Genomic DNA, 60,948 nt, shown 5'->3' on the forward strand with positions numbered 1-60,948 from the left:
TACTTACAAGATTTTATTAGTTTTCAGACTCCTACAAAAATCAACCTTTCCACTGACAAACAGTTCGATTACATTCTCAGATGGTGTAAGAGTTTATTCACTAAAAGTGAGAGTCCAACAATACTAGATCCACTTCAAAGAAAGTTTCACTCACGTCAGCTAACAGCAACTCACAGAGGTTAATAGCAGCTAACAGAGGCTAATAGTAGCTAACAGCAGCAAAAATAGGAGGGCTTACTGACACAAACATTCAGGATATCCTCAACAACTCTAACTCATTGACATATATCAGACTCCTTTCACAAACTATTACAGCCTCCTCCAGAGAAGATAAACATGGACATTTCGCTCGCAGCATTGACAGCTGAGCTAAACAGCAAACTGCCAGCCTTCAACAGACAGGAAAAAACTGCAGACTGGATCCAGTCTGATTATACTCACTAACCAATGCAGAATGCATTCAGGTGACCCTGAATCCTCCCTTAGTTATGCTGCAATAGACATAGGCTGCCAGGGGATTCCCATGATGCATTGAGTTTTTCCTTTCCAGTCACCTTTCTCACTCACTATGTATTAACAGACCTCTCTGCATTGAATCATATCTGTTATTAACCTCTGTCTCTCTTCCACAGAATGTCTTTTATCCTGTCTTCCTTCTCTCACCCCAACCGGTCGCAGCAGATGGCCGCCCCTCCCTGAGCCTGGTTCTGCCGGAGGTTTCTTCCTGTTAAAAGGGAGTTTTTCCTTCCCACTGTTGCCAAAGTGCTTGCTCATAGGGGGTCATATGATTGTTGGGTTTTTCTCTGTATCTATGAAGCGCCTTGAGGCGACTTATGTTGTGATTTGGCGCTATAGAAATAAAAAAAAGAACAAAAAAAAAGAAGAAGAATGGTGACCAGAGTTTTTGAGGTGACTTATGGCTTAAAGGGATAAAACACTACAAAAACTATAACTGTTCATATCCATTTTTTAAATTTCTAGATTTATTATGTTGAGGTGAGACATAATACTAAGTTATCTATCTGTTAACTATATTATCTTAAAATATAGTTTCTACAAAAATGTATTTGTTACAAAAAGAGTAGTAGAAATATGTTGTGGCTGTTATGGAGTAGTCATAATGCAATAGCCTTTCCATTAAAATCATCTTTCCCCACCTCCCGCACAGCAGAAACCTTAGCAGAACTTTTAAACAGAACAATCCAAAGTCCTGCTTGCCCTTATCTTCTTTTCACTTTCTCTAACCATGTGACAAAGTGCTGAAATAAAAAGTTTGATCCCCTTTTGGCACACTGTTAGCGAGAGGCTTCCCTGCAGATGAAGAGAGATGATATCATTAGAAACTTATCAGCAGCATGAATGCTGCTCACAGGTACAGCGGTAATGTGACATGAACACCACACTTTGGTGTCACCAGGAACCGTTCCAGCCGGGTGAATCATTGTTCAGTCAAACAAGTGAGCAGCCTGTTAATGACACTGCCATGACATTTAACACATAATAAGGTGTTTCATCCTGATCTCCTTAGGAAATGATTTGCAGGTGGAACGAACCTGAAGACCTTTTACTCCTACAACATGATGAAGGCAAAGACTGTCTGAATATCTTGTTCTTGCTGCTCTTTTTCTTCCCTCATTTTCTCTGTCGCTTTACCCCACCATCCCCCCGCCGCATCTCTTAGCTCTCAACCTGGTTGTTCTCTTATCTCTCCATGTCCCGAATGAATCGAAGGCGCTTGTTAGCCCAAGGATGTTCATCGGTGAGTGCTTGCAGGGAGAGAAAAAAACGGTGGATGGGACAAACACAGCTTCACTGTGCACTCAGAAAACCATTTAAATACACTCAGCAGCCCTGCATGAACAAACAACTCAAGAAGTTGTAGATCTAAAACCTCAAATGGGTCCTTCAAATGTCAAAATAGATTTGATCATTAGCAATGCAATATGTTTACACTAGTGTTAAGATACCCAAGCCAGATTTAATATTTAGGTTTTAAAAATCTTTTAGTTCACATCTCTAGACTATCTTCATACTACTGTATTTATAATTTAAGGCATCTATACTACTATTAGTACTATTAGAGCATTTTAAAGCCCCTTTTCCATATTGATGCATAATCCTCCATCTATCACATCTAGCATTACCCCAGATCTGCTAGCCTAGATATAATATTAAATGTTTGGCAGAAATGTGGCCCACATCCACATCTGTGGATCTCTTAGAGTCTCATTCTTCATTTCCACACCTCCATCTTATATAGCTCTCATCCACATGTGGCGTAACCCAAGTACTGAAAATCTTGGGTCACATTTGGCCAAACTAACTGAGCCTGGGCTCAGATTGTTCCCAAATGTGTATGTGTTATCTTTTATAATATGTGGCATGCTAATAGAAAACCATGCATAAGTCACTGTTTGCTAATGTGCTTCGTATAAGTTTGAACTTCCTGCTAAAAGAAAAGAAAACCAGGTGGTCACTCTCAGTGATGAAGCAGTTTCGTCTCATCCATTAAAAACTTATTTCACTCACTCGCCATTTCACACGAGTGGAGATGACGTGCAGGCTTTGATACAGAGTAAACATCTCTCCCATCGGGCGGGCATTCGGACCATAAATTTGAAGTTGAGGGGAACGAAGTGTAACTGCTTTCATAATCATTTGTTATTTCAACACAATTTCCACTGAATAATTGTTCCATCTGGGTGGATAAGCACATTTAACAAACTTTCTGCGAGTACAGAACCGATGTGGCGGTGATCAAGAGCAGACATGGATACAAACACATCCTGAGATACTTAGCTGCGCTGCTTCTGGTGTCATTACTTTCTTAACAGAATAAAAAAAAACAATGTAGGGAAACATATTTATGCAATTGATACGCTCTTTCAGTTTCAATAGATTGTGTTTGCCAAGCAGTGCATTCATTTTTCATTAGTGCTTCTCTCTTGTCATATAATTTATACAGTGGTTTCCCATATCTTGTGTGCTATCCAGTGAAAAACACTTTTGAAGAGTGAAATCTGTTTATAAAGTATGCGTGTGTCTGTGTAGGAGTCCCTGGGTCTTTGATATCATTCAATCACCACTGAGTAAGTGGGATGTACATGAAAAGGAGGGCTTTTCCCCTCATCTTTTAAGCCTGTCCAAATCTGACATTTTTGGGCATTTACAGAGGCAAAGAACAGCTGGTGGCCTTGTGCATCTTACTGATGCTCATCTTCCTGTATATGAATCCTTTTGAACACAGTCGCTCCCAATATGCTTCTTTTGATGCTCGCCTTTGTTTGGTGACTTCACATCTTTGTGGAGAATAAAGAAGATTACACGGAGATGGAAGTGATTTAAGATCAGTCCTACGGTTAGGTGAATACAGATTTCAGGAGATACACAAGGAAAAAAAAACATGTACAGCGTTTGTGAGCTGCTTTTAGCTTAGTTAATTTAAAGGACAAAAAGTGAGCTACTGTGTTCCCTTTTTGCCTAACTTTTTTTGGAGATAAACTAAGGGATTTGCAGGGATTTCTTCCAATTCAACCTATACTCAGTAGGGATGGGCATTTCAATCAACAACACTGTTTAATATTCACTGTTAAGCATTTGAGTTTTAAGCAAAAGTATAATATTTCTATAGTTTAGTTAAAATCCTCGGGGTGTATTTCCTTGTTTGTCGACACGTCTTTGACAGATCTGAAAATCTACCTCCAGTTAATTGTGTAAAAACAAGAGAAAGACATACAGTTGTCGGGTAAAGTTCACACTCATCATGGGTATGAATGTCATGGTAACTTGGGGTTTTTAATAAAGTCTTTTTCCAGGGTGGATGATGGCACAGCACGCATCTAGAATGACATTAAAAAACAAGAATTGGGTAGATGAATTTTCTCTATTCTATACGGGGTCAAAGGTATACATAGGTTCAAACATATGCATAAACCTCCATTAATATTTGGTTAAATGTCCCCTAGCAAGTTGTACCTCAGACAGATACTTTTGGTAGACATCAAAAGTGCCGTATTTGACCACTCTTCTGAGCAGAACTGGAAGAGTAAGAAGTAGAAATAGAAAAGTCTGTGTCTGTGTTCAAATTCAAGAAGTAGCAGTAAAAATTTGCCAAAAAAAATAAATCAGAAAATACTCAACAAAGGTGCAGATAGCTGAAAATTCTACTTAAGTACAGTAAGTATATGCACTTCATTGCTTTCCATGTCTGCCAAGAACCAATTGACGTGGAAGTCAACTCAAAGGGGGAAAACTCAAAGGATATTTGAAAATTGGATGAAAATTCAATGAGATACAATGTTTTTAAGGGAAGATTGTTAGGGTCCCTGGGTCGTCGACCCAGTGTTTTGTGTTTTTGGTTCTTTGATTTTGTTATTTCATTATATTCTAGCTTTGCTTTACGGGTTTTAGGATCATTCTTAGTTAAGGTTCTCTGGGTGGGGTTTGGTTAGAGTTTTAGTGTTCTGGTTTTCTGTCTGTGTAATCCTTAGTTGCTGTCTCCCCTGTCTGCCCTGGTCCCACGTCTCTGTTCCCTCTGTTGTAGTGACTGCATGTGAGTCTGTGTCTTTTGTTCAGTCTCTGTTATGTTTCCTGTTTTACTTTGAAAGTCCATGTCTCATGTTAATGTGTCTGGTTTTGCTTCCTTTGTCTCGTTAGGCCTGATTTGCCCCAGCTGTGTTTCCCTCCTGTTACTCATTCCCTGATTGCTCCCTCTGTGTATTTAAGCCCTGTGTTTCTCTGTGTCCGTGTTGCGATCGACCGTTTATTTTGCTGTGTGTTTTGTCAGTCTGCCGGTGTTAGTTTATTTGGATTTTTTTCAGTTATGTTTGAGTTCAACATTAAAGCTGTTTCGGTTTAAGTTTGTCTCTGGAGTCTGCACCTTGGGTCCTATTCCTGTCTGCACACAGCCGTCACTTAACAAAGATAGTTCCTTCCTCGACAAACATTACTCCTAAAATGACTGGTGTCAGCGAAGCACATGATTCAAGCTAAGGAGTTTGGTTCCATTGCTAAATATGGTTTCTACACTTTAGTAGTAGAACTAAAGCGCTATGTTAGCACTTCATTCATTTTGCAAATTAGACAGAGAGATACTTTATCGATCCCACAACCAAAATTTTTGAAAATCAAAATAGCAGGCAGTGGTCCAAATCAGTGGAAAATTTTGTTTTATGGCATGGGATTCAAATTGGTGAGGAAATGCATGCCACATCTAAGCCAAACATTTGTTGCTACCTGGGAAGGAACTGCTCCATCCTTCTTGTTAGCTCTGAGTTACCATGAAGTCATATTTTGTTGGGGATCTCACCCCACCTGTAGCCACGCTCAGCTCCAGTGAATTTCTTGCCCGGGCCTGCAGCCAGTATCACAGCATCCTCAAATCAGCATCGTCTTGGCATAGGAGTGACAGCAAACCTCTCGCCTCTGAGGTTTGCATACAGAAGAAGGGCTTATCCTCTTAACAAATGAACCTGGAACCTAAAATCAGAGGAACACAGGAGGGATCATTGCTGCACTGCACGGCTCTCCCCCCCTCCCTTCCTCTCCCTCTCCATCAGAGAGGGATTATCCTTTTCACTTAGTGCGAACGCCGCTAATTTCTCCTGCCAGGTTCAACTCCCAGAATGCACCAGGGAGACTGGCTGTCTATGCTTCTTTTCTTCCTTTCTCTTCTCTCCTCGTTGCCATCTCTCTGTCTTTTACTCCTTCTATCCACACCTGGCTCCATGACTTGTTTTATCTCTCTGCTGGTGGGAACACAAACCCCAGTGTTTCTTTCACCTCATCCTCTTCTTTGATGGTGTTTTACAAATTCACTTGGCAGACTACGGCACCGTATTCCTGGGACTCAAGGCTTCACGCATGTGCCTAAAAACAAGATTAAAGGTGCATACTTCTCATAAAACAGGTGTTGTCAGCATCTAACAGGTTGAATTTTCTTTTCTTTTTCCCTTTTTTTCACATGATGCAACAGCAGGGTTTTGTATTCAGTATCGATGTGACTGACCCGAGGCTTTTGTTCACAGAAGCGTTCACTCATTTTACTTCTCTAAAGGTAAGGAGGTGACAGGTTAAATGAAAGTAATCTATGTTTTAAAGCTGCATTAGCCAAGAAAGTATACCTTTCCCTGAACATACTTACTAAAAAATATATATATAATAATCACATTTTAACTAAATAAAATATCTGGAGACTAAGTCCCCATATGCAGCTCACAACATTTACTACTGTAAAACACGTTTGGTTTAGGCAAGGGTGCAGCAAGGGTCCACAGTTAGTTACACTATCCTCAGATGGGCCCACCTGCCTACTCAGGTAACAAGAATGCCCTGTATGTGTTGTTTCTGAGCACACAGTTCTTTGGACAAAAGACAAGGACTTACAGTAATGTCCAACTACTGGACAGATCTGATTTAAAGCTATTCAGGTGTATGAGTATAGTGAGGTATCCTCAAGCCCCAGGAGTCTGGACTGCCAATGAGGTACCAGATGGGCCTCTACAGCCTGTGTGCCTGGGGCTTTGGTTTGTTTCTAACATCCAGACTGTGTTGTGGTCTCACCCGGACAACGCACCTGGAGTTAATTCTTGGCAATCAACGGAGGGTATTTATGGCCAGCTTCCCTTTCACCTCACCGCCAGTTCGTCAACCCACCTAAGCTGGTAACAGGCTCAAACTCCAGCTCAAGATCCAAGTTCTTGTATGCTTACCTTGTTTTCCTTGCTCCTAGCTCCATCAGTCCACTACACCACGACACCACTACTAAGAGTCACCTTTTGGACTCTGGTTACAAACCCCCAAAAGATTTTCAGCTGCATTCCAGGGAGTATTACCTAGCACACTAACCTGCCTGCCCTCCTGCCACCACCACCCACGCAGAGTTCTGGAAATCTCAGGTCAGACCTTCTTAACACTCCTCTGCCAGTCACTCGGACCTCTGCCTCCCCCTCCAAGCCTCAGTGTCCTCCTGTCCAAGTGAGCCACTCCATCTCAGTATTCACTAGAATCTCTGGTCCAACCCATTCACCCACTAACACCTGTTCTCTCTCTCTCTGCACGCCGCGAGCACCATGCAACCAGTCACCGCTTATGTAATGTACCTCGGGCTGCCACGCTAGAATTCTCTACCTTATATTGTATTGTGTATCAAGTCAAGTTTCTAGGTTTTGTATTATATTATGTGTCATGTAACGCCAAGGTTCTAGGTTTGGTTCTCCTTGTCTGCTCTGTGTCGTTGTAAATAAAAGCTTCTTAGTTCAACTGTTCTGCCTCCGCACTTCATCCTGCACTCGAGTCCAGTTCTGGTACAGGCCTCTGGCCCCCAGTCTAAATCATACATGTTCGTTAAATATTGGTAGAACATCTCAGAGGTAGCAGTTTCCAAGTCTCAGATTACGTTTTAGAGCCTGGTAGTTTTAGGACTGGTCCTACACTGCTATCCCACACTCCAATCACTAACCAGGTGAGCATCCAAGACTGTAGCATGGCACAGCTGCTAATGGTTAACTCTTTCCTGACCCATCTGCCTATGCTGTCTCTGTGTTGGGTGTCAGATGATGGGCAGCATCTGATCTATAGTTTCCATCCTTCTGATGTGATTTAATCTGCTGGTTTACAAAAATATACACACAATTTTATAGTTATTCTACATTTTCCTAAATATGAATCCTAAAGAACAGTAAATGTGCAACATTTGTGATTACACACACTTTATAATTGCAAATCAAACTGACCCATTTACCTCAGATACCCTTCTATATCTCGTTCAGGATTGCGTGCGCTGATCTTTCCAGACAGTAGAAACAAATGATTAATACACGTGTTTTGTTTGAATATATCCAACTGTTGACATGTAGTACTACTCCTCAGGTCCACCAGTCTGCAGATCGAAGCATCCTTGGGTAAGATACCGAACCCGAAGTTGCCCTTGAAGCATCCATCAAAGTGTGAATGTACAGTGCCAGTCCATTTAAATACATACTTTTCCAATCAGTCTAACGGACATCATTTAAGAGATCATACTAGATGACTTGTACTGCATGCATTCACCTAGCAAGTTGGTCTAGCCAAACAGATTGAGAAACTCTGCACTAACACCTCTAAAGCAATCAAATTAACACATTACATGATGTTAATTTAACTTTTAAAAGGTGTTAAAACTGATTAACCTGGATCATGGTGACTAGCTCTGTCTTCTCCAGTCTTTCTGTCAAGTTAAACTGCTGGTTGTGAGATTAAATGTCATTTTTTCCTAATTTAGCCCACGTAACATTTTAATTATTGTAATTTTTTCTGTAATTATTGCTGTAAGTAAATTTTCACTTTAACCCTCCAGAGTAATTCAAACAGCAGAGATTATATCTGACCAAACCAAATATCCCATCAACCTGAAGGCACTGTGGGGAAATTACATTACTGCTTTGGAAACCAGGGACACGCCATCCATCTTACCCCAACCATATGCAAGTCTCCCAGTTGGTATGTATATGAGTGGGCTGATTTGGTCTTCTCACACATACAGGCTCTGCCATATATAGTTAATCATAAAAAAAAAACCCAGTGTGCATGCTCACAGTATCAGGTTTATGCCTTTTCGTCACCTGTATTTGTATCCTCTGTGTGTTTACTCAGCACATCATGTTAGTCTCTCACCTCTGGCTAATTCTCACACCCTGCTGATGAATTCCATAGCGGTGCACGCCGGGTTGTAAATCGCATAAGCCAGAGAATAAATACAGGCAGTTTCATGGTTTTCATGCTCGCTCAGCAAGTTTTATTTGAAAGCAAAAGCCATGGTGAACACATGCAGGAAAAATAGATTTGAAAACCCTCACAGAGCACGTGGTAGTCTTTTGTGCTGTTACTTGACCTGGAATTTTAGATTTTGTCTGCCATCAAAGTGGGAAAAGATGTTGTTGCTTTACCACCCAATCACATTTGACCTAAAAGATATGATTTGATGAAAGTTCATTCCTCAAGGGCATCCAGCCAGAATGCAAAGAAAACAGCCGTCAGTGATTTTGCAGTGGGTTAATTTTCCTTTAAATCATCAACAGTAGCTTAACTTAACAAAGGAAGACTCACATGGGCTGCTAAACTGTGAAAGAGAAAACAGGGTTGTCTTTGAGTCATTAACTTAGAAGGGTAAAAAGTTTTTTTTTTAGAAAATCAGAAGAATAAAGGAAACTCACCTTAGCTGCAGTTCTTATATAATGTGCTCCAGGTGAGTTCAGTTAAGGGACAAAGAAACCCAGGAACCAGTCAGCGATGAGAAAACCTTGAAACAAATTGAGGTAAAGATCGTGAGCTGCGGGAGAGCGAGTAAAGGGTTAATAAAAGTAAGAATTTTTACTATATTAAACTTAAAAAATTAAAAGAAAATAAAGAAAGTTGGAGCGATGTAATCTGCTTTTCTATTTTAATCTAGAAGTTTCAAAATTTAGGAAAACAAAAAATAATAATAAAAACGTTGGCCAACATCTGTATAGGATTAGGGTTATATCGCCCACCTGTTGTTTGGATATGCTCTTGACATTTTTTATTTTTTTCTTAGTTTTCATGGAGACAAATTAATGTGAACAAAAAACTATCCCTGCTTTATAAAATACACGTGTAACCTAATAGGATTTATCCTAATCTTTAACACCAATTGGATATAAAACTTCAACTATGTGTCAAAAAATGTTATTTTGGTAAATAAGTCTGTGGTCCATGAATAAAAATGAAGTGACTGTTTGAAAAAAGTTAATCTGCTCATATAGCAAAAGTCATACATATCATCTTTTTATCAATAATGATATGCAATAACTAACAACATAAAATGCAGATTTAATGCAGACTCTCCTTTATGAGTTTGCAAATTTATGAAAGGAAAAACACAAAAAGAAAGGAGTTTATTGCATTACAAGAACTAACCTTTAAATGTCAGATGAAATAAGACCTCACTGTAACAACAGACACTACTGATGTAAACAAATACAGTCCAGTAAATTTAATCCAAGACAAGCAGGAAAATGATTACTTTTAAACTTTAGGGGTAACAGAAAGTATGCACATTTTCACATGTGTATCAGCTTTCCAGAAAGGACCAGATATTGGCAGCAAAAGAAAAGTTAACTAACTTTCCTGTGGCTAAGCGTTGTTGCTTTTGCCATTGTTAGCTGCTGTTAGCCTCCGCTAGCTGTTAGCTGGCATTAGTCAAACCTTCTTTGAAGTGGACATAACATTATTACTCATACTGTAAGCAAATAAACTGGTATACAATCAGAGAATGTAATCAATTTTTTTACCAGAGGGAAAGTGTGATTTATTTATTTTTTTCGGACAGCTAACATTAGCTTGCCTAATGCTAGCTTATAATCATCAATAATCATCAATTGTTGTCGGCTCTTGTCAGCTGTCTGGAGGCCATGTCTAATCAACTAAAAATAAGTAATAACTCTTGTATGTATTGTTAATTGTTTACTTACAAGTTCATGAGAGTGTATCAATGTGTTGAAAAATATAATTACATACTATTCTCTGTATATTTATAAGTACAGTATAATTTCTTCTGTTGAATAATGTAAAAAAAAATTGACTGCACTTTTAAAGAGTGTTCCTGTTTGAGAAATAAAATTATCTGCAATTATGTGACTCTAATTAACTGATGTAAGGTTTATTCCTGAGTCAAAATGGTCCTTTGCGGCTTACTATGCACTGCATGGACTAAAGGCTTTAAGTCTTTGTTACTTAACAGATGTCTATGGGTGTTTATTTTAACCTTACCTTATTGTTATTTGATGAAGAAATTTTATTTTAGATCTGAGTGAATTTAATTACATTAAAGCTAAAATTGGTTTAAAAATATTTTGATGAAGGTAGTAGTTGTTTGGAAGAAACTCCTTGTTTTTATATCATAGGTTTTATAATTAACCTATGAAAAGTCCACATAAACATTTTAGTGACTTCATTTGTGATGTAAAATCAAGGGATTTTTTTTCTTTCAAAGTTTTACATCAGATAACAACAAATTTAACATTTTCTTTAATCTGTCTTACCCCTGACTCCCACCTACCACCTCAAAAACCTTCCACTACCCACCCCACCTCACCCCGTCTCTTTGTAAACCTCAGTACGTGACGGTATTCTGCCGTTATCCCGTCTCCCTGGCTCACCGCGGTGGCTGCTGCTGCTGAGCTGTTTGTTTAGGAATCTGGGCCCGAAAATTGTATTCCATCGACCATGCTCGCTATCAACACACAATTATCTGGGTTAATCATGTGGAACTGTGGCAAATTCACCTGGGGCTCAGGAACTAATGACATTCGCGTCTGGCCCTGCTTTAGTGAAATGGCCCCAGCACCTGCAGCAGGAACACGGAGATTGCCAAAGAAAATTTGGTCTCATTTCGTCGTCCTCTACGCCGCCCCCCGCTCCCACCGATCCAAACCCACCCCCCCTCTCACCTTTTCTGCCTCCCTTCCCCCTTTCCAATCTCTCTGCCTCTCTCCCCATTTCTTCTGCCTTGAATTTGTTAATCCTTCAGGTTTCCTCCTCTGCACCTCTTTCTTTTTGTTTCTCCTGCACCTTCTTCTCCGGTCAAGAGAGGGACAAACAGAATCCCCAAGTCCCGCGCAACCAATCGCGATGGCGAGGCAAACGTCAGTCTTCACGCCTCTTGTGTAATCACTATACTTTTCCGGCTTCGCTACCTGCGTAACACCTGAACAGTAGATGGTGGAAAGTGAGGAGGTGATACAGAAGATGATATGTCGTGATTTTGGTTCCGGACAGACAGCGACTTGCGTTCGCGCTGTATAATTAAGAAAGTGATTGAATGCAGTCAGCAGGGTGTTGATGCTCTTTCTCCATCACACTTTCTCCCCCTCACTCTCTTTGTCTTTCTATCACACACACTCAATCATACACACCACGGAGTCATTTCCACCAACTTAGAGGAAGTAGAGGAACTCAATGCTCGTAATTATACATCAATACAAACATATGTTTCCCAATCACAGATGCCATCCATGTGTGAAATGGGTGTCACACTGTTGGAGGTCTCATTATTTGTGAAGTGTGCGCCTCAATACTTTGGATACCACCCACACTGGTCACAGTGACTGTTATATACCTCCTCCGATCATCTCAAACAGGGCTTTTGCATGCCGAGCATACTGTACGTCAGATTGTGTTTCCAGAAATCCTTATTTGATACGAGGTACGAAACAAATCCTTCCTCTCTCGGGGAAAGCTGTGGTCAGTATAGTTCCACCGTAGATGAGGTGTTAGCTGGGTTTTATTTGCACCTTATGCACTCTTCAGTTGTTTTTTGGCAAGAAATAAATGACTACTGTTGTGTTGCACAGAGCTCGCGTCACTGCCCATTGCAGTCATGTTTTAAGGCCTGACTCAAAAATGCAATCCCTTCGGTTTTAACGAGGTTCCAGATTCAACCGTTAGTGGCATTCATTCATTAAAATCCCAGAGGGTATGGGCAAAACTACAATTACTGTGTCTAAAAGTGAGGTCCCTGCCATTTCTTTATATACTAAGCATGTCTTTAATACAACTCATTTACACACAGGAAGCCTTGAGTATTGTCCACGGCAAGATATAATATAGTCACGGCCCCACTCGAGGTGCCATTAAATGCTTCAGGTGTTATACAAACAAATTACCACACAGGTCATGAATAATGGAGTTCTGGTGTGAAAGCTGTTGAAAGATCTGATCTCAGTTGGTGTTTGGCCTTCACCTGAAAACTTGGTACCGTTCCCATTGGAGTGAAGAGTCAAACACTTTGTTTGAGAAATCTTAAGCTGCAGTCAAACCAACCAAGAGCTTAGCTTTCAAACATGGTTACCCCTGTGAAACATAGCCTGAGACTTCTCTGTATCACAGTCAACCCTGTCCCAGCTTCTGTCTGCACCATCTCTGCTGAAGAGTGTGATAAGTTCCTAAGATCATTTATTGAAAAGCTAGAAAACATGAAGCAGCTTCCAGGGGCCCTTAGCTAGGCCTCCTTTCCTACTTACCTCTATCCCTAAGGACACTTCAGGGCCAAGCGCAGCAGTGGGTGACCAAGAGGAAAGGGACGAGGAAGAAAATGAGGAGGGACTCAGCCATCTACAAGAGGTGGGCAAAGGGATGAGCTGGTAGACCTCATCAGAGATGACATGAGACAGCAAAGGGAAGCTGAGGGCAGCGCAGGAGAGCAGTGAAAGGATTACAGTTTTTCTTAACGCGTATGAATGAGTGACCTCTTCCAGGAACTGTTTGTTTAAACTTCCATAGTTTAAAGAAACAGGAATTCTCTGGCAGTGTTGCTGGATCTGATGGAATGGAGTACAATAGAATAGCCTTTTATTGTCATTTCATATGTACAACAAAAGTGTGGACAACAAAAATGTGGAAGTTACTGAAGCAAGATATGTCTTCTGTTTGGTGAGTGGAGCTTCACACAGGGTGGTCTGCAGAGAGTGCTTTGGGATGCTGCTTCCCACTGTCTGCTGAATCGACCATTAACAGGGTTATTTAGAAATATGCAAACATTGAAGGTACAAAATGCTACTGCTATAGTTTAGTACTTGTAACAGTTTAAATCAAAGCATTATTCAGATTCTTACGCTTAAGTTAAACATATTAATAAGTGTAAATTAGCTTTTTTCATCAACTCAAAAATGAGAGCCTGTTATCAGCTTTGTGACATTTTTCCAGCCACTCTATGCACACAGACAAGCTAAAAGGTCAAATATATTAAAAAATTAGAAAATGTTCTACTGTATTTTAAATCTGAGAGATATTTAGTTTACATAGCTATTAAGTAAATGGGTACATTTGATCTCTGGTCATTGAGTTGCTGAAATTACCTGTAAAACTAGTTAAACTTAACATGTAATATCTAAAAGCTTGTAGATGAAACTAAATTATTTTACTGGGACATGGTTATCTCTCAGCCTGAGATGCAAATCACGTCGGTGACGAAGGTACAGAAGCTCTGGTTGCATTTTTACACCTTACAGCTGTGTGTTTCAGGCTGTCACTGTTGCTAGTTGATTGAAGATACGCTGAGGTAAGGCCAGGAATAGCTGGTTACGCAAATCTGTTCAATTTCACAACCGCTCACGTCCGGCCTTTGTGGTTTTCGAAGACCCGGGTAGGTCAGGTCTTTCAAAGGATGTAGCCCCTGAATTTGGACACTGCAGTGGAGAGGGCTCAGTTATGCAACGTGCAGGGTGTCTTGAATCTGTGCAGGGTCTGTGCATGAGTATCTAGGTAATAGTTAGCTAACCATTTGACCTTGATCTCACTGTTAGCGCCCAAGGTCAAAGTAAACCATTTAGGTCACGAACAGAGCTTTACAACAAACTTTTTTATTTTTTCAATACGACACCTTACATCACATCACAATGACACCAAAGCAGGCCATCGTCACCATATTGTAATAAAAACACAATAAAACATCAAAGTTTTAGTGTCGCCTGTCCTTTGGGGGGAGTTGGGCTCTCTATACACTCTTGTTTATAGAACTTGTGTCACTTTAAAGTTATTCTGGTGAGTTTTTCTCTCTTCAACAGAAAGGCACTAACAATTTTTTCCACGTCTGTACATGATTCACAAACAGCATTTGCTGGACTCATTGTTTTCCCCAGTTTTATAAAATCGCTGTCTGCACTTGTGCACGGATGTGTCTGCACACAGAAATATATTCAGGGATTGTGCGGCTAATTGAAAAATGTTCACCAAAAATAATCAAATTTAAAGCTTAAGTCTGCATTCGAGCCCACATAAGCGGCAACAAGAGGAAACACACACACACGCTCAGAAACTCAGGGAGCTCGTCTTGTTGCTCTGGAGTCCGTGACACGGTTTAACCGTCTCACAGGATCCATAAAACGCCCCCGAAGGCTTCATATAATCTCCCCTTTTTTCCTGCTTAATAGGAGATAATACAAGTGCGCACCCCGATGAATCAATATGCAACAGCAGCTTTAGTTTGTTAATTAATACCAGTGTCGGAAATAGATTTGTGATTTGGCAGGGCAGGTCTGATATGACTCTGGTCTCCCCTCTCTCCCTCACCCTGTTCTACTCTGCATCCACATCCCATTGAACTAATCTCATTCTTTTTTTCTTCTTTTTTTTCAATAGCGCTAATTCTTTGACTAAAGCCTGTTATCTCATTAAAGGCCCCGCGATGGGATTCGATGGCATCCTGACATCTGTATTCATTCCCCTCGAAATTAGTCCTGACACAAATTTAATGAAAAAACACTCCGAACAGTGGAGATTAGACGGCATGCCAAGCATCACAGAATAGATTAGGGAGAAAAAAAAATCATCTGCTTAGTTTTGGTGACATTTTTGGAAGGATGGATTAGCGCTGGTCTTAAATAAGAGACTGTTTTTTGACTTAGGTCTGCTGGGTCTACCTGTTCATGGCTCGTTTTGTGCTTTTTACACCTAATCTATAAGTCGGATTGAGACTTGGAGGGATGTGGTGATGTTCCTGATGGTCTTCAGAGGTAACTTGAGCTTTCTATAGTAAGAAAGAGTGAGTCAAGACAAAAAGGAGCTCCCCTGGTACTCAGTAGATAAACCTAATGCTCAACAAAACCAGAGGTTGCACGGCAAGTGGATTCCCTTCCTATTCCCAGTTGGTTACCACCTTACGTTGCACCTCCTCCTCTTCGTCTCCAGCTCCTCCCTTGTTCCACCCCCGCCCCTCGTCAGTCGCGGCACTGATAATTCTCTCTGTTTGCTAAAAACCAGAGATGAAAGCGTTCACGGATGAAAGAAACTTGGATTTAATCTTTCTCGCCGTCTTCTGCTCCCTCTTCCAGTGCACAGAGCTGATCGCTTTCTTTGGAAAAGGGTGAGGGAACGAGGGAGAGGCGAAGAGAGAGGGGAGGCAGAATAAGTGGGAACAAGGGGGAGAAAACATGGACAAGTAGGTAAAGCCTATTTGGAGCCAAGAGGCACGGCTGTGGGTGCTAGTTCAATAGAAGCATTTTGCCTCTCCAAATGTACACACACTGACCTGATGAAATAGCGGCCTGGAGAGGCCACAGATAAAGAAAAGCCATCATTTCCTCCTGTGCCTCATTTGGCCCTCACCACGATAAGGCTCAGGGATATCTATAGTCACAAGGTAAGAGGCCTGTCATAAAGAAGAGATAAAGGGAGTGCAAAACAGACTGTGGGGAGCTGAGGGAAGACGGGCAGAGAGGAAGAAGGGGGGTACAGTGTGCACAGGCTGCAGGAGGGATATTCACCCAATATATGAAATGAGATGGAATTAACTGCTCAAAGTCAATCCACCTGTCACCTGGTCAGTTGTACTCAAGGATCTGAGCTTGGAAAAATAAAATCCACGGACCCCACAGAGGGCTATGTGTAGTTCTTCTTTGCATTACATAATTGTACTCAGTGTTTACGTTTGCAGTGTAAGTCCACACACTTTGCTACTTCAGCTTTTATGGGAACAGACCTGCTGCTAAAACCATAGTTTAGCCTGGCACAGGGGTGTGAAACCTAAGGCCCGGGGGCCAGAATCAGCCTGGCAAAGACTCCAATCTGCCCTCTGAACGTTTAACTGTATTTTTGCAAGTTTTACAGCATGACAGTCATGACTTTCTTATTTCTTCTTTTTATGCATATTTGTCACACCTACATGTAATTACAAAAGTAATTACCAGCTGCGCTTTAGAGCAGTTGGCCCATATACGATTCCAAACAGACTCATGAAAAAAACCACGTGTGTTTTGTCTTCTTAATGCAGGAAGGCACTATAGCTGTGCAAAGGTCTGCACGGGCTAGCAACTAGTCGTAAAAAGAACGCCAGTTCTCCTTTTTCTCACACTGCACCTTCTTCCTGTATTTATGTTTGTTGCTCCCGCCCCAGACACACCTGGCCAATGAGCAGACTGAATGTTCTCACATGGTTTGTAGTGACGCATTTTGGTTCACTTGGATTTTTTCTCTGTGCAAAAACAAACCAAACCAATGGAAAAAAGCTACAAATTTACAAATTCATCAACTGATGAATGAACAGAGTAAACAACCTACAGGTGGGAAAACACCCTAAAATTGAGGTGTAATTCAGGAAACACAGAAAAGAAAACCACTCTGTTCATGGTATGTAATAAATATAACACCGGTGTAATTCCCAGAGTTCCTGGGTAACATCTCCATTTCTCATTGGATCAAATCTCAAAGTCTAGGTGATTTTTGTCCTGATAATATGTCGTTGTATGGGTCCACTGTGTGTCAACAATTTAATGTTGGATGTTACCCCCCATTAGTCGTACAGCCGTTTATCCGGTGGACAAGGTTGCTGGAAGATTTTGCAATGCAGCTGCAAAGCTGTGAGAATTTCCTCACTGTACCCAGAGACTTGGGGAATACAGCACCAGGCCACAGACCTCATTATCCACCACTGACTTGCCTGAATAAATGAAATGGAGGGCAGAAAAAGGGAAAAAAAAATCTGAAAGGTAAGGTGAGACACTGAAAGCACAGATGTAAGAAAAAGAATCACCTGTGACTCAAAAGAAAAGATCAAGATAAAAATATAAAAGGGAGGTAGAGAAGCTTTTCTTCTTTGCCCTTACACCTGCACACCATATTCTGTCATCACAGGAGTTATTAAACCATTTTCTTCTTTCCCATAATTGCTCATTTAGATCATTGCCTGCAGTAATTTGACTGAATGTGAAGTGTCTGGTAAAGGTTACACAACTTCTGGTTGTATTCGCAAATTAAATTTTCAATATTTCTTTTGTAATCGGAGCTTTAAGGCCACGCAGAATGACACATCTGAGCCCAGATGCTATCCTTTTTTTTTAGATTTAAATGTTGATTTGCTGTAAAAGCGCATCACTAGCCCGAGGCCGCCAGCTTCCTCTCCCAGGAGCGGTGCACGGCGGTGGTGTGTGGGGGTGTTGGATTTTATAACCTGCAGCTCCCCAGCCCACCATCGCCAGCCAGTGCAAAGAGAGCCCATATGGAAGCCGAGCGTGGCTCCGGCCAGCTCGGGCTCATATGTATGGAAAACATGAAGTCTGGAGAGGGAAGTCACATGGGGTCGTGCTAGTCAGAGAGGCAGCCCGAGGTCCTGGTGCAGGTTAGAAGGTCTTGGTTCGGGAGACGAGGCTAATTTCTTCTACTTGGCTGAGCAAAGGCCTGAATAATTGCGCCCCCTGGGTTGGCCTCTGGGTAATGTGGAGGTAGAGCAGAGTGTACCAACGTGCAAAGCAAACAGGGGGAGGTTCGGGGAAGGCGGGGGATCAGACGAAAGGCCGTGTCCTGCTTTTAAAGGATGCTCATTATATTTGTTATGTTGTGAAAGCAGCAAAAGAAAAAAAAACCTCTATACATCATTATTTCAGCTTCTCACTGCAGAGGGTGCTTGATTCAGTGGCATTATATACATACATTAACCCAAGCCTGCCTTTTTGATCATTGGCACTGTATTCGAGCATCATCAGAAACAAAACCACATGCCAAGATGTTATTTTAGTCTCTCAGGACTAAAAATAGGACTTGCTCCTATTTTTTTAATGTTATCCACAACCCTACAAAATCTAGTCACTGATATCTTATGCTAACTTAATCTTCGGAATAGGGATTAAAAGGCCATGAAGAATCTGGAAAAATGCAATGTGACAGTATTTTCGAGGCCTGGAGAAGTTTTGGAAAAACCTAAGATAAACCATGAGGTTCAGATAAACTAAAGTGAAAAAACGCTTGTCAGATTTAATAAGAGCTGCATCAGTTTGAACCACCAAACTCAGATATCTGGAAGAATTAGCAGAGGATGGTTTCTATCCATTGACCTCTGGGTTATGGACCCACCCCAGATGGGACTCAAACCCACAATCCCTGGCCTAGGAGGCCAGTGCCTTATCTTTTAGGCCACTGGGGCCGCACATCATGTGTCATATATATCAACCATCATATATATCACATATATGTGGCGTGGTTGTTGCTCTGAGTATTTCAGAAACTGCTGATCTGCTGGGATTTTCCCACACAACCAATCCAACAGGGTATCTTTTGCATGTGGTGAAACAGGAGTTTCTCTTCAGCTGACAAATCTGCAGCAACTGTGTAATGCTATCATGTCAACATGGACCAACATGGACCAAAATCTCTAAGGAATGTTTCTAGCAACTTGTTGAAGAACTAAAGGAGATCAGAAGGGAAAAAGGGATGCAGCCCAGTACTAGAAATGGCGTTACCAGTGAGTGCATATAGAGACAACTTGCGTTAATGAGAGAAAGCTGGCTATCTAAAAGCCCTAGCAGAGGATGGTTTCAACCTCTGGGTTATGGGCCCAGCACGCTTCCGCTGCGCCACTGCTGGAAATCACCTCAGATGGGACTCGAACCCATGATCCCTGGTTTAGGAGGCCAGTGCCTTATCCATTAGGCCAGCGGTCCCCAACGTTTTTTGCACCACGGACCGGTTTATGCCCAACAATATTTTCACGGACCGGCCTTTAAGGTGTCGCGGATAAATACAAGAAATAAAACTAGTACCGGTACCAAAAAAAAGAAGATTTATTCATAACACACGTGAAAAGACCCAGGAAAACCGAGCTAAAGATAACAAAATAACGCTGAAAACCGATAAAAACCATACATTTCACACCTGAGCCTCAACTGTCGCGGCCCGGTACCAAACGACTCATGGACCGGTACCGGTCTGAGGCCCGGGGGTTGGGGACCGCTGCATTAGGCCACTGGGCATACATAGCTAACCGGTTTAAATCATCTCAGACTTCTTGACCATGACACTGAGTTCATTGTACTGAAATGGCCTCCACAACGAGACAAATCTGCAGCACGTGTGTGATGCTAACATCTCAACATGGACCAAAGTTTCCAGCACCTTGTTGTTGAATCTGCAATGAAGAAATTAAGCAGCTCTTTAATTAGAAGGGCTCCAACCACACAAAGGTGTACCTAATGAAGTTGCTGGTTGGTGCATCACGTGAACTCTGATAATGGTAATGTAAGCAGGGCTAGCATAGCTAACTTTAGGCTATTGCTGGTATAAGGGCTTTGGTTTTGCAGCTAAATCTCTTCCTGTTAAAATGGAGTTTTTCCTTCCCACTGTCGCCAAGTGCTTGCTCATAGGGGGTCGTTTGATGTCTCCTTATTTTGTCTAGCAATCAAAGTTGCTTGATTGCTGGAGTTTTCTGTCTATTATTGCAGTGTCGTTACCTTATAATATAAAGTGCCCTGAGGCGACTATATAAAGGTAAATTTCTGATGTATTCATTGAGTTTAGAGAGACCTTTCCTAGAAACCACAAAGGTTAATAAAAATATAAAGGAACATGAATGGGAGGACAAAAGGGACTGGTTAAGGGGCACTTTAATGGTTGATGTGTTGGTCATAAAGATTTTTACAGGGGCTTGGGGCATGCTGACAGTTTTCTCCTAAATGATAGAAGAAAATCATCATTCCAGCAGTGGAGCTGAAAAGGGAGAAGTCAAAACAGGAAACAAAGCAGCCACCTCTCTTTGTGCCATCTGGAAAATGGCACAGAAATTGCTGGAAAATGCTGGTAAAGACTGACCTGCCCCAGCAGTTGGGATGCCAGTTTTGGCACCCTTCCATTCACAAGGACAACAGAAGCAAGAAAAAACTGCTAGTTAAAGCTGATAAATGATGGTTAATCTATCAACCTTTGCACAATCTTTCTTTATTTTTATGAAACAATGTTTTTACGAGGGTGTAAAATAAATGCCTTGGGTTGCTTTTCTTTGCGGTAAGCTCCTTTAAGCAGACAGCTCTGTCCACTGCAAAAGTGTGATGTCGCAACTTAAAGGACTCCTGGCAGTGGCGACGAGTGCATGCATGTTCCCAAAAGCACTCCTGGATCGAGTAATGAATCTGCCATAATCTCTATGACCAAGTGCTGTGACTGGATCTCCTCGCATTTATTAGAAAGTAAAGATCAACCCTGGGCTACGACGAGGAGGTGACAGAGATGTTTGGTGACAGCTGGGGGAATGAACGTGACATGCTCAGGTGTAATTATGCTCACCTAGTTCACAGCGGAGATTAAGAAGAGAAGGGACGGATAAGAGCAGGAGCGTGAGACGTGAACGAATAATGAAAGACTCGTTTTCGTCACTGTATCATCTCGAGGTCTCACTTCTGTTTGCCTTTTCCAATTATAAAAGGTGTGACTGTGGGCCTCCACCCCCTCCTCCTCCTTGTGATATAATGTTAGTAATACTTAATTTCAAGGGAAGGAAAAAATAATAATTCTTTTGTTTGTGAGAGAAAATTGAATGAGTTGACTTAATTATCACTTACAAATTTCACTCCTGCTTCCCTCCCTTAGCAAACCTAATCTGATGTGTGCACTGCGACTCTGCATTTCACTGCCATGTTGTCGGACATCATCGTAAGGAATCTACTAGGGGGATAAGAGTGATTTTAATGAGGTGATGCAACGCTTCCAAACGCTATCCTGAGCCGACTCTGCCCTCTAGTGGCTGCCAGACGTCTTTACATGAAGGCCAAAGCAGCCCTCCTATCAGAAAATGGATTATGACAGTCTAATTTATTATTATCCCCATCCCTCTGACCCAGCATTTCAGATCTTCAGCCTGATGTCCTCATGACAGGCAGCCACAGTCACACTCAATCTACTCACTGCTTCCACGCACCCTGAAGCGGCCTTCCTCTCTTCAACTTTTGTCAAACTTGATTTATCAATTATAATAAAGGCAGAGTGAGAGCGGGGAAGCATTAATCACAATGGGATCTGTTAAATAGATTAGAAAAATCATTTGCAATGACTAACTTTATCCTCACTGATGGAAGCTTTTCTGTGTTTTGGTCCTTTAGACATCGCTGTACGGTTGGAGTGACTTCCTGTCAAGCATTGCTTGCCTCTGATTTTACTCTTAAATCATACTAATCCTGATGTGATCCATCCAGATCTTTATATTTGCTAGAAATAATAATCAAGTACTAGTGAACAAGTAACCAGGTACTGGATAGAAAATCACACAGTGGAGCACTATCAGCCTCCCCAGAGCCCGGACCTCAACATTATTGAAGCAGTGTGGGATCATGTTGACAGAGAACAGAACAAAAGGCAGAAACATCCAAAGAAGAGCTTTGAATGTCCTTCAAGAAGCCTGGAGAACTATTCCTGAAGACGACTTAATGAGAGAGTTCAGACTGTGCTGAAAAATAAATATCGAATTTCAAGCTTGTTAGAATTGTACAAACTGTTTTTGCCTTATATATTGTATTTATATGTATGTTTGTACGTGTTTCAACAAATCACTGCACCTTTTCCCTGCAGAAATCTTCTTTTCAGTCTATGGAGGCATGAAGCGCTGCATTGATTTTGCACTCAGTGATCGAAGCTCCTCTAACGCCAGCACATCTCTGTATCTTTTGCAGCTTTTTGTACCAAACCTTTCCTTACAGTCACCTTCCCAAACAGCCAGCCTTTTCAGCAAGGACTTCCTAAGCTTACCCTCCGAGGATGAGTGTCATCTGGACACCTGTCACGTCAGCAATCTTCCCCATGATGCATGCTGCATGTATTTATCTAGACCGAGAGATGCACAGTATTTATAAGTCACAGAATATTCTTATAATTTTCAATACATTTGTTTAATTAAATTCTTTTAGTTATAGGTCATAAAATGGAAAAATGCTTGAAGAATTACATTATTTTTCTAATGAGTCTAGAATTTATTTCAGTTTCCTAAATAACTGTTTGAAAACATCAAGCTTTTTGAGAATATAGTTTTTTATTTAGAAGAATTATATTACTCACTGGGGGAAAAAAAGTTACTTTCTTGCGACAGAGTAAAAACTGTGGCTTTAAACTGTCAACAGATGAAATCTGAACTCTCTGGTCGTCATTTATATGCACATATGCTCGATTACTATCCGTATGCTGTGTCAATGCAATGAAATCTTTGAGTAGAAGTAGAGAAAAAACGAACCTTTACAAACAGCAAAATGCAGTAAATGTAAAGTTACAGTAGTTTATTGACTGGAGTAAAATGTCGAACATGAAACTGAACAAATATTTGAGTAAGCAAACTGATTTTAACCCCGTACGCGCCCGTTGGTACACGCCCCTACATTGGTTTCAGTTTGGTGACCGCAAAAATTCCCATCACAGGTCCGTGCAGCTTTAACCTACGAGGTCGACTCTACTTTTATGGATCACCAAGTCCCGTCATGTACATCACAGTAATGGCAAAGTCCCTTTGTTTCTGTCAAATGTCTTAAAACGAGTCTCAACAGCTCAGTTTCCAACCAGCTTTTCTTACATATTAAACTTCTCTGGACTTCCACGTAAGTCCTGCAGTTCCTCTAAATCCTACTATCTTAAGTAACACACGTTAATGACTAACAAACCTGAAAGAGCACAAGGTTTAGGCCTTTAATGTAAATGACGCTTTTTGATGTGTTGAAAATTGTCCTGTATGAACGTTGGTTTGATGCCCTCTCTTAACTTTTTATATTGTGTAATTGTATATTTTTTCAATTACAACAAAAGAATGTATCAACAATGAGGTAAACAGTAATTCAAGCACACGCGATACGATCACGTAAATTAAAACAAAAACAAAATAAATCTCTAACCAAAACGAGATCAGAGAAAAATATAATGGCATAAACCATTTGACTAGTCAATCAAATGTCACTGTATTAAAAACAAACACACAGTTATTTCTTTTTCCCCACAGCAACAACACAATCAACATTTCCACTTTAAATGAAGTGGCGGCCACCTGAAAAATGAAGCCGACATGACTCAGTGTGAGCTATACTGTTATAATGTTATGATGTAAGCAGACTGTTGTAATGCTCAACTTTACAGTAATTAAACAACAGTCCTGTTGAATGAATTTTCAAATAGGAGCTTGAAGCCTACTCAGGCAGTTGTAGCGATTAGCTTTCTTCGAGGCCTCACGAAGCTCAACATCTCTGTGTTTGTGGTCCTGATGCCTTTTGGATAACTTTAAATCAACTTATCTGATTAATAATGCAGCCTGATTTAGTTTTGGCGAATTAAATTCTGGTATTTCTTTAGTACTAATTAGCAGATATGTGCAGTTTATGAATGCAAGCTTACTAACCAAGGTAATCACTTAGCACTCCAGATATGGTCACTTCTGGCGCCATGATAACATTAGGTCTTCAAAAAGGAAAGTTCAAATGCCAATGCTTGACATCACATTGGTTATGTCCAGCTTTTATATACAGTCTATCATCTGAATGGACTGTAAACTGTATATAAAGGATGGTAACAGCATGAATATCATTGGCCAGGACTCTGTAAGCATTTCTTTAATGCTTACAGTGCTGCTACACACGAGACAACTAAAAAGACTAAAAATCACAGCATTCAGTCGATGGTACAAGACAAAATCAGATTCGTCAGGAGCCTCCTGTGACTGATTTTAAGCCACAAACATTTGTTTTTCTTCTCAAGCATCATCAGCTCCACATCCGCAACTCATCTACACACCAAGCACACGGCATTTCACTCCAGACACGTGGAGCGGTGAACTTTTGAACCAGTCGACTGTCTGTATTCACAGCTCATCTGTCGAAATCTCCGAGATTTTGTCCGTGCTGTCCAGCTCTTTACTCTCGATGCTTCGTCCGACCAGGACGAAGAGGAGGCCGGCCAGTAGGCAGAAGAAGACGGCCACCGGAGCCAGGAAGAACGAGGGGCCGTGCTGGACGCTGAGATGGAAAGACGGGCAGCGAGAGGCTTTCTGGTGGAGGGTAAACTGATCCAGAGTGTCCAGGACCTGGATCCACATCAGATACATCACCACCACGATGAACAGACACACGCCTAACAGACACACGGGAAACAGTGCAGGTCATTCAGCTTCTGATCGATATAAGATATACAGACATAATAACCAGGCTTTACAGGAGAATCAAGAATGTAATGGGAGCAAAAATGCCAGATGACATCTGCAGTTTAAATATTTCTACTCATTTTACAAAACGTCTGTTGCAGCCTTTCTCAGCTGATGTGTTTCTGTTAAATACTGTGTTGTTTGTTTTGTTTTGTCAGCGTGTCATCTACTACACTTTTGTCCTCACTCCGTGGGACACGTGTAAACCTGCAGGACAGGTTTTTACCAGTCAGTAGCACAGCAGGTCGTGTTTTACTGCCTGTTTTGACTGCTCAAAGTAAAACAATAAATCGTGCCGCTTCATAAGTACAAACAATGCAGTCATTGTGAAATGAGACTGTTTTTTCTTCAGTTTTTCCTCTGCGTAGAACAGGAAATTGGAAGCATGCATAAAAACATTTTACATGGCTCACATGTTTGCCAAAGCACGGGAAAGGCTTTCCTCCCTTCTAATTTCTAAATTTTGCGACCTTACCAATATTTTCATACTAATGTTGGCTCGTAACAAAGATTTTTTCCGATTTTTTAACTTGAGTGATCTCTGCAGAAGAGGAAAGGATGTCCTGAGACTAAAGGTATTGATGATTGGTGTTTGGGGTTAGCTGGAACCGCACACTTTCAAATTACATTCTTGAGATAAACGTTTAGCCAAGAGCTTCAGCAAACAAATACACCAAAACAGGGAAACCGTTAAATGTGCAGAAAATAAAACTCCTCAAACACAACCTCCAAACATGTTCTCATTTAAAACTGAGCTACACAGACCTGGAGGCAGTGTTAGCTAACAAATGTGAACCTCTATTAAATGTTACATTATTTCTAGTTTCAGTGATTTCTAGTTAAAATATTTTTATTTTTTGATGCTACTAAAACTAATTTAATACCACTAATACTACTAATCTTACTTTCTACATTAGTTGTAGTGTAGCTGAAAGCATTAAAATCTTTTGAAAATAAAATTGTAAAACATATTTTTCTGAACATGAACAATTTGTGTTTTATGTTTTCTTTTATTCCAAAGCCAAATCTGCACTAGAAACTTTGTGTTTAACATTCATTAATGTTTATAATGATTTTTAGAATTAAGCTATTTTACTTAAAAGGATTAAAAATAAAAGACATGTTTATGTCTTTGAAGTTGTGCAAAATTTTATTTTATTTATAAATTCTTCCGAATCAGCTAATCAAAATTATTGCACGTTATGCAGATTAAATACAATATTTTTTAACAATCCTACATTATTTATCATAGATATGAAAGTACATAAATAGATTTTTAAATTAAAACACATTTTATCCAAACAAGTAAAAAAAAGGTGTTGTTAAAAAACTGAATCCGGTCAGAAAAAGTGGCCTACAGAGGGCAGGGTTTGCCCAGCATACGATAAATTAGGATTATTTTGATCTGTCAGTCATGCAAAGCTACTCAATTAGAGCAGAAGAACACAAATACGGAGGTGGATATGAGCGGTGGAAGCCACTTTAAACAACTTAATGGCTACGTTTGCTGTAGCACTCCTGGCCAGTCATAGAAATCAAAGCCAGAACACTGGCTTCACTGTGTAGTGGTTTGTAGATTCACTGGGGAAGAGAAAGGTCACTGGTTCAATTCTAGCCAGAGACCCATATTCCCTTCAGACTGTGTCAGAAAGCGCATGTGGCGTGGAAAAGATGGCAAAAGTGTACCTGCTGTGATGATCTCTAGTGAATAAGGGATCAGACAAAAATAGTTCTCCTATTTCAGAGACAGATGGACACTGGATAAGAGGACTGTGACCAAAACTGTCATTACAAATGGAGTAAATTATACAATTTCTTCTGTTGGGGGGCAGAAATCTCACAACATACTTTAAAATGTTCTCATGATAGTCTCTTTCTGAAGAAAGCTTCTGAGGATCTGTTTGAGAAGAAGCCTCCAATTCTATATTTAGCCTTACCGCCAAGCAGCTGTAGAGCCCCGCCCACTTTATAGAGCTTGTGGTTGGTCAGTGGGCCGGCACAGATGACAACAAATCCACCGATGATGATCGCCGCCAAACCCATGACGAAGAAGATGGTCCAGCAGATCCTGAAAACTGAGGAAAACACGACAGCCAGTCAGTGCTCAGTGCTGTTTTTACAGTGACAATGTGCCGCTTGTATAACAAAGTGATGCCAACCAGTGGCCGCATTGCGTTCAACAGGCTGTCCAGGAAACTTGTGCGGCTCATCCCACAGCTCTACCGGCTTGTTAGCAGGAAAAGGGAAGAGGAAAGCGACCTCGCACACTTTTGGTAGAGGCTGGTTTGCTGAAGAGGGGGGAAAGGCAGCTGTCACAATTAAAGGTTCACTGTGTTATTTTTGCCATTTATAAAACACGTAATGAAGGTTCTCACAGATCCAAAGGTCCCATATTGAGTAATCGTGAGAAAAGACCGTGTAGGAGCACCGCCAGAACAGACCCTCATGGAAAATGGTCACACCCTGTGAATTCTGTCGGATCAGAAAACAACATCTGATGAGAGCTGTGGAAATAAACCCTGTTTCTGACCCGTGTTTGGAGCCAATTTTAATGAATACCTCAATGAATTTTACTCCAGAGCCACTCATCTCCCAGGTTTCATTACAAGAATGTGTGGAGAACGAACAAGATCCAAATGCAGTGAGTGCTTTCTGGCAGGGAGATGTTTAAGTTATGGGATACAGCATAAGAGGCAGGTTTACTGTGTCAGGGTAACCAGAGCCTGCTACAGAAAAAGACTGGGGGTCCATCGGCTGCCAGCAAACAGACACATTTGAGGAAGTTTGCACCCAGAGACCCTCCACTGGAGCTCTTCTAGCTTACACTGAAAGAGGATCATGCTCAAAAACATCCTGATGGGATTGGCGTTTTTTTTTTTAAATTTGTGTGTCAATTTGATCTTCACAGAGTCTCAAATGAATCTAGAGTGCATGATAATCAAGTTAAAGCAGCCAAAAAGTAGAAGAAGAGAAAGAATACTGAAATTTTAAGCAATGCAAAAACTATCAGGACAAAGGACAAAAGGATATCAGTGCAAGAATAAAAGCCTGATCATCTGAATGCAGATCCATAAAAAAGTGCACATGTGCGGTCTGAAGGGAGTGGTGCAAAAGCCAACTGGGGGAATACTGCAAGTTGGCACACTGAACTTTGTGACCTCATCTTCTCTCATGTGGCCGAGATTTGATTTTCTCTGTCCATTCATTTAAGTCTCAAGTATCACCATCCAGAGACACTATATGTAAATATTCAATTTGTAGGTCTACAGCTACAAAGTGAATTTGGAGACATTTAAAGTCATAGATAACGTATCTGATGCACAATATGTCTATTTTTCAGCCCCTTCTCATGCACAGGGCCTAAAATAACATCGGTTGTTTTGCAAATGTGAAGGGTCAGTGGTGTGAAACATCACCAACTAGCCAGAAATGCAACCCATGGTACACAGTATATAGGACGTGCTGTGGGCTACTCCACAAAAATCAATTAAATTGACTGAATATATATAAAATTTGTCATCATTAAGTTAAACCTTTCTCAACTTTGAGGTGCACAATTGAAGCGATTACCAATGACAGCGAAGAACACAGTTCACATGGGTGTTACAAGGTTACCTAGGCAACAAGAGCCTGCACCCGGTCCACTAGAGGCATGACAGCAACAAAGTGATGTGTAATAAGCAGCCTGACAATGGTGATGAAGGTTACTGTGACAAAATAATGGCATCATGTAACATGTTGACACATTGGTTTGTTATACTTACCCTGTTATACTCCTATTTTAGTATTATTTTGCTCTTTCAGTCTTTTTTGTTACAAAATCATTTTATGTTTGTGTGCAGATTAGAAGTGTAACGCTGTTGCCATATAATCCAAGTACTGGCCTCTGGTCCAGTGATTTCCATGCAGTGGTAAAGGTTTGCCAGGCCCCTCAGCCCAAATCAGCTTTGGGAGAGCTAATGGAAAATCACTAGCATTGCACTAACATTTGTCAACATTTATTTCTTAAAATATAATAAAACATTATACACACTTTTGTCTTTTAAATGGCCTGAAATATGAGAAAAAATAGATTTGTGTTAAAAGATGTAACAATCTTTTGATCTTAGCCATGCAGGAGAAATCTGGCTGGTGCAATCCTATACTGAGTGTTTTTGTTGTTGTTGTTTGTTTTTTGTTAAACCCATAAAAAAAGGTAGCACTTTGGGCACCAAATATTTTGCATGAATAAAAAAACAAAAATTCTTGTATTCCATTAAAATACAGTTGCAGTAGCTCAAAAAAATTACATTCTTGTGTATTTTTGCTTATTTCTTTTATAAATTGATGATGTTGACTCAAATTTTAGATACAAATTCACAGCATTACGCTATCATTTAAGTTTTATCTAATAAATAAACATATTTTAATGTGGAAAAATCTGCTTTTCATTTTTTTTAAATGACAAATTTTGCGTATTAACAGTTTTCCATGTTATGTTAGTCATTCAGTCTGTTTTTGTAACTTTTATATTTCAAAGCATATTCCTATTTTAAATACGCATGTTAATAAATACATCTTTACTCATAAACTACTGTTTCCCTTTCTTAAAAGGCATCACATAAATCAACTTGTCGCTCCTGCACAGTTCAAATACCTTCACGTTGCTCTTCCCGTCTCTCAGGCTGTGTTCTCCGGGGTTGCTGCAGGACTCTGCAGCCAGCAGCCAGTACTCAGTCCCACAGGAGAGAATCAGGAAGAGAAACCCTGTTGCTCCAAAGAATAGAGCAAAGAAGAGGAGCACCTTCAACCTCAGGCTGGACGACATGTTTAAATCTTTCCAGATTCCTCCGTCTCGGTGCTTCTCTTTCTTACTCTATTAGCATGTCATGTTTAAAAAGTCTGATAGACTCCTAAGAGGCTGGACATGTCGATTACGCATGACACTCTACACAGGGCTTCCCTTTTACTGCTGACCAATCGGGCACAAGAAGGTGGCTGAATTAAAATAAATGTGCACCATATGTTGGAAGGGATACAGTTACAGAGGCCAGGGCTCAGACACACATAAATAGGATGGGTACATTTAAAAATAGAAGCAAAGCAAACAAGATAATAAAGCCCGAAACAGAGAAATCAACACGTGAAGAAACATCTCCTTGGCGTTTATTGGAATGCCAGCATTGAAATCCAGATTTGGTACAGTACAAGGCTATCCAGTATAACTGAGATCTAGGCAACAGTGACAGTCCAACAAGTCATTCAAACTGCATGTTCATATATTAATACGATTTGTTTTTCCTTCAAAGACGGGTTGTTCAAGAGATGATTCATACAAAATGAGGGGGGGGGAATTTAAAAAAAAGAGCAAAGCGGTGGTGATTTGTCATAATGCTGCAGGAGGAACCAGGAAGAAACAAACATGAGCAAATAATTTCATGTAAATTCAAATAAATATTTCTTCCAGGTACTGAGGGTACTTAAAAAAAAACAAAGGAAATGGGAATGGTCAGTTTGTTTTGGTGATTTCTATTTTTTTCCTTCTTTTTTTTTTAATGCTTGCACCCATTTGATTATCATAAAGCTGCTGCACAGAAAGGCTGCCTTTGGGGTCACTTGGAAAAAAAGCTGTCCTTGAAAGAGAAGCTCTGAGATTTAATTGTTTCATCACAAATTATTAATAAATTTAAATGGAAGCAGGGCAGTGCGTGCTATGTGAGTAGCTACCATTTACAGATGTTCCCTGATTCCTCACAGTTAGTGAGAGCAGTGACTTTGTCCTCACGAGGAACGCCCATCCAGATTATTTCATTGCACTTTATACTGCACGTATTTGGGAGCCCAGCAATACGCCCGCCAAATAACAAGTGGATCAGATGAACAGTTGCTGACACAAGCCAAGAGCACATGCACATACAGAGGCTCCTCGAATTATTAAAATATCGATGTAGGCTCATGCAGGGTCTCGTTTTCAGCAAGCATCGCTCCTTTATCACCCAGCAGAACATTTTGTTCTTGTTAAAAGGTTGACTGGTCATTTAGATATAAATGTATTTATAAAAACTTTTCCAATAATGATAGCGAAGCTGAACGCTGTGCTGATTAAAGAGGCAATGAATCTGAACCATTCGTCTTTTCTCTGTATGAAAACTGCAGAAAAATTAAAACTGTCATACAACAGTGTGTACTATCCCTTTACAAACTGGAACAGTGTTACTCTTACAGGTACCATTTAAAGATGCTGCCACCTGAGAAGCTGTGAGACTCTCAGCCCTAAGATGCACTTATTTCCAGTCAGTTATGCATTCACTTCAGCACCGGTGGCTGAAGCCAGATTCGGCTTTTCGAAGAAAGGATTGGTACACACCACAGACTGAAATCTTCAGTTCTTAGAACGAGAACACTTTAGGCCTTGTTTGTTTCCACTTTAACTGACCCCAAACAATGATGCCCCAGACATCGATAAAACTAAACGCATGGCTTTTTAAATCAGCGGGACAGTTTTCAGTCAGGCTAGCATAATTAGCGGCCTTTTAACATGCGAAATTCGAACTGGGGAACACTATATGCCACTAAAAGAGGAGTGATGGTTACAGAAAATGGACCCAAGTATGCCTACAGAGTTATTTATACATTTCTGATCCACTTCATGTTACATGAGATTTTAAAAAATCTAATATTCTTTCTAAAACAAGAAAATTTCAAAGTGACTCCAAGCTTTTGAGTAATCGCGTAGCAAAGCATGATGTGTTTCTTAAAACAACCGTTACACTTTCAGTTTTTAGAGTACAGAACACATACCACAACCCAACCCATATACACAGAATTGCATTTATACAGGACTCATGTTGATTAATTACATTTTACAATCCTGTGAGGATAGAGTAAGTACATATATGAGGCACGCAGAAATTAAAGATTTATCACCTATCATCATCATCATTATCATCATCATCATCATCATCATCATCATCATCATCATCATCAGCCTACTTGCAGTAAACATTTTATCTGAGGATCCTTTGGGCTGAGTCACCTCTTTCCTCTAATTTGTGAGGATGCTGCCACTCTTCTGGCAGTTTGTTTGGTCCACTGTAGCTCTATACAAATAATCTGTCGGAGCATCCGTGCAAAGGCTGGAGGGACTTGCACAGCACGTGAGGTCTTGCATCGTCCGTTTTTTGTTTTTCCTCTTCTTGGCCTCCCCTGAATGCATTCTTTCTCTCCATCGCCTAAGACATGACTCCAAAGACGGGGTTGTGGCGGCAGATGCTTGGCCCGATCTCCTCGTAGTCTTTCTTGGTGTGGCACACTTGGTAGAACTCGGGCTGCAGAAGCAACACACAAATGTAACAAAGCAAACTTAAATACTGATAACATTTTGGAAACATCACAGTGTAAACAAAGAAATTCAGGGCTTAAATGTTGCAAAAGAAGCCTGTTAGCTTTCTTTCTAATGCGCACCTTCATATAGGAAACTTACAAAATAAGTTCTTGTACGTACTGGATACTTAAGAGAATACATTTTGGATAGTTCAGCGGGTATGTACTGGGTAGTAAAGCGAGTAAGTACTGGACACATGGGTACTAACGGTGTGCATATATTATGGAGTTAAAAGCGTACAGCTTACATCACTAGAACTAGAGAGTGTAACTACAGGGTATTTACTACTATGATGAAAACACTGATTGCAGTGCAAAAGTACAGATGTCCTTGAAATACTCACAGTAGATGCCAGCATTGATCCTCCGAACCAGACAGCGTACCTCTGCATGTGATGGGTGATGACTTGCACATCGATGGGTTTGGGCTGCAAAACAAAGATGATTTGTGCTCAACAGTTTACTGAAAAGCCTGCAGGCTTTGGAAGAAAGAGTTCTTCTGCGGAGCAAAATGTTTCACAGATTTATGTGAAGCTGCCTGTATCAGCTCCTCGTGCTACTTCTACCCCCTTACCTTCAACTTCCCACCGCTCAGCTCTTCGCTTATTTTCAGTCGTGCGTCCACAGTCCTCTTCAGGTCCCTCTGCAGGCGTCTGCCAAAGTCCCTGAACATGGTGGAGCCTCCGGAGAGCACGACATTCTGTGACACAACACAAAATAATTACTGCTATGTGCTGCGTGTCCATGTTTCAAACAGAAGCAGACAGGTGTGCGTTTACCTTGTAGAGAGGACGCCTGACGTCGATGGGACAGTTCTGGATGACTTCATCCACCACTTCTGAGATGGGCTGGGTGAAGTCTGGGTTGGCAAACTGGATGAAAACAAAAAGGTAAAGTTAAAATAAATAAATAAATAAATAAGGGGTGCAACGATACACAAAATTCACGGTTCGGTTCGATACTTTGGTGTCACGGTTCGATATTTTTTCGATACAAAAAAAATGTTCATGCCTTTTTAATTTGTCATTTATTAAAATTATAAATATATATTTTAACTCAAAAGTACAGTTTTTAAATTTAACCCTAACCCTTGTGCGTGTTTTTTATTTTGACAGCGAATGCGCACCTGCGGACCACTTATGTGCAGCCCTGGTTATTTAGCTCATCATATTGCAGCCACAGAAATTCTTTTGTCCATGAAACCATAAAGCTGCACTTTCTTTTTGCCTTATAGTCTGATTTGTCATAACTTCTCCGTTTTGTGGTAAGCTTTTCTTTGGCTGTCACTTCTTCACCCTGACCTGTCTTATTTGGCTCAGCAGAACTGAAATAAATCCTGCTGCTTTTACACGCGCACTCACATAAGCTCAGCGATTCTCTGCGCGATCAACCTCTCACATGTTTAAGCTGCGGGAGATTTCACTTGTCATGTTTGCATAGTAAGCTAACGATTAATAAGACGATGTCAGAGGAATTGGTGCACAAATTATCATCACTCACAGATCAGTGCTGTCGCTCTCTATACACAGTTCGCACGATTGCAAAGTGAAAGCAAAAAAACAAGCGCAAATTCAAACGCGACTTCAATATGTCACATATTGACAGTGGCTCACCGATGCCAATGACATAATTACCCAGCTACATTTCTGAAAGAATGCAAAAGCATTGACATATATTTTTCCTTCCTACAATAGCCCGACGGGCAGGGAAGAGATAGATTTTGGTAGCCCGACTGAAAAAATCGCTAGCCCCAGGACGTCGGGCTAGCGATATTGCAAGCCCTGTATCTGATTGAGGAATCACTCATCTTTGGAAAAGAGAGTTTATTACAGAGAAATGGCTCTTTCCAAAATAAAAGCTATACTATCCGCTTCTTCTGGGCTATATTCTCAGCAGCATAAGGAGAATCATGTGCTAACGGCTCTCTAAATGACTCGGCTAAAGTTAGTAGCATGCTTGTTGTTTTTGTCTTTGCACTAGGATGATGTCGGCGTAAATGTGCAGTCATATTCGTTGTGTTCCCACTAGTGCTTTCAGGTTAATCTCGTTGAAATGACCTTAACGCCACAACACGGCAAATCTCCGTTAACGAGCTACCGCCGATCGCCCCGTGCATGGGGCCAGACGGCCAACACGTTAACGAGCTAACTACGCTAACACGCTAGCTCCCACCCATGTAATTGAGCATTGCACGGCACATCCAACATACTGTTTTACTTTAGTCCATGACTCGCTTACCTTCAGGGTCATACGTTACATGAAAACCAAAATAATTCCAAACGCCAGATCTGAATGGGGGAGGTCCATGTTGCAAGGAGAGCTTAACTTCTGTCTCGCTAGCTTGCCCTGCGCTCTTCCTTCTGACTATGCTGTCTGTGTTGAGCGCTCAGTGGATCTGCGCTCAACAGTGCAGCCTAGGCGGAGTAGTCGAACGCAGATTCACTGAGCACTCAACACAGACAGCATCGTCAGAAGGAAAGTTGATAAAATAAATTACAAATGTTGTATTGTTCGATACATATGCATACCGAACCGAAAGCACTGTATCGAACGGTTCAATATCGATACGAATATCGTTGCACCCCTACTAAATATATATATATATATATATAAAAATTAGAGGAAATGTGAGCAAAGCGTGTCCGCGTGTTCTGTACCTCAGGGTGGAAAAAGATCTCAGGGCCGAGGAAGCGCTCGTACCCAACGTCGATGGTGAACTCCTTCTTGGTGATGGCGTTGACGCCCGTGTACTGTTTGATCCATTTGCTGCCGTCTGTGTCGTACTTGTTAAACTCTTTAACAAGGTCAGGGCACACATAGCTGAACCGCTCCTAAAAACACAGCACAAAATATTTGGCAATACTGTAAGACAAATGCACATGGAACTAAACAAACAACGACGAGCTTCCCGTTTTAAACCTCTGGAATGAATGGAGAGGCTACCAGTTTTCAGTATAATTTAACTATGGCTTCTAGTAGCATCTGTTTCTAAAATCATTTTATATGAGTGCTTGAAGTTTGTTGTATATTTGCTGCTATGACAACTCAATTTCCCTCTGGCATTAATAAAGTTTCTCAGATTCTGATGCTTCTGATGCCACACTGACCTCTAGTGGCCAAACTGATAAGTACATGACAGAAGCAGTACGCAATCATCTGTCAGAGGTATCACTTCCTTTTCTGCCTTGTTTTCTTACAGACTGCATCTTGAGTTAGTTTCCATTTATAAATTAAAATCTATACAACAACAACACCGCATGGACAGGACAGCTTCACAATGACTCAAACTGGTGCTCATGCTGTTTGCAACGACACAAAAGGTGTCCTCGTGAACAGAGGCCCAGTTAAACTCTGTCGCTCTAAACTCTGTTACAGAGCTCGGCCAACATGCCCCTTCAGTTAGCAACAGAGATGAAGCAATCCCTCAAGTTGTGTGCCAAGGCTGTCACATAATCCTCCCGGTTTGTCCGCACTCTTGCTATGACCTGCTGATGCCTCTTTCAGTAACGAAGTGCCAGCTTTAAGGCAGGAGTGATGGCAACAGAACAGCTGCACCCCAGATCTTTTACCTCAGCAGTACTCGCTAAGAAAATCCACAATCATAGTGCCGGGCTTTTGTGTTTTGATTCTGAGCGAACATTCTGCCAGTGGCACATATTGATGTGCCATCCTGGAGGGGTTTGACTACCTCTGCAACCTCTGTAGGGTCCAGGTGTCGTCTCATGCTAGCAGTAGTGACACTGAGACTAGCCAAAAGCAAAACTACTAAAAAACAGTCAGAAAAGATGAGGACTGAAAAATGTGAGTGTCCTCCAGCTGTAAACCGTTCCTTTGTTGCGGGTTGTCTCATTGTCGCCTCTCTAGTGCTCCTGTAGTTAATTTAATTGACACCAAAGCAGTTGAAGCTGATGAGAAACCCCCTCTGCAACTGAACTGACCCTGCGTTATTGTCCATTGTACTCTGCACAGCAGCATAATTTCATATTTATTAAGACTTTAACCTAGTAACTGAGACCATGAACTCATCAGGAAAATCTTTACTCCAATCCAAGATCAACTGAAAGCCAGGCTCACCTTCCCATATATTTCTATACAGTCTGGCTGCTTTTATCACCCCCTGCTGGCCATTAGAAAAAAGGGCTTTTTTTTCTTTTTTTTTAAACCTGTCTTTGGTTGGTAAACATGAAGCGTACTGACCTTGACAGCTTTAGCCGTCTCCAGAGACTGCTCTGGAGGAATCCCCACCTCTCGTTCCCTCAGGAGCTGCTGGATGAAGTATGTGATGTCTCGACCGGCGATGGGGATGTGCTTGATGCAGCTGCCGATGACGTAGCCTTCAGCCTGGAATGCCACAGAGCAAAGGATTAGAGCTCCAGGGAGCGGAAGTGAGGCTGGGAGCTAAAAAGCAATTAATAATCACAAAAAAGACGCGACACCAACCACCGGGATGACGTGCGTGACCCCGTCTCCGCTGTCGATCACCGTCCCCGTCAGCGTTCGTTCTCCCACCTGTCTGGATGTCCAGGAGGCAGCCAGTGCCAGGACAGCCTGGGGAAGAAGAAAAAAAAAATCATGAAACATAGGTTTACGCTCAGGACACTCATGTGCATTTATATGAAGTAAGAACAACCCAAACAAACTGTGAAACCTTGAAAAAGAAGAAGTGAAAACCCGCATTTCCCCATAAAACATCCTCGGAATCACATTCTCAGTCAAACACACAAATCTAATTATACGCACGCAGCTCTCACGTCTGAGCTCAGTGTTTGAACCAGCTGTGAGTGCTGGGTTTGAACTTTTAGGGATTTGTTTCCAAAACTCAGAAAAGCCTTTGCAGCAGTCTTACCTGAACAGCAATGTAGAGGCCGGGGACATTGAAGGACTCGAACATGATCTCTGCTGTGTACTCTCTGTTTTCTGGTGTGTTGAGGGGAGGCTCTGTCTGAAAAGGGAAGACAGAAGATTTTAGGCTGATCGTTCACACGAGACGGTCGTTGCTATTTTTGTTGTACTCTTGATTCCCTAGCAGTTTGTATTGAAAACAAACTCTCTGCAGAGGAGCGGACACGTCTGACAGATTAGAGAGGCGAGGCTGAGATGGTTTGATGGTTACTCGGCACAGCTCGACTTTCATTAGGCCAGGGGTCCCCAATCCCAGTCCATGAGGGCCGATGTCCCTGCAGGTTTTAGATGTGTCCTTGAACCATCACAGCTGATTTAAATGACCTCCTCAACATGTCTTGAAGTTCTCCAGAGGCCTGATAATGAACTAATCATGTGATTCAGGTGTGTTGACCCAGGGTGAGATCTAAAACCTGCAGGGACACCGGCCCTCGTGGACTGGTGTCCCTGCACCAGTCCCCTGCATTAGGCGGTAGCAGCTGGTACCAATTACTTTTTTAGTGTCCGTTCAGGCAGGGGCTCCAAGTGATCCGAAAATGTGATGTCAACATACTAAATGCCACCGATTGGCCAGTTAGTGGCGTCTCTCGATCAGTTATGAAGTCCGTCTTCCTCATGAAAATCAAAACTGAAATGGCTCCACACAAACCCACAATGTGGTCCCAGAGTCTGTCCACTGTTATGTTGCTGCAGCAAGAGTCCTGACAGGGACTAGAAAGAGAGAGCAGATTTCTCCTGTTTTGGCTTCCCTTCATTGGCTTCCTGTTAAATCCAGAATTGAATTCAAAATCCTGCTCCTCACATACAAGGTCTTAAATAATCAGGCCCCATCTGATCTTAATGACCTTGTAGTACCATATCACCCTATTAGAGCACTTCGCTCTCGCTCTGCAGGCCTACTTGTTGTTCCTAGAGTATTTAAAAGTAGAATGGGAGGGAGAGCCTTCAGTTTTCAGGCCCCTCTTCTGTGGAACCAGCTTCCAGTTTGGATTCGGGAGACAGACACTTTCTCTACTCTTAGGTTAGGCTTAAAACTTTCCTTTTTGCTAAAGCATATAGTTAGGGCTGGACCAGGTGACCCTGAATCCTCCCTTAGTTATGCTGCAGTAGGTGTAGGCTGCTGGGGAAGCTTTCTCACTATGTGTTAATAGACCTCTCTGCATTTAATCATTAGTTATTGTTATTCTTTGGCTCTCTCCCACAGCATGTCTTTTGTCCCACCTTCCTCCATCACCCTCAACCAGTCACAGCAGCTGGCTGCACATCCCTGAGCCTGATTCTGCTGGAGGTTTCTTCCTGTTAAAAATGAGCTTTTCCTTTTTACTGTCGCCAAAGTGTTTCCTCACAGGGTTATATGATTGTAGGGGTTTACTCTGTTCTATTACTGTAGGATCTACCTTACAATATGAAGTGCTTTGAGGCGATTTTTGTTGTGATTGTGTCGCATACAAATGACGTCACAGTACTTCAAGCCGTGTCACTATAACAACCACGCCCAGAGGGACTCAACTGTAATGTAATGACATGTAATGGTAAACGACCAATAGGAACAAGAGGAATTATTATATTATTTAGGTCGCACCAGTTTCACAACACTGAGACAATTTGATCCCGCAAATATACTTTTGAGAACATCTGTGTTTTGCCCTCTAGGCCACAGTTAACAGAAGTTTGTGTTTGGTGTAGACAAGAAAAAACAGAGGAAGGGCCCTGCCTGCTGCTTAGCTCTAACTACCATTAACCCACAGTGCTCTGGTCTTACCAAAAGGAAGTAATGATCTTCAGGTTCTGCCCGCAGATACTTGAAGATGATCTGCTCCATAAACCTTTCCATCAGGTCCCAGTCTTCCACAATCCCGTGACGGATGGGCCACTGTGGACGCAAAGAGAGAAAAACAGCATTAATATCGATCCTCAAACACAAATCTGACTCGGCCCCCACGTCGGCGTCTATCTCACCTTCGTTGCATACGACGGTTTATCGATGGCTTCGTCCCCGATGAAAAAATCCAAATCATCGACTCCCTTCATCATCCTGCGCTGGGCCTGGTCTCCGACCTTGGCCGATTCTTTGATCGCAATACCTGCAGACAAACGATGTAAACTGTAAATACTACGGGTGGAAGAAAAACAAAAATTTGGTACAGCACAGTACCAAATATATTTTATTAAATAACTATGAACAACAGGATTGATCATGCACTTACATCCTGAGATAACATTAGTCGAGCAAACTTAGATTCAATCGGCTCAAGAAAAAACAAAAAAATCATCCAACACTGGACACAATTAGCTTGGCAAAGATATTTTAGACACTCAGTCACACGAGTGGAAACAGGACAGCTGTTTCCTGTCTAAATAGTTGCTCAGAGTTTGATGGCGTCGCACACTCATGAGGTCACCACAGCAGATCAGCTGCATGTTCTCCTTCACCGCATCCATGGATGTGCTCTGAGGTCTTGGTATTAAACATCCTTTGTCCAACTTGTGATCTGTGAGGTACGTCTAACCCACTCCCTTAAATATATGCAGACCAATCATGCTTACAACCACAGTCCCTCCCTACTAGAATTTACATTATGAGCCAGGAAAAACCTGCTGTGCGTGAGTTGATAAGAAAATATTGTTCCAATATGATACCAGCCTTACGGAAACCAGTTTAACTGCTCTGGTACATCTCTAGGGTGAAAGGAAGTCGGCCTGAAACTGTTAACCTGCATTAAACCACACAGAGGCAATCCACACTAAACTGCTGGTGTTTATGCAACTTAACGAATAATGCAGTTTAATAATAAATATGCTCTCTAACAGCATCCCAGCACGTAAATAAATCCACATGTTCGACATTGCCTTGTGTTTAAACTAGTTTTAGGTCTTTAGTGGTTTTGTTTTTTGTTCTGTTTTTTTGAGGGGCGGGGGGGTCTGTTTACTTACATGAAGGCATGATGAACTGTGGCTCTGTGTTTCCTGCATATCCGAGCTTCGTGTACCTAAAAGGGAACACAATCAGGGATATAAGACACTTTCTCCAGGCTTGAGCGAACGTAAGTGTGTAATATGAGGGCTGCTTTCTCCAGGAAGTAACATTAGCTTCAGCGGCTAGCAGCAGCTAACAGCAATGACAAAGCTGAGGGAAGAACAAAAAGCCTTCAAAATAAAGCAGCTGGAAACTTTGGCTGGATTTGTGGCATTAACGCCGACTTCACCGACGAACTCAGAATAACAGAGAGGCGCTGAGCAAAAGCCCCCAGCCTGAAGGCTGAATAGGGCGTTAGCTGAAGTTTGACAGTCGCTTAGGTGGTCAATGAAAAGCAAGCTAACGCTAACTAGCCTTTTATTGTGCTCCTACTCACCCCGTACCGCAGTCAACAACACAAGCCGGTAGCCGACCAGCCATGCTCGCTCTCCTTCAATCTGTCCACGGAGAACTAAATGAGGCGCCCGACACAAGCGGAGAGATCAACAACGGCTGAATGAAATCGCTGCAGCCTGAATGAATAGCAGAATAGCTGCCGAACGGAGAGCGCTTCCGGGTGCGGTGGAATTTCTTCTAGTGCAGAGTCAGCAGGTTCAGACGGGCAACTGTGGCCCCAAGTGGACGGAGACTCCAACTGCAACAGTAGAAAAACAGAACAACAGTTGAATAGCCCCTTATTGTCGTTGAACTTGTCGGTGATCCACACCAACTGTGCTGGAATAAAATATGAATAGTAAGACAACATGAATATCTTCTTGATGCATGCTCAATCATCCAGGTAAGTAAATCACAAAAAGTTGATTCTGTTCATCTGGACGTAGCGTTTTCAGTGGGAGAAATGTTTCGTCGCTCATCCAAGTGACTTCTTCAGTCTCAGCTGACTGCAGGTTTCCAACCTTATAAACAGTACATTTGCATAATGACTTAAACCAGCACCACTGAATGAACGAATGGGCTGGGAGGTCAGTTCCTTGATCATTAATATGCAGATTCTCATGACCATTGATTAACCACCACTGATCAAAACACTGTGATCAAAGACCACTGATCAAGGGCCATGAGTACGATTCACAGAGAGTTGGGGATTGGCTGCAATCACACAAAGGGCGGGGTCTTATTTGGCCTTCTGTTTGGATTAGTGGCTGCGGTCGTCACGTTTCACCCACAGCATCCGCCTGATTGAGCCCCTCTTTGTCTTCATATTCAGCTACCTTTCGTACTTATTGGCTTAGCTGTTTCCCTTATCCAGCATCATGGCGTAAGTGCAGTCCAGACACGACAATGTTCACAGCTGAGAGCAAAATGTAAATAAACCTGCACCCAACATTTAAAGTGGGAAAGTGTCACCACAGTGTGAAAAATAATCATGCGACATATATAAGTACTGTTAGTAAAATAACAATAAATGTAACTGATGATTAGTTTGGTGTTCAACAACTTTCCAGCTCCATATTTTAATTTTAGACTCTACTAGAAGAGCTTTGCATGATTAACAGTTCAAAATAATCCTTATTTATCTGATGCTCAGCCTTAGTGGAGCCACTCAGGTATTTCCGCTCCTCTTCCTTTCAGACAACTTTCTTCTTGTTGGCTGCCCTCTCAAATGGAAGGTTTAAACATCAAGTGTGCAGGACATCTGTGCTCACAAACAGAGCTGTATGCCACAGATGACCATGTTATGGATGTCTGTTTTTTAAAAAGAATCACACAGAGCCAGAAATGGAAATATTTGAGTGCAGTGATCTCATTTGTTGTATTAAAATAAACAGTTTGAGATGATGAAGATGATCAGAAGATGGTGCACTGTGGTCATAAAGGGATGGACATGGTCAGTAAATATACTCAGGTAGGCTGTGGTGTTTAAACGATGCTCAGCTGCTGTATCCCATCTGTCACAACCATGCTACATATAGAGTCACTTAAATCACCTTTCTTCCTCATTCTGATGCTCAGTGTTATCTTCAGCAGGTCACCTTGACCATGTCTGCATGAACATCAGGCTGGGTGGTCATATGCAAAGTTAAATCTAGCAAACAGGGATTTAAAGCATAAAAACATTATAGACTCTCTGTTGTAAAAGAATCCTTTTGAAATGCCATTAAAATTGGCATTTTTTTAGCCAACTAAATGTAATAAAAACAAATGTGAATTTAAAGCTTGAATAATGCTTTGATATGACTGTTTCTTAATAATCAGGTAAATAAATGCTATAGCACCCCCGTGTGGCCAAAAAACAATGTAAGGTTCAAAAGTCTGTTATAACCAAAATGATATTTATATATGTGTATATAATATAAATATTCCCTCTCTTTTTGGTAATGTTTCATAATTTTTCATAACAATTAGTTTGTCATGTTAAATGCTCTAAAGTTTAAATCTTTATTTCTGTTATTTTTGCACATTTTCCCTTTTATTTTCTTTCAGTTTTAACACATTGAATCAGAATCCGCTTGGTGGCCTCTGAAATATTATGCTGTGTGGACAGAGCTGTGAAAAAGAACCATCTGGGATTTTTTTGGTTTGTTTTATTGTCCTCCCTGCAGCATTGTTGTATGTGCTATAACCACGAAGTACTAAATGGAGGAGAATGTATCCCAGAGGTTGTGCACCACCATTCACCACGTTGTCAAGATGCGGTCCACTGTCTCCAAAATAAAACCTAATATATATAAATATATATGAATAAGTCACACAATAATCAATAATATTACTAGAAGATGGATATGTTGCTGACATAAAATGTATGCAGCATCTTTCTTTTTTCACTTTGAGTTTGCAAATTGAAATAATAATAAAAAAAAAATAAGAACAATATCATCACCATTAATATGAATAATAACAGCATGAATTGGAATTGAATTGAATTATTATCATTAATATTTGTCTTATTATCGTCCTCATGCTGCTGTAGCGTGTGGTGTATAAACATGTATAATGTAACTGCAAAGAGCAGCAGACCTGTTCTGTAACGACCTGTACTTTCTGTGCAAGCTCGATTTTAACGTAGACTTCAAACATTTGCGGTGTTAAAAGTATCCAGCGTTTATTCTTTATGCTGTCTGTCTTTGCAGGTTTTCCCCATATCAAAAATAGAAAGCGACCTCGTCTGCCTCTGTTGACTCCACCAGATAATATCAGTGATTTAGGTCCCATCAGAAGCCAGACGAATTGGTGCCAGCCCTCCACCGGAGGCCCGCTGATAAAGACGATATATGAGCAGGAATGAGCTTTAGGGCTTGATTCTGTCTCTCGAGCACCTTCCCACATTAAAGCCAACCCTATGTCCCGAGAACATCGGCCCTTTGTCCTCAGGCAGACTCATCACTCACACAAGAGTCTCTTCACCACATAGTCTCCCATAAAGGCCCTTGGCTCTGCAGCCTCTGATAGAAACCGTCCTCTTCTCGTTCCTGTGGAGTCTGGCTGCTTAATGAAAAATCTCTATCAAGAACTGTGGCTGAAGCACTTTGTTTCATCTCTGTCAGTGGCAGCAGAGCAGAAGCCGTTATTGAAGAAGGACTTCCTCCCTACATCAAATAAAATAAAACAGCAGAGGCGTGTTTTCTCCTACTGAGGGAAAAACAGCATTTCTGCATCATTGTGAAACAACAGAACTGTACCAACGGGGTAAATAGTATTTAAATGGTGTTAAAGAGGTTTTAATTTAGAATGCAAAGGAAAAGAAAAATACATTTTTGCAAGGTTAAACAGGCATGTGGGAGATAATCCCACAACTCAAGCGCACTGCCTAATGTCCAAAATGCCCTACATTTGTATTAATAGTCTGTTTTTGTCCTGCTTCGGTGGTATTTCCTGCAATGCATTTCTAACACACGCTACAACTCTTCCTGGAAGTCTTTCCACAGGTTCAATGTTTATGGGAGTTATGGAGCGTTCCTTCAGAAGCACATTTGTGAGGTCAGATACTGATGTTGGACGAGAAGGCCTGGCTCACAGTCTCCACTCTAGTTCATCCCATAGGTGTTCTGTTGGGTTGAGGTCAAGTTCATCCACACCAAAATCTCTCCTCCATGTCTTCATGGACCTTGCGTTGTGCACTGGTGTGCAGTCATGTTGTAACAGGAAGACTCCATCCCCAAACTGTTCCCATAAAGTTGGGAGAAAACATCTTCACTGCTCTCCAATGTAAGGCTTGGATATATAGAAGCCGTAAATCATCATGGCATAGAAACCCATTCAGTCAAGCTCTCTATCCACTGTTCTTGAGTTAATCTCAAGGCGATATGAAGTTTGGAGGTCTATAACACTGTGCCGACCCCACTCTGCACTCTTATAGTGTGTCATCCAGAGCTTCATATTTTTGTGTGTCACTCTTTTGAATACTAGAGGGCACCACTGCTCACGTTTTCAAGGCCTTCCACCCTGAGAGTGCATCACTCACTGGAATCACACAAAGAGCAGCTTCTGCACCTTTTAAACAGCCTCTGTTAAATGCAGGGATTTAAAAAAAAAATTTCTTCTACTTGGCCCTCTTTGATTCAGCTGCTTCTCTCTGCTGAGGTGCAGAGTGTATTTAACACTCGTCCGATGCTTGTTAACGTCCACACAGCCACAGATTAATCTCCCCCTTTGCGCTAAATTGTGTTTATTGGCCCCACTTAGTGGAATGGAGATTTGTGTTTGTGCTCTAAAGTGGATTGGAGGGAAGCAGTTTGTGTCAGCTTGACTGCCAAGTCATCAGATTCAGGATCATTATTGGCTCTACCCACTTTCCAGGCCTGACGGTGTAGACAGTGCAATCTGTTAATAGAGTCTCGTCTTAATTTAAGGCCCACAGCTGGGCTTTGATTCGCTGGTTGCAGCTAATGGAATTTAAGGAGGTTGGACACACTGATGGAGGGTTGCTTTCATTTAGTTTAACTATGTGTACAGTATCTGAGGCTAATTGACCCTCTGGAGCTTTTCCGATCTCGCCGTCCTCTCTTGTCCTGCGATCTGTGCCTCCCACACCAGAACTGATCATTTCCTTCTCATTTCCAGACAACAGTAAACAAAAGTAGATGAGTTGAGGTCCCTCGTCAGCTTGAGTATTTCCGCTGCCAGAGTCGTACTGTGACTGCGTCATTAGAGCAAGGCAGAGGAGGGCCTTATTATTTTTAATAATCTCCTGTTTTTTGCTGCTTCTTATCCCCCAGAGGTCTGCAGTCGGCACTTCCCCTCTGTGATCGTCAGCCCTGACTCCCTCGCCCTCCTCCTCCTCCTCCTCCTCCTCCTCCTCCGTATTCATGCTTAATGATGCTCAGTCATACAGGCGCGCCCTCACACTGCAGGACTCTCACTGATGACAGGCACAAAGTTTAAATTGCAGCAGCAACACGCACACACAAACACACAAAACTGAGGTTTAACCTCCCCTAATGTGAGTAACGTTGCCGCGTTCATGATGGCTCCAACAAGCCGACGGTTGTCTTTTCATCGCTTTGCCAAAAATTATTGCATGTTTCTCTCTATAGTCTGCAGGACTCATCGAGTGGGAGCTGCTCTATTGTGTCTCAAACAATGCACCGCTGCATTGTCAGGCGTATAATTGAAAACGGTTACTTGGAAACACTGTTATGGCTCTTACAAGTCAATCATCCATTACTGGTGACGCTTATCATCGCAGCCACAACTGGACTGTCAAAAGCCTTCAAAGCGGTCGGGAAAGAAACTGGAAAAGTAGCTCACGAGGCAGCGTTTAGCACACATGAAGTCACAGCTTAGGGGTGTTCCCACCTGAGAGCTGCTCATTAATAAATTAAATCATCATTTAAACACTGCATTTTGTATTTACACAGGTTATCTTTTATATTAACATGTCCTTGATGATTTGGAACATTTAGGTGCAACAACTATGCAAAACAAAGAAGAAGAAGAAAGATCCCAAAACTAAGAAATCAGGAAGGGGGGAAGCTGATTTTCACAGCAGTGTATTTAAAATGATACACCGAGGAGGAAAACTGTTTTTCCCAGGGAAAAAAATGAATCTGTAGATACATGAGCTGCAAATTCCAAAGACCGAGCTACCAGACAAACAGCCACTCGAAGACAGAGGTGTAAAACAGGTTTGCTGTTCATTCTGATAAAGTCCTCTGTGTGATATAACACTTTTATCACGTTTACACTGTTGGCAGTCTTTCTATCAACTGCAGGTTCACTTAACAAGACTGTGCTTCCTGCTCAATAACGATAAGTGAAAGCAGGCTGCAAACTGTCTGAAATGAATGTCTTGCATGCTCAATCATCCATGTTTATCTGGACGTAGCGTTTTGTGGGAGAAACGTTTCATCACTCGTCCAAATGACTTCTTCAGTCTCAGCTGACTGCAGGTTTCCCCAATCTTATAAACAGTACATCTGCACAATAGCTGAAACTAGCCGACTGAAAGAACAATGGGCTGTGAGGTCAGTTCCTTGATCATGGGCTAGTTTCAGTTATTGTGCAGATGTACTGTTTATAAGATTGGGGAAACCTGCAGTCAGCTGAGACTGAAGAAGTCATTTGGACGAGTGATGAAACGTTTCTCCCACAAAACGCTACGTCCAGATGAACAACCTTCTGGGATGTCTGAAATAAAAAATGCTGCAAAAACATACATGCATAGTCATTTAAAAAGAACAGTACAGAGACATGTCAGCAAAGTGTGGTTAATTTAATAAAACACCACATCCATGCCGTCCTCGGGCTGGCTGTTCTCAAGGTTAAAGACTCAGAGAGGTTAGGCATACCTAACCCAGCAGGGACCACCAGCAGAGGTGAATATAATTTGGAGTTTCACCCCCTCAAAAAAGTTAATGCCTAGGTGCAGTGAAATTCTAATATCAGACTGGAAGCAGGATGGTTTTATTATGAAAAAGACATTAACGTGTGATAGTCCAGCACAATATTTCATAGACTTTAAAGGTTCCCTGTAATTTCCTAGATAATAATTATGTGGCTGTAAATTTACAGCAATATTCTGTTAAGGGGCTTAATTTGTTTCTAATTACTGCAAAGGAAGAAAAAGAATCTGTGTTCAAAGGAATTTTTTCAACAAATTAACTTTAATTAAGCAGTAACCTCTGTAAGTCGGAGCACAGAAGGTCAGTAGATATATCGTAAATAAAAATGTATGATTAAAGGAATCCATTCATTGTTGATTTCTAAAGGAACATCTACACAGGCATACATTCAGTAACCATCGCTCCTGTGCAGTTGCCCCCTGTGTTACCAAATGTAAGTTTATCATGTTATAAATGCTGATTGGTCATTAGAGAAACTCTTTTCCAATTATGGTAGCAGAGCTGAAAATGGTGCTTGATCTAATAGTACTGGCTGAACTAATAAGAGTTGAGGGTCCGCGGTTGCTTTGTTGAGCAGAGGTGAGGCCGTGCTGCCAAGAACCCCAACCTTTCTTTTACTTTATATTGTTTAGTTTCAGTTTGGTTTTTCCTAGTTTCAGTGTTAGTTTTAGTTGTTTTTTGTTGCTCATGAACACAACCGATCATGGTCATGTTCTCAAGTTCAAGCTGAGCATCAGAAACTGTTGTGATTTGCCACACCACCGTCTGTTTTACGCAGAATGTCTTGCTGTTGGCAGAGGTCAGAGGAGAATGACCATACTGCTTCCAGCTGACAGGAAGGGAACAGCAACTCAAATAACCACTCGTTTCAACCAAGTTATGCAGAAGAGCATCTCAACAGCAGCAGAAGACCACGCCGGGTGCAGCTCCTGTCAGATAAGATCAGGAAACTGAGGCTACAATTCACAGGGGCTCGTCAAAATTGGACAAAAGAAGATTAGAAAAACGTTGCATGGGCTGGTGAGTCTTGATTTCTGCTGCAACATTCACACGGTAGGGTCAAAATTAGGTGTGAACAACATGAAAACATGGATCAGCCTGCTTTCTATCAATTCAGTCTGCTGGTGGTGTAATAGTGTGGGGGATATGTTTTTAGAAAAAGTATAAAGTGGCCAATGAAAGCATTTGTAATGTGCGTGACATTTGTTAGGGGCAGATTTGATAGGTTCAGACTAGCAATTACAATGCAAACACTTGACGACATGCGGACATGCTGGTCTCGATAAATGTCCAGACTGTCTCGGTGCTTGTTGGACAAATTTGACCACACTGACCAAGACTAAAGCCAAGGACATTTCCCTATCCATAAATTATAAATTTAGTTTGTTTTATAAGCACACAATATTGTTTCTGTTTGTTTTTATTGTTATTTCATTTAAATACAATTTCTAATATTTTTAGCTTCTAGTGTCGTTTTAATGAATTATTATTGCTTTGGTCAGAAGTCTTGCAATTTCTTGACAATTTCCCCGCCTTAAATTGTCTTAATTACATAGACCAAGAAGTTTCCAAAAAGTAACAGAGTTATTATTAAATGTTTAATATTTTGCGCTCCATTATCTGTTAAACTTCTTAGTTTTCAAACACAAAGTGAACGAGCTCTTAGAGTGAAATCACAACGTCTTGCTGCTTAACGGCAGTTTTTCTGCAACATTTCTGCAACATTTATTTACATCACATATCAGCAGAATACAGTGTTACTCTTCACAGAAGATCAATAAAAAGACAAAAGTTTATCAGATGGCCCCGTCTCTGACACAGCTTTTTCAAATCTAGAAATAATAAACTCAAGTATGCCTTTCCTCTTGACGTTCTTGAACTGCAGTTTCTTGTCCTGCGCTCTCCTCGGGACCGTTAAAACCTTCACGTGTGGCATTAAAATACAGCGCCGGAGTGTCTGCATCGCCGTCCACAGCACATTCACCACAGAATAAATACGATACGGTACAGATAGCCAACGCAAGCAGCAAAACAAATATCCGTGATAAGAATAAATAGGCAAACAGATCATTTAGAGGCAAATATAAATGCAGAAATTTTCTAAAATGCTCATCTGAACACTGAAATATGAGAATCAAATCAGGTTTCAGTTATGAAATTTGTTTTACAGCATGCAGAGGGAACCGTGATTTTGGGGCCATGAAGGATACTTAAAGGGAAATATGACAGAGATCACCTGAAGCAAGTCTCGAGTGAGAATTTTATTTGTACTTATATTTTTTTCTTATTATTCTGCACTATGTAATATGAAGGTTATGAGACAATTTAATAGATCATTCTACACAGGAATATTAATGCCTACTAATAGTGCTTTATATCGCAGAAGCAACCCTATGATTGACAACGCAGAAACAAAGAGAAATGACGGTTGATAGTGGAGAATAAGCATAAATGTGAAAGGAAGGTGCGAGAGAGCTGGGAAACCTTCAACTTGTTGCCTCAGTCAATGTGCAGTCTTCACGGTAACATATGAGAAATAAAACTAAAGTTTGGCTTCGTAAGGTCAAATCTGTGTATTCAGAGCATAAACAGCCACAGCGTCGACAGGAAAATGAAACCAGCAGCGCCGTTTCAAACCGTAAGACCAGAAAATGAAAAAGCTCAAAAGTATTATAACCTCCACCAGCACTTTTTTTTTTTTTACAGCATCTAATAACCAGAAAATAACTTGAGACCAGCTTCTTCACATAAACACTCCACTTCACAAAAAGCCAAAAGAGAAAAAAAAAAGAGAAAAGAAAGAAAAAAAGGCGAGAGATGACTCAGCCGCATCCTCTTCAAACCCGAGCAATCAATGATTCACAAAGCTCTGTATGCTTTCACTTCTCCGGGGTTTCAGTGTCACTCTCAGCGGTTACGCCATTTTATCAATAACACTGACAGTTTTCCATAAAGCTGAGAAGCTACGAAGCCGATGTGGTGTCCAAATCTCCTCGTAAGGTCCAGACCCCGGGATGAACCTGTGGCAACAAAAAGCACATCGTATGTATTTGTTTAAAAAGAAAGAAAGAAAGAAAAAGAAAACACTATCTTAAAACAGTAACTTTGAAACCATTTCTGTGTGTGTTTAGTCTTTTCACCTTCATGCTAAATATCTCACAGCCAGTGAACTCAGGCAACACATACGATCCGACACTCGCTGTTTTGTTGAATTTTGGTTGAAATCAGGGCTTTGTGCACTCCACTCACATTCATTTATTAAAAGATGAGAAAAATTATTTGTTTAGGGCCTCCAAACTGTTGCAAAGCAGGAAAAGCAGTTATCACTGTAGAGAGCAGCATTAAGATTTCCCTTAGCTAATTTAAGAGTAATAGATTGAGGACATATGCTAATTTGCTTTCTAGTGCATATCAAATGAGACGATTGATACTAGTCTCACATCTGCCCATTACGTTTACAGCCAGATGGTAGTTAGCTCAGCTAATCACTGGAAAAAAGGGGAAAACAATCCCCCTCGCTCTGTCTAGAAGACAAGAGTCACCTACCTTCACTTCTAAAACTGTCAAAATGACATAACAAGACTTGTTTGTTTAATCTGTTAAAGAAGCACAGTGTTCTTTGTCACCCAGGTCAGGTTCCTCTCATAGCTTCCAGGTTTTGTGCACAACTAAGACAACCTGTTGTGAGCTATAACTAAAGCAGGGGCGGGCAACTCCATGCCTAGAGGGCCGGTGTCCTGCAGGTTTTTGAATGAACACAGCTGATTTAAATGGCTAAATTACCTCCTCAACATTTCTTGAAGTTCTCCGGAGGCCTGGTAATGAACTAATCATGTGATTCAGGTGTGTTGACCCAGGGTGAGATCTAAAATCTGCAGGACACCGGCCCTCGAGGCCTGGAGTTGCCCACCTCTGAACTAAAGCATTAACTCACACTTGATCAGCTTTACCTAAAAGAGGGCCGACAAAAGGTCCTGTACCTAGTTTAGCTCCATCTCTCTGTGGTGAAGCTACAGGCTGAGCTCATACACTGTATATATAAGACGGATGGCCCACCATAACATTACCCAGTGATTTGTAGACTATCCATTGAGGCTTTGAGTTTGGTACTTCATCCCTTGCAGTACTGTCCATACCTTTAATCATGCTTAACTCGAAGCCAAGGAAAAACCAACCACATGGAGAGCAGTTGCTGGAGGTTGCTGATTTTTACCAGGAGAAATTGGTAGCAAAGAGGGTGCTGTGCCAAAACTTCCTTGAGATTGCTTTGACTGCTAGCAGACTGCTGTTGATACCTGTGGTTTACACGGAAGATGCTGACCTGTCTGCAAACACTTACCAACTACTTCCCAATCTTTAGTAAAATTTGCAAAAGATGCAAACCAGACACAGAGAATCTTTGCCTTCAAAGTAAATGTTGTACCTTTTTGATGCAAGCAACACATTAAAAAAGGAGATACCTTTATTTGGTCATTGCATTTCTAGTTTCCATTGCATTATTTGTAGTTTTCCCACTGTTTGATTTGTTTGCAGCTAAGTCGGTGTCTCTCATGTCAGCTACTGACAATCCTGGCAAACGGCTAGTGACTAAAGCAATCAAAAGGAGACCTCTTTGAATGCTACCAACAAAAGCAATCATGATCTCACTGGTTGAGGAATACAGATTCTTCCCTTGGCACCGGTGGTTGCCAGATGGTTGCAGACTGGTCCCTAACTGAGGTTTTAATAAAACTGAAATGATGGAGTGTCAGAAAAATTAAGTTTTACTGAAAAGAAACAAACCAAAGCTTCTTTTTTTTTCGGTGTGGGGGGGAGATGCTTTGAGCATGTGTATATCTGATTTAAAGGTACTCGGGGGACTGGCTTCCTTTTGCAGTGACCTTCACCAAGTGGCCATTCAAGGAACTGGGGTTTTTGTTACTTGGGCTTTATTTTAGAAGTAGAAGTTCAGCAGCAATAGATCACTGGCTCTGCAGTACGGAATATCCCTGTTTATATCACCTATTTATGGAAAAATATACTCCGCATGAATGATGGATGCACTTTCCTTGTGTGCAAGGTGAGAGCAAAGCAAAAGTGTCTAAAACCTACATTTTTTTTAATGGCCCCATGGGCAAATTTGTAAAAACCCTTTGGTCTTTGCAGAAATCTGTGGATAAATGTCTCTTGGCCCTGATTTGAGTAATTACTGTCGTGTTTGATAAGCTCAGTGCCTCAGTCATTTTGGGTCACACTGATTTAAAAAAAAAACCCAAAAAAACCCACATTAAATCTACCGTCTTATTATCCCCTCGCTTATGTGGTTTTAACACCATGCTTTCTTTTACAAACTTGACTTTAATTCTGATTGGAAAGGTAAATTCTTTTAAATGGTTTAGACAGAAAACAAACTGTACAGCGAAGTTGTGGCGGGAACATCATCTACGTCAGTAGGAGGAGCAGCAGTGCGAGCAGGAAAAGAAGAAGAGGCCGGTTCGTCTGCAGGGTGGTCGTTGCCGCCGAGTTGGTGGGACGCTTCCTCTTGGGGCCGTTGCAGAGTGGGGTGTTGCAGCAGGAGATGCAGACTGAATTCAACCTGCCGGTGCAGAACTGCTGGTAGCCAGAGGAGGCGATGAGGCAAGCCCCCGAGGATGCACACGATTTCCGATAATGTATCCCTGAAAATAATAATCAAGAGCTCTCTAAATGTTTCCAGTGTTCAAACAGAAAAAATAGTAAAAATAGTAAAAGAGATTCCAGTAGTTGGAAATGCATTTAACAAAAGTTGCAAAGAAATGTGGATTCATTGTCCCTGCTGTAATAAGATTGCTTAGACTCAACTTATAAGAGCTGCAGTACTTTATTGTCCTATTTGGACTTTGAAAGTACTGATTTCCTGTCTCCTTTTATTAACTAACGTTGTGCGGTGAGGGACAATTTGTTTCTGCGATGTGTTGGAAAAATGCTTTTTATTCACTCTGCACTTTCTGACTTCTTTATCAAGTAACCTTTCTCTATCTGGTACCTATTGCTGTTATTTGTTATGTTTTTCTACGGTATGCTTGATATAGGAAGCATTTTGTCATCTATGTGGTATTGTTACTGTATTATTCATGTGGTTGTTTCTGTTGTCTGCAAATGAAACATTCCTTTGCTGTGTGGATTAAATCAAATTCAGATAAATTCAATTTCTGCAGCAGGGAGTTCCATTAAGTGGAAAGGCAGGAAAAATGTGCATCTTAGCATTTTTTCCCCTTGATAGTGCTTGTTTGGTATGTGGTAATAAGGCACATGTTTCTACAGAACTGCTTCTCTGTCTGTCAAGGTAAAGCCTAAAATTACTATCTGAGGCAATGCTATGAGGGATCAATGTTTTACTCAAGGACACCACGCAAGGCTACTTTGTTGCAAGCACTGAACCTATAAACTTCCAATTATAAGACACTTCATCAAGCCACGTGCTGTCTGAGATTTGACAACTAATAGGAAAAATCTGATAAGCCAATCAATGATAAGTTTGTTATCTGAAGGGACTTTTGCAGGTAGCTGCAAACATAATATTGACAGTCTGTAAAAATAAAGAATATTTTTACTTCAAATACTAGGCTGCAAACATGTTAGGGAAAGCAAATGCACAATACCGTGTAAAGATGGAGTAGTTGAAAAATAAACATCCCCAAATTTAGTAAAAATTGAGCAAAAAACAGATTACAGTCACTAATGTTGGTTTAATTTCTGATTTGCATAATATCAGAAATTAAACTGATATTAATATATATATATTAACATAATTGTTAAGGCAGGAAAAACATTTACACAATAAAATGATAATTAATGATGTGCTTTAGCCTTGGATTAATTATATTAATATCAGTACTACAACGGAAGATTTTTCTTTTTTTTTTAAAATCGAGCTATATGTAAACACCAAAATCCAACAAAGAACAGGTTACTGTTGACAGTTGTAACTCAGATTCTAATAGCATTTTGCACAAGCTCCCACTCGGGTCTTTAAATAAGAGTGAACAAAGCAAACTGATAGCTAATGACTGTTTGGGCCTTAGAAGCAATGTTACAAAAATATGTTTGATACTAGGTTAATTAATATCTAGATTAAATAAAAATACATTTGTTACATGGAAGAAATTGAACTAAAGGAACAGGACTGAATAAAACTGAAAATGTTTTTTTCCCAACACTATAATAGAAAAGACTTTTAGAAGAACTAGCCGTTGTCTGTGCACATCTTTTGATTATGTTAGCTGGGGATGCTAAAGTGTAAACGTCCTCAAAATGTAATGAAAATCACGTTAATAATTTCTGTTTAGAAACTGAGAGCACCTTGGATCTTTCACAGCTCTTTAAATAAGATTTAACTCAACAACCTTAAAGTTAATGATGAGCTTTGGTCTTTGAAGAAATGCTATGCTAATACTTTTCATACTTGGCTATGCTAGTTAGCCAAACAGATGTTAGCAGATAAATACACAGATAAATGTACAGATAAATATTTTATGGAAGCTTGATTTTGCTACTGAATTTTAATTATTTAGTTTTACCATCAATAAATTAAAATGTTAGATAGCATCTCAAAACAAAAAAAAAAACTTGAAATTTCGAATTAGATATGCCAAAATTTTAACTTGAAATTTTAAGATACTCAGTAAGTTCAAATTTTGAGATAGCTCAAAATAATATTCTGGTGCCCAAAACAAATTAAACTTCCTACCTTATACTGCTCTGGATGTGAAATAAAAGTTCAAACGCTACACCCGTATTGTGGTTGTATCCACTTTTCCTTTTATTATTTCATATTTATACATTTTTAGACAATAAATGGAGGTTTGTTAATCTTTTTTTGCATTTTCTACCACATGACCCCTGGTAGGTTTCCTAGTTTGGAATTTTAAAAAAATGTCTGCTTAAAAAATTGTCCCACCTCTTTTCCAAACTGTCAGTTTTTTTCACTCTATAGACTGAGCTATTTTATTTCTTGTAAGGCGGCACAAAACTAATCTAATCTCAGTGGCAGCTGAATGAAAGCCTCTTGTCTTTGACAAATGAGCTGAATGAAGTAGTTTCAGTCAGCTGGGGTTTTGGATCAGCAAAACAACATCACAATACAAATAAGGCTTATGTGAAAACGAGCCTGCAAATAAAAAAAAAAAAGCAATGGATGGGAACGTTTATGTAGGTTTACAACTGGAACATTTTTACACACTGTACCACAGCCCAGTGTCCCCTCTGTGATACCGAGTCCTACACCAGAGTCAGCCTACACATCAGTCAGTGCTTCTCTTTTCCTTCAAAGCAGAGCAAAGGAACTAAATTACAGATAACAATATCTATTTCACTGAAAATCACAGGAGATTGCTCTTTTGGACCAGTCAATAAGACACAACGATTAACAGGTATTTTGGGATGGAAGAAGTTGGGTATCCTTGGGTACTTTCTTTTTTGTCACTAATGACAGAGAAAATTACACACATCTGCAAACATCACAGTTAATTTAAAGAGTTGTTTATGTAGGCTCCACTTACGTGACTTGAAAATAAAAGTCATGCTACGACCAAAACGAGCGTAGTCAATTACGGCAGCCTCACCTAAATGGCAGAGAAGAAAACTTAAGAAGTCACGTTCTCTCTGAGCGATGTGTTTTCAGTTTCATCTCTGGTTTCCAGACGGTCACCTTCCTTCTTTCTACTGATAGACAGAAACTCTATCTTTGTACTTTTGGCTGGCTCAGACTGTGCATTAATCCCAGTCTCTCAACCTTTATGGACTCTGTTCTGGAGCGCGTAAAGGAATGAGAAAACCAAGAAAGACATTCCTCCATCAAGCATACATAATTCTGTAATCTCTGTAACGTTGGGGCCTCTACTGAGGCATTGCCAGACTTCATGAGCTAACAACGAGAAGCGGCTTACCATCAGATTTGACCAGCACCTCCTTCTGGCACATGTCCTGTACGTTGACGGTACAGTTGACGATGTACTCTGGCGTGGAGCAGTCATTGTGCTTCATCTCCTCACACTGGTAGCACTGAATCTGAAGGGTATCTCCTGCCACACAGAGTGGAAGCAGAAATGTTCAGTTATTGCAGGACTGTTTTTGTTTCCCGCCCTACAGAGTTCTTCACGTGGATAATCAATCCTCCCGTCACAGCTTGATAAGCAAAGGAATGCGTTTAACATTTGTTTTTTTGTCAAATGTCAAAAGCGCGGAGCTTAAAAACTTGGCTAGATTTTTTTATCTTGTGAAGAAAATGAGAAAGATAGGCCTAGCCACTGTTTCCAAGAGGTTTGCAAACTCAAGATTAGCAGCAGGTGGAATCTTAGCTTCCTGAGAGATCGGTTGAATAAACTTTGATATTACTTATTGATACTTTAAAGACTTAAAAATATGCCCATAAGCTGCATTCTTCTATTATGCACCACTGAGTGATAATGAATGATGCTCTGTGATTAATGTGACTGTGCAAAGCTATGAAATTTCAAGCAATATGATTTTTTAATTTTCCAATCATTACCTAGAACTTGAATCTAGCGTTTGAGTCCATCAAACGATCAGAAAAAGTGTTTACTGAGGTCGTAAACCAAGGAGAGTGTGTACAATCTGAAAAGCAATAGCAGACACCCCCTGCCGGCCATTAAATTAAGTCACTTGGTCCACGAGTATTGCCTGCTTTTAAACTCATTTTCAGGTGTTTTGGTTTTTTTTCTCTCCTCCCCCCCTTCTCACCGTCTCTTCTCCCCTTTGGTTTTCTTTCTCTCCCTCTCTTTCTTTCATTCTTTCTCCCTGTCCTATCCCCCAGTCATGTCTGTCCCGTTTGTAGCAACCGAAAATAAAATAAATTCATACTTATAATAAAGGTCAATCAAATGGACCAATATGGCAAGGCCATGATGATCCAAATCAAATCAAATCAAATCACTTTTATTGTCACATCACATGTGCAGGTACATTGGTACAGTACATACGAGTGAAATTCTTGTGTGCGAGCTTCACAAGCAACAGAGTTGTGCAAAATACAATAACATAAACAGGCAAAATACAAGAATGGCTACATCTGAAACTAATAAATATATGTACAATATATAATGGTATATGCATTTCTGGATGTGTATACTAAATGTTTTCCACGTGTGTGTGTGTGTGTGTGTGTGTGTGTGTGTGTGTGTGTGTGTGTGTGTGTGTGTGTGTGTGTGTGTGTGTGTGTATACACATATTTTACAATTTAAATAGAGTAAACAATAAAATAAAATATATAAAAATATACAGAGTTGAGACATGTGCAAAACAGTGGCATTACTGTACAGTATGGAGTGCATAATGTTGAAGTTCCAGTAGTGAAGCTGAGGTGTCTATGACGTGTTCAGCAGTCTGATGGCCTGGTGGAAGAAGCTGTCTCTCAGTCTGCTGGTTCGGGACCGGATGCTGCAGAACCTCCTTCCTGAGGGAAGTAGTCTGAACAGTTTATGGCTGGGGTGACTGGAGTCCTTGATGATCCTCCCCGCTTTCCTCAGGCAGCGCTTCCTGTAGATGTCTTGGAGGGAGGGAAGCTCACCTCCAATTATCTGTTCAGAGCACCGCACTACTCGCTGGAGAGCTTTGCAGTTGTAAAATTGGTAAAATAAATCCGCTTGGCATCTTTCTTGGCCTTAAGACAACAATTCTGATGGCTAAAGATCCAAACGGGACACAAAAAAACAAACAAACAAAAAAAACTCATTTTCAGTCCCAGTTTAACTTAACAACGAGTGTCTACAGCCACCTGTAAAACACGGTGGAGGCTCTGTCATGGTTTGGGGCAGCATTTCAGCCAGTGGTGTTAGAGATCTTGTCAAAATGAATATATTTTGAACACAGAAAACTACCGTCAGATTTTGATCCGCCATGCAAAACCATCTGGAAAGTGTCTAATTGGCAACAGCTACATTTATTTGATTGACTGGCCTCTCCAGAGCCTGGACCTCAGTGACTCAGACAACAGGGTTTTTCACACCTCCCCCTCCTCTCAGTGGCGTTATGCACCATAGCAACTGGCCACCACAGGTGTGTGGTGATGTCACCCTTTCTCCCTCACTGTAAACCTAATCATGGCTGATCCTGTGAGTGTGTACGGGCTTCAGCCTGTCCTCTTCAAACAGCAGCTTTAAAGCAAGTCAGGATAGGCGTTATTCGTCATATGAACAGCACAGGTGACGACTGATGAAGTTTGCCAGACTTTTCTCAAGTTTGAAGCTGCTCTTCACAGGACTATTTTTCTTGGATTATTGATAATTGTTCACAGTATCTGTGAATCAGGGCTGTGTGTTTATTTCATCCCCTGTGTTCTCCCAGAGTTGAGCAATAGATGCTTGTACAGATTTTAGCACATATACCATTTGTTCAACGGTATATTTGCTCCAAACATGACTAATGGCGCTCCACGAGAGCGCTCTGTCATCTTTTTATCTCCCGCTGGGTGTTTTGACTTTACGCCTACAAGCAGATGGACAGTGACAAGGTCTCCTGACTGCACGAAGCACATAAAAGCACATGTTTTTCTTTGCTCTCTTTTATTGGATGTCTCGAGTGTCAGCAGAGAGGTTATAAATTCACACAGAATAAGCCGTAAAGAAAACACATCAGCAAAGCTCAGAGTGGCTGTTCTTAATTCCCTGGTAACCCGTGGATTTTATAGCTGATAAAACTCCATTTACAACACAAAGCTGCCGCGTTAAATGTAATCTGCCAGTGCATAGATGACCCATCTGCATCCTCATCCCCTGAGGTACTAAAACCAGGGTCCAGATTGCTACGGCAACCTCTTGTAAATATACAAATGCACTTTTATGTGGGTTTTTGCCAATTTCATCTGCCGCTTTTTTTTAACTTACCAGCAGAGGCACCTGCAGACCCCACAGGAGCTGTTCAAAGACCTACTCGGTCCTCATTTTTCAAATAAATCATTCTGTTCTTTGCATGTTCTCTGTGGAGCGTTAAAAGATCAGCTCTAATTTAAAAGGTGGACTGGACTCCGTCAGTCATTGCAGATGCAGCAGACATATTTCTTTTGCAGTCATCAAGCTAAATCGTGAGGATTAATTTGAAATACATATATTCAGCCTTTATTTTGAAAGAGCACCATAGGCCTTTATTAACTTTTATACTGTATGAGAAAAAATGAGCCCAGAAATCACAAAAATATTTATTCTTCTCCTATTGCCAGAAACCTTGAGATGCCTCATGCTCTGCAGAGATCTGCTCAAACCGTGAGGCAAAAAGAAAGCGAGTGTAAGTAAACATATGAATTAGACATCACAGTGCCCACAATGACGTTGTAGTCCTGTTTAAGTGACTGCTACGGTTGGAAATCAGATGATCTACAGACTCAGTGCCACCTCTCTGCATCATAACTAAAAGCAAAGTCTATAAATTTATATAATCAAATCTCAGCATTTTTCATCAGATCACTGCGTATGCTCACTTACTGCTCCATGCTAGGATATCTTCATCAGAGCAGCTCAAAAATCCATCCCTGCAGAAACGCCTGCTCTAAACATCCCACTCAAGCTTATAGATATCACTGGTGCAATCATTTAAATGGCAGCAAGCATTCACCTCCAACTTTAAAGGTCCTCATATCATATCCACCACCACAACACCACCCTAAAACATTTAAACCAAGCAAAACCTGCAGACTCCTGAAATCAGGACACCAGAGCAGCATCCAGCTCCCGAGCTCTGCTCATCACTTCTAGAAAACTGCTTCAAATCCCCCGTTTTCTTAGTTCCGCTAAAGAAAACAGACCACAAACCACATCCTTTTTGCTACTTCTATATCGCCATCCTCTGAACTCCAATCACCTGACGCACTTCGGAACAACTAAATACTATCAGCGCGATGTGGCAGAAAGTCATGCAGCAGCGGGAACAAGCGGCTCGCACTTTTAAAGGGCGTCATTGGCGTGGATCTGTGTTACTATTGTTCCCACTTTGCTCCAAAATGAGCTCGGGGTGTGTGAGGTGTGGGGTGGGGAGGGGGGCACTCCTTCTCCAAAACCATAAATCCTTCCTGCTGTTTCTCCACTTATCTAAAAACATCTGGAAAGATTCTCTTTTTTTATTCTTTATCTATTGGCACAAAGACGAGTCTCCAAAATGTTACACCGGCTATAAAGTAAAGTTCATCTCGACTGGCTCTAAACGAAGTCTGCATTTCCTCTCTGTGCGTGGACATGACTTCTATCATCATACGAGACCACTGCGGTCTCCCCAAAGTTGCACCTACCCGCATCGAGGAGGACTCCGAGCAAAGTCGCGAAAACGAGCAGACGCATTCTCTCCCAAATGATGCTCGGAGGGGAAACATGAAGAGAAGAAGAATGGGGGGACAAACACGCGTGGACTCCCTGAGGTTGTTATAAGACAAGGAGGTCGACCCGCCGCAGAGGCAGCCCGGACTCGGATCCGCTCATCCTCCCGGCTGACTGAAGTGACAGCGAAGAAAAAGAGAGAGAGGGGAGGAGAAGTAGTAGAAGAAGAAGCTCCTGCCCGCAAAGTGCGCGTCTCCTCTCCACGCAGCGCGACTGGAGACAGATCCGGAGCGCAGAAATCATAAAGCGCAGCCACGTGACTGGAGCGCACAGTTGGCGTTTCCATTTCTCATCCTGTGCCCGCGCACTAATTGCGCATCATTACTTGTTATCCTCTCACCGTGACTCTTTCTCGGCGCTGGCGTGTGGATTTGGATAACAAATAAAATCCCCCGTGCGCAAAACTTGGATTGGCGCGTTTTGGTGCTTCCTAACAGCTCGCCAGAATATTTCAGTGAATGGAGTCCGTAGCCCCCGCAAAGGGAAACACTTTCCCCTCGTCTGCTTTTAAGATCTTTCAGTCACGTCAGACTCTCAGTGGCCTGGATCACATAGCACGCGACGTGTATGTTTTTTAATGGCGTAAATAGTCCGCGTGCAGACGCACATTTTAATATTAATTAATGTAACTGAGTCAGCTCTAAGGTGGGGTGGAGGGCCACGGTG

The 60,948-nt window shown here is 41.2% G+C and overlaps 3 protein-coding genes across 5 annotated transcripts; all 3 read right to left on the minus strand.

Annotated features, from left to right (window-relative positions):
- Positions 1-22,893: 22,893 nt before the first annotated feature.
- Positions 22,894-29,799, minus strand: LOC308394288 (transmembrane protein 182-like). 2 transcript variants are annotated; one of them, XM_080878544.1, is made up of 5 exons: positions 29,556-29,799; positions 27,295-27,391; positions 27,079-27,207; positions 26,857-26,994; positions 22,894-24,849 (listed from the first exon to the last, which is right to left on the minus strand). In XM_080878544.1, the coding sequence occupies exons 1-5, from the start codon at positions 29,724-29,726 to the stop codon at positions 24,581-24,583; spliced, it is 804 nt and encodes a 267-aa protein (XP_080734670.1). In that variant the 5' UTR covers positions 29,727-29,799; the 3' UTR covers positions 22,894-24,580. The 2 variants fall into 2 exon arrangements, with proteins under 2 accessions (XP_080734670.1, XP_080734671.1); XM_080878545.1 differs by lacking the exon at positions 29,556-29,799 and adding an exon at positions 27,479-29,248.
- A 360-nt stretch (positions 29,800-30,159) lies between these two features.
- LOC308393269 (actin-related protein 3) lies at positions 30,160-40,730 on the minus strand. Its single transcript, XM_080876910.1, has 12 exons — positions 40,537-40,730; positions 40,118-40,173; positions 39,143-39,267; positions 38,946-39,056; positions 37,128-37,223; positions 36,722-36,829; positions 36,479-36,622; positions 34,939-35,112; positions 33,061-33,153; positions 32,856-32,981; positions 32,626-32,709; positions 30,160-32,226 (listed from the first exon to the last, which is right to left on the minus strand). Exons 1-12 carry the CDS (start codon positions 40,578-40,580, stop codon positions 32,131-32,133), a joined length of 1,257 nt encoding a protein of 418 aa, XP_080733036.1. The 5' UTR covers positions 40,581-40,730; the 3' UTR covers positions 30,160-32,130.
- Positions 40,731-48,743: 8,013 nt separating this feature from the next.
- On the minus strand, positions 48,744-60,468 carry LOC308394012 (ly6/PLAUR domain-containing protein 1-like). 2 transcript variants are annotated; one of them, XM_080878106.1, is made up of 5 exons: positions 60,198-60,468; positions 55,849-55,983; positions 55,462-55,524; positions 52,339-52,599; positions 48,744-49,962 (listed from the first exon to the last, which is right to left on the minus strand). In XM_080878106.1, the coding sequence occupies exons 1-4, from the start codon at positions 60,244-60,246 to the stop codon at positions 52,364-52,366; spliced, it is 483 nt and encodes a 160-aa protein (XP_080734232.1). In that variant the 5' UTR covers positions 60,247-60,468; the 3' UTR covers positions 48,744-49,962; positions 52,339-52,363. The 2 variants fall into 2 exon arrangements, with proteins under 2 accessions (XP_080734232.1, XP_080734233.1); XM_080878107.1 differs by lacking the exon at positions 55,462-55,524.
- Between the last annotated feature and the right edge of the window lie 480 nt (positions 60,469-60,948).

This window comes from Rhamphochromis sp. 'chilingali', assembly GCF_963969265.1.
Source record: "Rhamphochromis sp. 'chilingali' genome assembly, chromosome: 3".
Lineage (NCBI taxonomy): Eukaryota > Metazoa > Chordata > Actinopteri > Cichliformes > Cichlidae > Rhamphochromis > Rhamphochromis sp. 'chilingali'.

Coding starts and splice junctions, on each gene's coding strand:
- LOC308394288 (XM_080878544.1), bottom strand. CDS start 29,726: ATGTCGTCCAGCCTGAGGTTGAAGGTGCTCCTCTTCTTTGCTCTATTC. Junction 27,208..27,294: donor AATATGGGACCTTTGGATCT/GTGAGAACCTTC, acceptor CCCCCTCTTCAG/CAAACCAGCCTCTACCAAAA. Junction 26,995..27,078: donor TGAACGCAATGCGGCCACTG/GTTGGCATCACT, acceptor TGTTTTCCTCAG/TTTTCAGGATCTGCTGGACC.
- LOC308393269 (XM_080876910.1), bottom strand. CDS start 40,580: ATGGCTGGTCGGCTACCGGCTTGTGTTGTTGACTGCGGTACGGG. Junction 40,174..40,536: donor GTTGTTGACTGCGGTACGGG/GTGAGTAGGAGC, acceptor GTTCCCTTTTAG/GTACACGAAGCTCGGATATG. Junction 36,623..36,721: donor TCACGCACGTCATCCCGGTG/GTTGGTGTCGCG, acceptor GTGGCATTCCAG/GCTGAAGGCTACGTCATCGG.
- LOC308394012 (XM_080878106.1), bottom strand. CDS start 60,246: ATGCGTCTGCTCGTTTTCGCGACTTTGCTCGGAGTCCTCCTCGATGCG. Junction 55,525..55,848: donor GGTGCTGGTCAAATCTGATG/GTAAGCCGCTTC, acceptor TCTGCCATTTAG/GTGAGGCTGCCGTAATTGAC. Junction 52,600..55,461: donor GACTTTTATTTTCAAGTCAC/GTAAGTGGAGCC, acceptor TATTATTTTCAG/GGATACATTATCGGAAATCG.